The following is a 71,070-nucleotide window of genomic DNA, read 5'->3' as shown; positions in this document are numbered from 1 at the left end:
TATAGGATAATACATAAAATATTTTCACATGTGAAAACCTCAAGGTCAAGGTTCAATAAGTTACTAGAACATGTGAACACGCATCATATCTAGTTGATTTTCTTTAGTACCTTCAATTGACTCATCATATCTAAGTTGATTTTCATTCCATTTTTTCTTACAATCTTCATTTTGTTGCAAGTATACCCAATCCTTCAAATGCATAAAATATTCATTTTTGCTATATACTTTGTTATTTAAAAACCCACGGTTGCAATTAATTTGGTCACTTTCAGTCGTAGCAATGGAAAATTAGAGGTGAAGTCGTAGTCAAAATTCGTCACCCATGTGACACCGAATCTAAAAAGTTTGAAACTTTGGATTAAACGGGTCCCTCAATATCGCTTCCCTATGTTGATTTATTTCAATTTTGATTCTTCCCAATTATTGTCCTACCCACCAACAATTATATCAAATTCTCACTATTCATTTCCCAATCATTACATGAAGTTCATGAACTTGATTCATTGCAACAAAACATGAGAATCATCACAATCATACTCACTAAATCCCACCAATAGTAAAGCTAAGGTAGGGTCTGAGAAGGGTAGATGTAGACAGCCTTACCTCTACCCCGTAGGAATAGAGAGGCTGCTTCCAGTGAGACCCCCGGCTCGATTGTAGTTTTGTATCAAGCCTTGGACCTAAGACACATAACACTCAAACAATCGGGACAAAGACTGATTGGTGCATGTACAGTGGCGGATCTAGGATTCACGCCAAGCGGTAACGTTTTATAAATAAGCGGTAACGAAATCGGAAAAACGTCAAATTTTTCCAAAATTTACACTAATTTTACACTACCGCCGGAACGCCAAACGGTAGCGGGCGCTCCCCCTTGTATACACATACATCCGCCCCTGTGCATGTACCCTGTGTCTTTCAAGTTTCAACTATCAATGTCACCACATGATGCATGATTAACCACCCGCCAGCTTTTAACGTTATTTTCACGAAATTAATAAAATAACGTTACAGTTAGTACGATTTCACTTTTGCCACCCGAGCGCCCACACATATATACATTATATGTGTAACAAAACAAGAGAATAATAACATTAATTTAGCTTTGTCATTCACATACAGATAATAAGTAAAAAGATTATGAACATGATAAAGATCACCTGCCACGTATGTTAGCAGGAGAATGAACACCCTTTTCACTGTTACTCTCATCATCAATATGTTCATCAAGTGGGTTGTTGTTATTATTCACACTCATTTCAGAGCTTGCATTGCTGCTTGTTGCAATAGGGGAATCCGAAACATTAATCATTCGGTTTCGTGTGGGGCCCGATCTCACGCTGTACATAGACGATGCGGGTATTTTCGTCATCAATGGCTTTAAATTACCTGGTAGTGTCCGCCTTATGTCCTGTTTATGGTAACATAAAGTGGTTAGTTTTAGATACCATTTTAAGAAAAAAAAAAAAAAAAAAAAAAAAAAAAAAAAAAAACATTACCATATGTCTCATGGCCATATCTAGTGATTTCTTTGAAAGTGATCTTCCGAAACCCGAGCTGTCAGGTGACGATGATTTCCCGGATAGATTGCTGTTTGGTGAGTGTTTGTCATCTTGCTTTGGCGGGGCCAATTTGCGCATGTTTATGACGCGTTCCACCATTTTGGTCCCATACAACCCGGGGCTCACATTATCATTAGCTTTAGCATACGAACGGATCAATGCTGGGATTGGTACAGAGCTTCCACTCTTGCGGGTCACACCATTAGGATTAGGAAGCCGACCCCTTGAAGGTGAACACGATTGCCTTCTTACCCTTCCGCTGGGCACGGGCTCTATAGACGAAGAGCGGCTGCTTGGTGCACCAGCCCGACCCCTGATGGACGAAATGGGCCTGTCGTTAAGTGAGGTTCTTAAATTAGGCGGTGCGTCGAGGGTGTAACCGGGCATTTCTTGTGGTTTCCATGGTCTCGGTCTTGCACTCGGAGAACTAGCTGAATTTGCGACAGTGGAAGGAGATTTGATTGAGGAGGTAGATGTCTTTGTGACGGTTGACAATGTGGGTGACCTTCGTGGTGGCGTTGGTGTCCGTGGTGCGGGTTTCGTTGTAGATAATGACGGTCTACTCGTTGGGGTTGAAGATCTTGCAGTGGACCTAGTAGGTGTAGAAGATCTAGCAGGGACGGTTGGTTTAGATGAAGACAAGACGGAGCGTGAAGCGGGTGTGGGTGTGGAAGATCTTGGTCTAACGGTTGTAGTTGAAGCGGGTACGTTTTTGGTAACCGGGTTTGATACGGCTCTAGATTGGGTACCTAAAGCTGGCCTGCTTGTCAAAGTAGACGACCTTGAACCTGAACCTGAACCTGAGCCTGAACCTGCAGCCCCTGTGGACGATGGTCTATGGGGTCCTGCACCTGGTGCGGGAGATGCTGCTCGTGGTCTTGATGCCAAATTACTCCTACCGGTAGACTCTTGTTGGGTATTTGATAACTATACCAAAAGTAACAAAAAAAAAAACATAATAAAAATATACACATCAACTGTAAACCGACTAGTAAGGAACCATTTATCGCGCATACTCTAGATTTTGCTGCACTCGGATGAGCCTTATGAGTTCCATTTTGGTTCGTGACGGTTTTCTGTGATCCCATTTCCAGTGAAGGAAAAAGAGGAGTACCAGGGGGAGTCAAAAGCCTGAAAATACAACCAAAATGATCGAATTTTCGATTAACAAACCACAATATATGAACCTAAGCATGAATATGGAACCATAATCTGCACATGAAGAAAATACAAGACAAGATTTACCAATCATAATCATTCTTATCATTTTCAGAGTTGAGAAATTCATCAGCACCGGTTTTTCGAACACTTGTTGCAGATTGCATACCGAATATAGGAGAATTTCCTGTTCTTGATCCTGCAACATGAATATGATTTAAGAAATATAAAACAATTAACCAAATTCATATCATCAGTTCATCACATGGGGGGGGGGGGGGGGTGGAGTTACTCAAATGTCAAAAAATAAAACTAAAACTTCATAATTACATAATTAAAACATACCAAGTGATGAATCAAATTCACCTTCTGGGCTCTGAAGAAGAAGATCATGAAGTTCTTTTTCTCGTTTTCTCATCTCTAAAAACAACCCAGGCTCCTCTTCTTTCTCTCTTGCTGCTAAATTCCGGTAACTCTGTTGCCGTTGCTTCACCGGCACCGGCATTTCTTTCTCCGGCCCCCGGAAACTCCGATTCATCGTATAATTCAATAATTTTATAATTCTTTCTTCACCATCACCCACAAATTTACACCCCCAGATCTGACAATCTAACTGCAATGCCTCTAAATTTGTTTCAAATATTTATAAAAAAAAAAGAAAGAAAGAAAAACCCAAATGAATTTCAAGCATTTGGAGAAGAACACAAGCCACAATAGTCAACAACTTGAAAGAAATCTATCAAGCATTTGATTTAATGAAAGCTTTCACCTTTGAAATTAGGTGAGAATAGAGACAAACGACTGTAGGAGAGAGAGAGAGAGAGAGAGAGAGAGAGTCAATTTCATTCTATTGCAGCAGACGGTAATGGGGGAGAGAGAGTGGCTTTCAGAGGAAAAAGTGTGCTACAGTGACTTGTACTCATTGCATAAAAAGTTGTAACTTTATCTAGATTTGTCTTTTTGGACTCTGGAAGAAAAGATGAGCATTATTAAAGGAATGTGTTGTTAATTTATGAAAGCGTTTTTATTTCGTTTATATGTTTCGTAATGAGGATATGATCGATTTGTTCCGTATAACGTTTTACTTGGGCTGTTTTCAGTCCCTGAAGTTTGTACATGGTACAAATTAAGTACCTGAGGTTTCTAAAGGTGTCAAATGTTTTCTTTAATTCACTTCCTGCTAAGTTCTTGAGGATTATTAACAATGATCTAATGTATAAAGCTATAAATAATATATTTTGTGTAATGGATTTGATATTGTGCTTCTAATTAAACTAAACCACAATTTTTCTTTAGCAATTGATCGTATGTTAAACAAAAGTTTAAAGAATAAATCCATCTGTATCAGGTATGAATTAGTATCTGATTGCACTACGTGTTACAATCATGTGAGGCCAATATTCATGCCAACAACACAACCCGAACTCACAATGGACAATGAAACATTGAGATAAGGCGTATCCGAGGAATGCGAGTGGCGCCCACTGTGCCGCCTTGCTATTACTTCTCTGATTGTCGTCATAAAGACTGAGTGGCGGCCACCATAGGCTTTGCAAGCCTTTTCCGAATTTATCCTCGAGGACAAGGATGTTTCAACTGGGCAAGATTATTAAGCGCTTAACCCGCAAAGCCAATGCGCCACCTTCCTTCATGTCCATCATGTAATAGCACTTGTGTTACTTTTAGGTGATTTAATGGGTCATTAGTTTAGTAGAGTAAGTAGTACTTGAATAATGGGTTGAATAAATGGAACTTATATACAAAATCTCTTTTATTTTCTTGCGAGTTACGAAGGAAATGTAGAATTAGTCTCCTAATCTCTCCCAAATATCGTCTAAATTCTCTCTCATCTTATGTCCTAAATTTGGACCTTATCAGTATTTTATCTCAATACATCATTTTATAAAGTTCTAAATCTTTGGTACTAACTACTTATTACTTTATATCATATTTAATTATAGTAAAATTTGAAACATAAAATTCTTAAATTCTTATTTACAAGTGATTCAAGATGTATCTCATTGGAGCTCTAAGTGGATAAATAGAATGATAAGTGATTGGGTCTAGTGGTGGATCTAACTACTTTATCTCACTCTGTTTCTTTTGGTAGATTCTTACTAATTCTTACTATTTTTTTTTCAAATCACACAAAGTTCTCACAATTTTTTTTTCTATTTTTTCCAAACCGAATGAGTTCCTGAAAACTCATAAAAGTGGTTTAGATCCATCTCTGTCGGGCCCATCTAGAAAGTCTCTGATCAAATGTAATACTCATTGATATCTACTTTAGGCTCCCCACAAATGCGTTTGTTTTGTGCAAGCTTTCATAGGGTCTCATGAGTTTTTCGATAACATCTCAGTTAAAAAGAATTGGATAACATTAATGTTCGTTATACAATAGACGTGGATTTGTGATTGGTCATAACATAAGGGACCCAATGAAGCATATACATAATGCTAAGGGCCTATAATGGAGTTCTTCTCACTTCAAAGCTACGTTATGACAACGAAAAGTTTAGGTTCAACTTTTTATTTTCATTTTTTCCTGTCTTCATGACACTTGGTATCACCAGGATCATAAGATTATTTATCATCACCGAGGTTTCTAATATATACAAAAAGTAGTATTTTACTTTTTAGATTTATGCATTTCTTTAATATGAATACGCATAATATTTTTAGGTATTTTTAAAAAAAAAATTATAGGTGTGGTAGTTGGGTACGGTTTGGGAAAAAATATGGTGCTTTCAAGGTATGTCATACAAGCCAATCATTGGATGAATTATTATAAATTTATATCCCTAACAAAAAAAATGTTTAGTTACAAAAAAGACGTACCAACTTCGACATAATATATAATTTCGCCATAGAAGTTGAAAATTATACAATACAAAATTAAATATAAAAATCGACATATGAATATAAAAAAATGTGAATTTGAGTTATCCCTAACATTACATCTTGTTGTTACGTGAGTTTTGGTCCTTGTAGGGACTGCATTATATGATTTCCACTTATGATTTTTTCCCAAAACTGCCTCTTGTTTTTTTTTTAGCATATGGAATCCTATATATTTATTAAGTCTTAAACTTAGTATTATAGCTTTAAGAAACTTGATTTATTGAATTCAAACTAATACATCAATCAAAATCATTATATTGCGTATATTGACTTTATTTGATTGAACGGATGGTGATACACAATATTTATAGACACAACGTCCTATGTAAACTAGACCTATACCTATAGGACTTTATAGGATTTAATGTCTAAACCTTATTACACCACGTAGTACATCTTGAGAAATCGTCACACAATAAAAAAAACATGAAACAATATGAACCTTTGACCGTATGCTTGTAATTTTGGGTGTGATAAGATGCTTGGCGAAGAAACGATAAGTTAGTAATTGTTAGAGATGAATTGCACTTGGAGTTTCTTAGGTGTCACCTTATATCATTCAAAGTGGAAAACAATATTCAAATAGTTGTTGTGTGTATCGTAGACAATATTTAGTAAGATATATTTCACCGTTAAGAAAGACAATGTAGACACCTATACATCGTCTATCATATTGGCATGCCACATATCACATGTATATCCATGAATGCACTAACGAATAAAGGGGAGCCTTATTGATGAAGGGGTCAGTTGACAAGTTAGTTAGATACTAGATAGTGTTTTTGTTTTCCCATACACGAACTAGTGAATGCTGTTTCACTGTAAGACCATGTGTAGTGGTGAACAAACATAATGCCCCCACCATGGGGCATTATCCGACACGTGGCATCCTAGTCATCGTTGGGCATTATAGCAAAAGTGGCGTAGTGGGGCATTATCTAATAATGCCCCTTCCAATTAGAAAAAAAAAACAAACAAAATGGGCATGTCCCTGTGCATATTTCGGTCATTGTGCATATTATTTTTTTTATTGCAAAAGTAGGGTTATATCAAAAGTTGTCAGAGGCATAAAGCAATTTGATTGGTGGGTCAAAAGGTGGTACAAACCAATTTGAGCGTTTTAAATAAAACGCCACCAACAAAACTTTTCAAAAATAACGCCGGCTAACGCCGGGTGTAGTGGGGGTAGGGGCGTTTTGGGGCGTTTTTTTTCAATTTTTTTTAAAAATCGCGTCCCACTACGGGTGGTCTAAATGCAATTATGCAAGGTTGCGTATATTCCAAAGAGCGCCAACATGAGGGGTTGGGTTGGCATCTAAGAGGCGTGCCTAATGCACCAGTCAAGAAAGGTACTACTATTGAGAAAGTCATCTCGATGCATACAAAGAAGTGAAGCACACCAAGTTTTTTTTTTTTTTTTTAAATTAAACATGTGTAACGTACGAGTTTAATTACCTTTTTTTGTTGCAATAGTAGACTAGGCGTTTTTTAGTTGAAGTAAAACAACTAGTGTAAACAATTTGTTATAATAATTCATGAAAATATATAAGATGGAATTTGTTTGCTATGAGCATATTATAAGAATATACCGTGCACATGGTATAACTTTGTATAATAAAGTCAAGTTTTCTTATAGATTTTCAAACTAATTTATTGTAATGATTTATGTAGAATTTTGATATATATAAATGTGTGTGTTTGCAATATGGAATTTGTTTGTTATGAGCACGTTATAATACTTTATACATCGTATAAATCTATGTCATAAAGTTAGCTTTTCACATTTAATAAACTACAAATTATATGGAATAATTGTTTATTATAAAGTTATAGTAAGTAGTGTGTATGAGTAATCTGTAATTTATAATAATTATACACATTTTCTTGTTAAATCTTCGTGATACTTTAGTGTATTTCACTAGTTGGTAGTGAATACTCTATATATTAATCAATAGCATACTTTACTATATTCACTTGATAATACATTAATTGTGAAACCACTAAATATACAGAGAATACATGTATTCATTTTTTTTAACGGACATGTATTCACTAGTAAAGACATTGTAGATTCTAATAGTGTGTTAACTAGTGTTTGTTTTATAATCACCGGTGAATACACAATTTATGAAACTATTAGAAACTAGTGTTTGCATGTATTTACTATTGGATATTACAAACATAGAACAAAAATTAGGGGAAACAGAGTTAGGTTAAAAAGAAAAGTTAAAATCTTTTTTGATGAGTCGACAAAGAGTGTATCGTGTAGTAAAAAACCACAATCAATTATCACTCCGAGTTGATCGATCAATTGTATAAGCTGTTTTTAGAAACTAGTTTATTGTGCTTAGTTGCAAAGTTGTGCTTTGCACTCGATTGCAACTCAAAGCCTACAAAAGAGTATCAAAAAAGGACCACTGAGGATATCAATCACTTATCACATATGTATGAAAGACCCAAAAATCGTTGCTAAGGAAATAATTTTGGGGATTATTGATCACATATGTATGAACATGTTTAGATTCAATTATAAAAAAGTTCATAAAAAAGAAAGAAAAAGAGTGATGTAGAAAGTTTTATTAACCTATAGAATATTAAAATAAATTTAAATAATATCCCATGGTTGTTAGGTGATTGTTACCTTTAGATAAAAGTCACATTATGGAGTTGAATTCAACACCCTATCTACAACACATTTTACAAGAAACTTCCATCTAAAAACCTCTTTGCATACATCACAATTTTGTTTTTCTCTCAACACAAATGTCATGTGTATTTTTCATAATTCTTTTATACCTAACTTTGAATGCCATACAACAATATATTCATTTTCCAAAATCTTCATATAAAACCATATAACATCACTTTCAAGATCATTACCATTGTCAATGTTCAATCATAAAATACAAATCCTCAAGATCATTACCATTGTCAATGTTCAATCATAAAATACTTAAAAATCGTATACTTAAATAATAATAAAGTTATCCTTTTAATAGGATGAGATCGCTATGGTACCAATACCAAATCAGTATCAAAATTACCGATATTGAATTTCAAGAATAACGGGTACCGAATACCATACGAAATCTATCAGTATAATTCCTATTCGGTATGATAACAAACCGGTATTCAATACTGATACTAATACAAAATTTCTAAAAAAATAGAAACCAAACACCATTACGATACCTATGCTCAGTATCAAATGTTCTTCGCTATATGATACCAAACCAGTATTCGATACTAATACTAATACCGAATTTCTAAAAAAGTAGAAACCAAACACTATTACGACACCTATACTCAGTACCGAATACTCTTCGCTACTTTTAAAGATTGATAAAAATAAATTCTATTTTAACATATATTTTTTGTGTTCATATCTCACAAAAGAAGAAAGTACTTCAAGTAAATTAACAAAAGGCTTGTACGAGCTACGGTTGGGTGACCTATTCCTCCATTCTCCGATCCAATCCCCCGCCGGAAAACAGTCAATTCCGGTAATCATCTCACTAAATGAACAACTGAACGAACGATTGATCGATCGTGTACGTATGGCGGATAAGAAGAAGATCAAGAGCGAAGCTAGCAGCAGCACCAGTACGATCGAAAATGTCAAAAGCGAAAGCGTCGTCGTTGACGTTGGTCGCCGGAGAAGCTCTTGCGGTTATTGCAAATCCGGTTCCGACACCAGCATCACTCACGGTTACTTTCTGATTCACTCATCAATTAGGTTTACTGTGCTGTTTAATTTGTTGATTTCACTAATCTGATTAGACGTATAATATGTTACAAAAGATAATATGTGAATTGTGATCCTTTTGGTCAATAGAAAGTGAGCAGGTTTGTACTTTTTAGGGCCAAATTGTAAAAATTTGGGAACTGTTTTTTTCAGGTCAGATTGTACCTCATATGAATATTTTAGCATGTTTGAATAAGGTGGAGAAAATTGTTATGATACATGTATAACTTGATTAACAGTATATGTGTTAATATGCGGTTAAATCGGTGACATATCAGTTATAACCGACATATCGGTTATCGGTCCCCATGTAAAATATCGGTGTCAAATATTGCTCGGAATATCGGTACCAATATTATCCGATAATTGATTGATATTTGACTATATCACCGATTTTCCCGATGTCAGTACCTTAGTACCTTTCTTCTTAGTTCTATCATTCGTCTTTCTTCTTATTGCTGCTATTAATTGGTTAATTGTTAGTGTTTAATGTTTGTGTTTTAAGTCTTAATCAGTTCCTACTTGCTACAATTGTTAGCGTTTTGCAAGGTGTAAATGGTTAATTTGTTAATGAATAATGGTAGGAGAGTATACTGAATTGTTAGTGTTAAATTGCTCTCTATATATAAATTCTACATGATATTAAATTACCGATATCCCACCGTGATAACCTATATCTCACATGTTGGTCTTTGACTGATATCCGGTTTTTTATCGCATTAATTGCTTAGTGTGTAACAGTCTCAAATCAATTTGTTTGAGATTTAGCTATACAATCATCAAAAGTAAGGTGAAAGTGATCTGATACTAGACTGAGAACATATGGTAGGTTGGAAAAACCGTCACTTGAATATTTACTTTCTTAGCAAATGAGACTTAAAATGAGAAAATAGTGGTATAGCATACTTGTCAACATAGTTGTCCATTGGTGAATAGCGGTTCATAGTGACAAGCTACCTATGTGCTACGAAGCGATAGCGACAAAATAGCGCCCGCTATTTGATGAATAGCCATAAAGTAGAGCAACAGAAAAATACATGTTATCGAGCAGTGGAGATAAGGAAATACAGAAAAATACATGTTATAAGACCAAGGTATTGAGCAGTGGAGATGAGAAAAAAATTGAAACAAATATATAAAAAATAAAAATGTTGCGACATATAACCTATACACTATGTAGCGCGCTATACGAGATAATCAGTTAATCCCTCTTTTTTTAGTTTAAGACGTTTTGCTTACAACCTTGTTTAACAATTATGCATCTAGCGTATGTTCTAGTGGGGCCCTTTGCATATTCAGTAACATGTTGAGAAGTGGGAGATTATCAACAATAGACATCATTATGGTAGCAAAGTATAATTTACAATGTTTGATCATCTGTAGGATATCGCCAATATGGGTTCTATAAAAAAATTGTGCTATTTTGTCCTCCGAATGTATATGCAGCTAGGACATAGAATAAACAGACTTCTATCTGCATGTTTCAAATTTAAATTTCGTTTTCTTGATCTTGCAGGTTTGTGGGCACACAGTTTGACTGTTTATGACTACCAAGGTTAGTGTATGTACTATGTTGTGGTTATATTCAGAAGATTTTCATGTCCTATAGCTAGATGACATAAATGGAGCGTATAACAAAGAAAATAAGAGACAAACATATAGAATACAAAATTATGCAGCTTAATCCTTTATTATGAGATAATGAAATGAGATAATTTGATACAAGAAAGTAGGGCTGTAAACGAACCAAACGAACACGAACAAGACCTTGTTCATGTTCGTTTGTTAAGAAATATATGTGTTCACGAACCGTTCACGAACACTTATCGAACGGGATTTTATGTTCGTGTTTGTTTGTTAAGGAAATGAACTTGTTCGTGTTCGTTTGTGTTTGTTTGTTAATTCTAGGCAACGAACGTTGACGAACACAAATGAGCACAAACTAATGTTCATTAACACAAATGGAAACAAACGAACACAAACAATCGTTCATGAACAGAATATATAATACACGGACACTTATTAGATATTTAATTTGTCGGAATTTTAAAGTATTTAAATAAAAATATAAAAATTAAAAACACTAATGAAGTATCAAACACAAACGAACACGTTACCGAATGTTCACGAACATAAACGAACGAACACGACCTCTGTTCATGTTTGTTCATTTAACTAAACGAACGGAATTTCTTGTTCGTGTTCGTTTGTTTAATAAACGAACGAACACAAACGAACTTCCCGCCGAACGGTTCACGAACTGTTCGCCGAACGTTTAGTTCGTTTACAGCCCTACAAGAAAGGGTACACATTTAAATACATGCTCAAAAATACAACTTTCTAGAATCTATTATGATTCTCTTTTTTTGTTGACAGCTCTTCTTGACAGAGGTTGGAGGAGATCCGGCTGTTTTCTCTACAAACCTGAAATGGAGAAAACATGTTGTCCGTCTTACACAATCCGTTTGAAAGCAACTGATTTTGTCCCTTCTAAAGAACAAGTTCGTGTATCTAAACGAATGCAGAGGTGATCTAATAATTTAATATTTATCTTTGTCTTTCTGAAATGATAGTCAATTTAATTAATTGCTATATTAACCGTATCCTGTTACCGAATAATCAACTTGATCACAGGTTTCTAGATGGTTCACTCAATATCAAGAATTCAGATGAACATAAGGGGCCATCATCTGCCAGTTCAGTACAAAAGGACATTATAGCAGATAACGTACACTCGAACAACGTCGACCAAAAGATCGTCTATCTGTCTGACCAGATTAATTCAGGTGTACTCACATGCGTAGAACAGGGGAAATTTCCTAGTGAAATTCAATTCCCTAAAGCTTCTGTCAAAAGTGTTGCACCAAACAAGCGAAAACTACAAGCGGGAGAAGCTCAAGATCTTGTGTATACCAGCAACATTTCTTTTCAAATCGTTGCTGCTTTAAGACGGGTCCAAAAGAATGTCGGCACAGAAAACGATCCGAAAGTTGTTGCGGAAATGCTATCAAACGGTTTAACTAATTCAGCATTGGCTATCGGTTTGTCTGTAAAAGCTTGCAATGGACATATTAATTTCTATTCTACCGAAACACAAATTCAGGCAGATGCAACGGTCGGAAGACCTGCGATTTCTCACGGGAGTTCTTCGAATAACCCTGAAAAATTTCAAGTCAAAAGACAGAATCTTGAGATTCGTCTAAAAAGGTCAACTTTTGACCGGGAAGAATATGAACTATATCGAAAATACCAGATTAAAGTGCATAATGATACACCAGATCATGTGACTGAAAGTTCTTACAAGAGATTCTTGATCGACAGTCCGTTAATATTTGTTCAACCAAATGGAGACAGTACTGTTCCGTCATGTGGGTTTGGTTCGTTTCATCAACAATATTTGGTTAATGGCAAACTGATTGCAGTTGGTGTGATAGATATTCTTCCTAAATGTTTGTCCAGTAAATATCTATTTTGGGACCCTGATCTTGCGTTTTTGTCACTCGGTAAGTACTCGGCACTACAAGAAATAAATTGGGTCAAAGAAAGTCAAAGACAGTGTCCAAGCTTGCAGTATTATTATCTTGGATACTATATTCACTCCTGCAACAAGATGAGGTATAAAGCAGCTTATCGTCCATCTGAGCTTCTCTGTCCTCTTCGTTATGAGTAAGTTGTTTTTTTAGAGTTAATTGCCCTGATGGTCCCTGTGGTTTCACGTTTTTTCACGTTTGGTCCCCACCTTTTGAAAATAGCAGGTATGCTCCCTATGGTTTGTCATTTTGTTACTCGGATAGTCCCCTGAGTAAATGTCAGTTAGTTTGGAAATAGCAGGTATGCTCCCTATGGTTTGTCATTTTGTTACTCGGATAGTCCCCAGAGTAAATGTCAGGGGACTATCCGAGTAACAAAAGGACAAACCATAGGGAGCATACCTGCTATTTTCAAAAGGTGGGGACTAAATGTGAAAAAACGTGAAACCACAGGGACCATCCGGGCAATTAACTCTTTTTTTTTATATTAAATGATATAATAATAGTAAACATTTAACATTACACATGTTCTTGCAGATGGGTTTCATTTGATATTGCTAAGAGGCTACTTGATAGAAAACCATATGTTGTATTATCCGATTTTGCCACCTTGCAAAACGAGGTGGATTTGTTGCCTGACGCAATTGAAGATCAGATTGAACAAGAGTATGAATCGAATGACATTCGTGTTGATGGGGATGAAGAAATGTCTGAAGGTGCTTTCGAAGACTCTGACGATGATGACGACGAATCCTTAGTACTACCAGAATCCCTTAGTTTGACGCCTACTGAAATGCGAAAAGATGTCAGTAATATTGTCATTGGTTTGAGGGGAATGCACCTGAAATATAAGGTACACTTCAACCGAAGTCATTATCATTTTTGTTTTTCTTGCTTAAAGCAACGTTATTCAAATTTGAGTAAACTGCCATTTTGGTCCCTGTGGTTTGTTTAATTTTGCCACTTTAATCCAAAACTCAAAACTTTTTGCATCTGGGTACCTGTGGTTTCAGTTTTATTGCCATTTTAGTCCAAAAATGAAATTAGGTCATATTTGTCTTATAAAATCCTGCTATTTTGTCCTTTTCCGCAGAGGCAAAATGATCATTTCTTTTTTATAAATAAATACCATATTTTATAAGACAAATATGACCTGATTTGCCTTTGAGGAAAATGACAAAATTGCAGGATTTTATAAGACAAATATGACCTGATTTCATTTTTGGACCAAAATGGCAATAAAACTGAAACCACAGGGACCCAGATGCAAAAGGTTTGAGTTTTGGACTAAATTGGCAAAAGTGACCAAACCTCAGGGACCAAAATGGCAGTTTACTCTTCAAATTTTAACCTGTTTGACTCGTTATCAATCAAGTACAACATGTTGCCATATAAATGGGTTGGTAAACTTGTATGCGGTTTTATAATATTTTTTTTTTGAAGGATATACGACAAGCGTTTGGAGCCAAGGAAAGGAACTACTTGGAGAGTCAGTTGGATAAGTACATGACGGCTGTTGGTACCGATCTCTCTGAGCGAATGATTTACTCAGTTGGCTGAATCAAATGCTTTTCTGAACAAGAAACAAGGTGTTGGTTATTATTGTTGAAGATCATGTCTGCTGTTTCATCTTTACTAACGCTATATCTTTATGGATTATTTTTCTAGCTACAACTTATGATGCACATAGTGCAATACGAACGTGATTTTGTGTTTGCCTGTTTGATGAATATATATTATCATCAAATGCTTCATTTTATTAATCAAACTCATACCCTTAGAGCATGCGTAGTCGTTGGGGTGTGAATAATGCCCCACCCTAGGGCGTTTTGCGCCATGTGGCAGAATGGGGCATGATTGGGCGTTTTCTAAAATGGGTGTAGTGAGGATGTGGACATTGTGGGGCATTATGCTTGTAATAAAATTAAATAAAAAAACATCAAAAAAATTTGATTGGTTTTACAAAAATGGAAATGAATCTGATTGGTTAAAACCTTGCCCCTACAGCGTGATTTAAAACACGCCAAACCAGAAAAATTGGCCAAACACGCGAGGGGGGCGGTGTATGGGCGTGATCGGGCGTTTTTTTGGCTATTTTTAAAAAAAAACACGCCCGCTACGGGCGTTCTTATGATTCAAATCTTGATTTTCTAAAAAACCTTGATTGAAAAAACGATCATTAACCCTTATGATTCAAATCTTGATTTTCAAATACTCTTCAATTCCATCTTCATCTTCTCTTCACAATTTCATGCGAACAAGTAAATATTTCATGGTTCATCTTTTATGGTAAGGTAAATTCAACAAAAAAACTTATAAAGCTCTTTCATACGAACGAGTTTATCCTTGGTTTTGCATATTATTGTTTATGTTATTTTAAAATTGGTTTTCAACCTTTCATTACAATGCCATTTAATATTTGATAACTAAACTGAGGGGGGTGGGGACTTGGGTTGGGGTATTGAGCGACAAGTGGCAAGCTGGTGGGGTCACATGGATGGTGCGGCGTGGCGGGGCTGCTGGCTGGGTGTGGGTTGGCGTGGCCAACCATGTGTCATTTCTTATTTTTTTTAACTATTTAAAATTTCTTTTAACTAAAACAGGATACTAAATATAATTTAAAAAAAAAACTACAAATAAAATTAAGAAGAAAAAAAACTACATAAAAAGGTACATAAAATAAAAAATATATATATATATACTTCAAGATTCGCCCATATCATACTTCTTTAAGATTTCTTGTTTCATCTTCAACGTCAATTCCAATTCTGGGCCACTAAGGTGATCCATGTTCATGGCGAGAAATTTCATATCCTCGCGTCTTTCTTTGTTATATGTTTTTTTATCGTACGCGGCTTGCATATTTTTCTTAATCTCCATCCTTTGTTGTTGGATGAAATTGAATATGTCGATTTTCGTTCCAATTTCATCCAACTTGTCGGTGTACAACCCTTTACCCGATGCCGAATCCGATCTCCCTCTTTGAACCCGTTTTTTTGACGTGTTTCTACTTGGCGGGCGAGGAGAATCATCAAAATCATCCAAATTTAGATCAAGCTCTCAGACTGAGCATGGGACGAGGGTGTTCGTGCTCTGTTGGATGAAGTTGATTCGCTAGCAGTAGGAACTCTCGCCCATTTAGAAGCGTACCTACATATATCCCAACAATGCATGTACTTGAACTCATGCGACTTGTTGTCTCTGTATGCTGTAATGGCGTTCTGGATAAAGTCCGCCTTCGTTTCACCGCTCCTTAGCGAGGTCCTCGCCTTATGGAAAAATTCGTTGAACGCGGTGACTTGTGTATTTATGTCACCCCACTTGGACGAGAGGCTATCATTTTCACGATACACCTCCTCGCTTTTCATTTGCGTATGAAAGGATCTCTTAATGGAATCCCAAAAATGCTGGCAGTGTCGTGAATTCCCTATTCCAAAAAAAAAAATAGGCATTCTAAAAAATTATATTAAAACTAAAAAGTAACATTGTTATATAAAAATACATTCAATTGGATTTTGCGATTCGTTGATATAACATTTTGCCAAAACGGTTTCTTCTAGCAGCGTCCACTTTAATTGTGTTCGTTGAGCGGCCACAAGAGCTTTCTCCTCATCCGTTCTTTTTTTTTCACGGGTTTTGATAACGAACCGCTCACGTCTTGCGGTTGTGTTTCGGGAACCGAATCAGGTTGGGAAAGGTTATTGACGGTAATAGATGATTCGTCGTATGGAAAATTCGTGTAAACACGGTTTCCTATAAACGACGCGACGACCGTTAGGTCGGGAACCGGTGAGTAGATGAAAGGGCCGCTAGGTCGGTTGTTGGTTGATGGTTTTGTGGCGGGCTAGGGTTCGGGGTTTCTTGGTACCCAAAAGGGTTGTTAGGGATAAAATTTTACAGCATGTGGATCACGGATCCTCAAGTGTAGCCTGGATCATGGATGCACAGTTTAGTATGGATCGAGGATCCTCAGGAAATGATACAGGAAGGCCAAGGATCCAGGATCCTCATTATTATCCTAAACTAACAATTGTTTCCATTGTTTTTAAACTTGTTTTGCAGCTGTATTCGAATGAGACTTGGTCATACCAAGATTCCAGGGGAATATGCTTGACATTTTTGCACGTGCAATGGCTCCATGACCGTTGTGGTGATCGTGGGGGAGCTTGCACCAAAGTCGGATAGTTTGTTACTTAGATATTTTCTAATTTTAAAGGGGATAACAAGCTTTATATAGCAAGTTAGTTACATATACATACAACTCTCGCACTCTCTGCAAACTCTTGGCGATTACACACACTAAGGTGGTGTTTGTTTTTCAGATGTAAAAGGTCTGCAGTCTGCGGACCACATCTGCAGGCATCTGCATGAGAAGAGGTGGACCAAAGGTCTGCAGTCTGCAAGGAGAAGAGGGTTTGTTTTTTTTTTTTACTTCTACAAAAACCACACACAAACACACAACACTCCTCAGTCCTCTCTCTCTGCTTCATCTACCACCACCACCACCACAACCATCCGCCACCACCTCCTCCACCGTCCACCTGCCACCACCACAACCAACAACCACCGTCAAGCACCACCGCAAACCCTAGTTCCTGCCGCGAAGCCAAGCACCACCGCAAACCCTAGCCCCCACTCCACCGTCAAGCACCACCCCCGTCAAGCACCTCCTCTGCCACCACCATCAAGCACCACCGTGAAGCTAAGCACCTCCTCTGCCACCACCGTCAAGCACCACCGCGAAGCCAAGCACCACCGTCATCGTTCGATTTGGGGGTTTTGTTTGAAGATAAAGAACATCAAACCCACCACCGCCGATCTCTCTTTTCTTTCCCTCTCTCTCTCTCTCTCTCTACGGTCTCTCTCTCTTCTTTCCCTCTTATGCAGGTCTGTGGAGAGTGGTGGTGGAGATGTGGTGGTGGAGATGTGGTGGTGGCGGGGATGTGGGGATGTGGGGGTGGAGGTTGTGTCGGAGGAGGTGGTGTCGGAGGTGGTGGTGTCGGGGGTTATGGAGTCGGCTGGAAGGAGAAGAGGAGAAGAGGGTGTCTGCAGATGTTTGAAGCTTATGTTCATAGCTTTTTATTTAAGATGAAAGAAGCCATTTGTAGATCTGTTTAAAAAAAACAAACAGTCTTTAAGGTCTTATGTCTGCCCGCCTGCAGACATAAGCTCTTTGCAGAGGTTTTAAGCAAAAACAAACAGCACCTAACACTCTAGCAATCATTGTATCAAGCGTGTTATCATCCGAAGTTGTAAACTTTGTTTGTTTAATATAATTGGTGATCGGTAGTTTCCATCACCCACAGTTTTTTATGTCGGAGATCATTCATTGATTAAGGGCTTTTTCCTCGTATAAATTCTTGTGTTCATCATTCATTTTTTATTCATACATTTGTTCAATTAACCAAGCATCTAACCTCACAAAATCAGATTTAGTTACATTATCCTTTTTGTGATTTTTGACCAAAACATATATCACGGACATCAACTTAATCTCACACTTCTTGTGTATTTGATTCTTAAAGTTTCGGGTACTAGTTTGAAACTTGTTACCTTACGTTATTTATATGCAAGTAGTGATGAGATTCTTCCGCATGGTGCGGTGGAAATTCATTACACGTATAGAAAATAAAATAATGTTTACAATGGTACCGACGTAATCAAATAGAAGTTACTAACATAAAGTTGTGAGTTATTTGCACATATCGTTTCTGTGTGGGTAGTGAAAAAATATTGAAACCAACTCATATTGAAACCAAAAGAATATATAAATAACTAATGGTACGGATGTTGTTGAGCGTAGTGGCGAAGCTTGAGATTTCCGACCGGGGGGTCGAAAATGTATATACCCAAAAATTTCTATAAAACCGGGGGGTCGAAAACGTATATATCCAAAAATTTCTATACGAAAACTACATACTGAGCGAAAAGTTCGGGGGGGGTCGGCCGCCCCCTCCCGCCCCCACAAAGCTACACCCTTGGTTGGGCGGTACCGGTTAGGTTCCTAAACAACTCTGTACATTACAAAAAACAGTTATCTATAATTGTTTAATTACACAAAAGCTATCTCATGTAAATAAAAAAAAAAGTAAACTCATGATTTGCCCAAAAAGATAGAGACACGTGTTTTTCAATGATAAAAAAACTACAAAAACAAATAGCGGTACTGGTATTGATAATCAATTGCGATATTGTTAGGTTTCGTTTCATCACAGTACGAGTACTCGCTATAGCATACAATACAAGAAAATACGCGATTTCAAACACAATTCCGTTTTCAACAAAATTTATATGGAAATGTGTAGAACAAAATTAATCACAATTAGGTACCCATTTTTTTAAACTAACAATGAATGAAAGTTATAAATGATATTGCATCATATACTATCTTTAATTATTTTATAAAAGTCAATGACCTCCTAGCATGTGACATCAGATGTTTACCCCTACTAAAATGGTACATATTCAACTAACAGAATTTCATCAAGTGGACAAATAAGAATTGTATACTAATAAAACATAAAGTGAATGAACAGTAAAACATAAAGTGAATGAACAGTAGATTTGCTTTTAAGCTTTCTTTATATGTGGATACTAGTGGTTTTTTACATGTGTTATGGTTTTTTACATGTATTATGTGGTTCTTTTATATAGCTTAGACCGTGGCGTATGGTGGGGCGTGGGTTGGGGGCATGGTGCGACACGTGGAGTATGTGGCACCCAAGACCGAAAGCCAATTTCAAAGGGGTATGGTGGGGCGTGGCTGGGGTGGCGTGGAAAAAAAACCAATTTCAAAGGGCTAGTGCTCTTGGCCAACGAGGTTCCGCCATGTCATGTCCGTAGCCCCGCCCAACGCTCGGGCTGAAACCCCCGCCTAAGGGGCCACGCCGAAACCCAAGCTCACCCGGGGTGGTGACGTGGGCGTTTGTACCCAACCCCCGCCCCATACCCCATAGTCTTATGTAACTTGCGTTTGTTTTTTTATCGATGTAATTCACGTGTCAGTATTTTTTGATCATATCAAGATTTTTTTTCTCTATGGGTTGCTGTAATTAGTGTAGGTGACGTAACAAAATAAACCGATAGCGATCAAATTCCCGCTGTGTTGGTATATTTTTAGTCATATCATGATTTTTTTTCTCTATTGGTTGCTATAACGAATGCGAGTACTGTAATTAAACGAACTGATACCCACCCACCGCGCAACGCGCGGATTTAATAACACTAGTTTTATAAATAGATTTTAAGGGTGTGTTTTTGTCGTTAAAAAACTAGTTTAAAAATATATATTAAATTATTACCCCAGTTCATGAATGATGGTAATAAATGACTACCCAAACCATTTTTAGTTATAAAAAAACAAATAAAAATGTGTTACGTTAAATTCTGGCCTATAAATTAACTCACAAACCCCTAAGTTTAGATACAAGAAAGTAAAATGGCATATCATACACCATCTCTTGAATTGGTATGGCTTCTCCTTCTTCTTATGATCGGAATCATGCCAATACCACAACCTTCGGCAGAACCATTCCCCAAATATACAGTGCATGTTGAAAGCTATAATCTTGATGGCCTGATGGTTGGTTGTGCAAGGGATGACCAACAACCTAGTTTTAAGACGATTAATAGTCGTCAAGAATACCTTCTTGAGTTTGATGACGATGCTCAATACTCTTGTGCGTTTAATTGGAAAAATCAACATATTAAATTTCCAGTTTTTAATCAAACTACTAGCAAGCTTTGCTCAGGAGGCATTATCAAAGATTGTTGGTGGCGAGCCTTGGAACATGAGTTTGAATTTCTTGAAAATGATTGGGTTGCAATGTATAATTGGTAAAATATTTTGATGTAACAAGAATGAAATAATATAAAAACTTTAAAATTTTGATGGCTTGTTTAATTTGAGTCTGTGTTTTCTTATAAAAATTTTGATGGCTTGTTTAATTTGGGTGTGTGTTTTATAATAAAAGTGAGTTGTTAAATATTTAAAAATGGGCAAACGAATCCTGAATTTACTTGGCAAACATATAGATATTTGGAATCAGGGGCGCAGCATAGTGAGGGCGGGAGGGGGTGACCGACCCCTGAACTTTTCACTCAGTTGTGGAGATTATGTAGTTTTCGTATAGAAATTTTTTGGTATGTATGTTTTTGACCCCTCTGTTTTATAGAATTTTTTGTGTATATACGTTTTCGACTCCCCGATCGGAATCTCAAGCTTCGCACTATTTGAAATAATTTAGTTCATACATATAATCTTCATATTGGCTTGCTTGAGGTAATTTAATTTCATACATATAAATCTCTTTAATGGCTTGCTTTCTTTGTTTTGGCGCATGAGTACTAAAAAGTTATTTTCTCCTAAAATATTATCCTTCTTTGTTTTCATACATATACAACCTTCTTTTCTCCTAAATTTATCTTTCTTGGCTTCTTGTTGAATTTTAGTGTTTAATTCTTACCCATATTATATTGGGATATTGGATTTTATCACCTCCAATTATTGGCTATTGGCCGCTGCCACCTCCAAATATCACTTTGACGATCGTCACCCCCAACTTAACATTTAGTGTGTTTTGTCACCAAATCGTTAACTGATCGTCAACTTTTGATTATGTTACTATACTTTTGGAGGTGTCATATGGATCTTAGGACACCCCCAAAAGTATAGTAATAAGATCAAAAGTTAGTGATCACTTAATGACGTGGTGACAGAATACACTAAGTGTTAAGTTGGGGGTGGCAGGCGTCATAGTGATAGTTGGGGGTGACAGCGGCCAATAGCCAATAGTTAGAGGTGATAAAATCCAATAACCCATTAAAAAAGAAAAAGAAAAAAAAAACATAAAAAACACTTCTACATTAGAGTCTCTATAGTAAAGAAAGATCTATAAAAAGCAAGGTATAACATATGAACATAGAGGCACATGTTAACGGACTATATTTTTGTTGTGACTTGTATGTTGGAAAGAGGAACAAAAGGTGGTGTTTGTTTTTTTCGTGGGAAAAGGTCTGCAGTGTGCGGACCACATCTGCAGGCATTTGCATGAGAAGAGGTGAACCAAAAGTCTGCAGTCTGTAAGGAGAGGAGGATTTGTTTTTTTACTTCTACAAAAACATCTTCTACACACACAACACACACACACAACACACCACAGAACTTCTCTCTCTCTCTCTGCCTTCATCTCCCCACCACCACCACCACAACCATCCATCGTCCACCGTCGCACCCACCATCACCCCGTCGCAACCACCACCACCACCACCTAACACTCAGCACCACCATCTCAGTTCCACCTTCTCCATCATCTACCACCTAACAACCAGCACCACCCCCGGAACTAAGCTCAGGTATGCGATGAAGATGATGGTGATGATGATGATAACATATGATGGTTTCGATTTGGGGGTCGATTTGGGGGTTTTGTTAGCGATCGATGATGATAATGATGATAACAGATGATGACGATTTGATTTGGAGGTTTTGTTAGCGATCGATTTGGATTTCGATTTGGGGGTTTTGGGAGCCGCACCAGCGGCGGTGGCAGGGAAGAAGGTGGAGGTGGTGGCGGAGACGTGGTGGCGGAGGTGGTAGCGGAGATGGTGGCGGAGACGTGGTGGTGGAGGTGGTGGCGGAGATGGTGACGGAGACGTGGTGGTGGAGGTGATGCAGGTCTGTGTGCAGGAGAAGAGGTGAGAAGAGGTCCGCAGACTTAAGGCCATGTCTGCGTGGGGAAAAGGTAAGGCAGACGTTTTTGATCTGCAGATCTTCCGGAAAACAAACAAGCTGCAGACTTCAAACATCTGCGCGCATCTGCGCAGCGCAGACATAAGTGGCCAGAAGTGCTTCTGGCCAAAAAAACAAACACCACCTAAGTGTTTTTGAGTATGATAAAGATAAAGATAAAGATAAAGATAGAGAGTTAGATGTGAGAGCTTTTTGAAAAATAAAGGAAATATAAAAAAAATGTTTTTTTAGTTGAATTTTATAGATATAGAAAGAGATGAAGCTCAAATGTAATTAAAATAACAAGTTCTGCCATGCTACTTGAAATCAACAATGTAATTTGGCTTTATTTCAGAACGTCCCGTCTATAATAAAACGTTTTTCTTCGTATGTAGCGTATATATAGAAATAGTGTATATAGAAATGAATCCAAGCGTATTTTTTATATTTGTAATAAAATCATTGAACATGATTTGCCACGTATGAACATTAATAGAAGGCTATACCACCCCCTTTCCTAATCCACTATGGTTTGTATGGATTAAACCATGACAACCATGGTCCTTCTTTCCATTTTTCAAGTAATCATTTCTTTTTTCTTTAGACAAATATAAATTAAAATAAGTGGCAAGGGCGTAGTATAGTGGGGCGGGAGGGGGCGGCCATCCCACCGAACTTTTCGCTCAGTAGTGGAGAGTATATGTAGTTTTTGTATAGAATTTTTTGGGTATATACGTTTTCAACCCCCCGTTTTATAAAAAAATTTGGGTGTACGTTTTCGACCCCCCGGTCGGAAATCTCAAGCTTCGCCACTGATGAGGGGATAGTGGTTTGGGTCATGACCACACCCTTAGGATAATGGTTTTGGATTGTGGATTAGAGGTGTGTGACATGGCATTGGCGTGGAGGGTCATGACCACACCCTATAGCATTATGTACGTGTTAGAATAAATGAGGCAACTTATCTTCTAGCCTATATATTCACTCAATAGATCTGATATTTACCTAAAAAATGTCTTGAAATTGTTGGTTTCTCCTTCTTATGATCGAAATCACACCGCCAGCTTTAGAAGCCGCATTCCCAAAAAATATGGTGCATGTTGAAAATTACCATCTTGATGGCCAGTGGCGAAGCTTGACCCGAATGACGGGGAGTCAAAAACGTATATACCTAAGAATTTCTATAGAACCGGGGGGTCGAAAACGTATATACCCAAAAATTTCTATACGAAAACTATATATATCACACTACTGAGCGAAAAGTTCGGAGGGTCAGGCGCCCCTCCTCGCCTCTTCTATACTTCGCCTCTGTTGATGGCCTAGTGGTTGTATTCGGAAGGGATAACGAACAACTTGATTTTAAACCGCTTTAACAATGGTGAAGAATACCTTCTTGTGCTTTTAGTTGGAAAAATAAACATAAAATTTCTAGTTTTCAATCGAATTCTTGGCAAGCTTTGCACCGAAGGCATTATCAAAGACTGTTGGTGGCGAGCCATGGAAAGTGAATTCATATTTCTTGAAGAAGTTTGGCTTACAATGTAAAACTATTTGCCTATTAATGTAGTAAAAACAAAACTAAATAAATGTAGTAAAAAACAAAACTAAAAAATAAAAAGTTTGATATTTTGATTGCTTGCCTAACAAGTATAGGTTTTCTTTGTCTTATAAAATCTAATTAATTGGTGAACATGTGCCTTTTAAAAATAGATATACAAAGCCTTTTCATATTTCATTGACGTTGAGATAATCATATTGTTAAAAGTATGAGACGAGCTGAGATTACATAAAACTTTTTAACTAAATAAGCTCAGGCTTTGGATAGAGAGACCATTATGCAACCCAACTAGGAATTAAAGGTGCACAAAAAGAACCCATTCCAGAACTGGAACCGGTTTGTAACCCAGAGCCGACCCGGTATAGGAACAAATGGTTTGGAACTGGTTTGAGAAACGCTCATTTGATTCCTGTTTGGAACCGAACCAAAAACGATCCTTTTCCACTTCGAAACCTGTTTGGGCAAAAACCGATTTCGACTCATTGACAAAAACCAAACCGGTTTGAAACCGAACCTATATGTGCTTAAAAACCGGTTTATGCACCTCTAGTACTCCTTTACTAGCAGGAATTAAGAGCTTAAGAAGCCCATGGTTTAACCCAATTAATAAGCCCATAATTCTAAATCAGGCCCACATTTTTAAATCAGTCTCTGATTCATCCTAAAGTCAAAAGTCAAAAGTCAAAATTGGAAGTTTAGAAGGTCAGCAGTTCTATTCTCTCAATTCACTGAGGTGACTACCAAGAATCAGAGACGAATCGAACGGTAAGTTTAACTAAATCTTGTGTTGGTTATATGCTTTTTAATTCAGCTGATTCAGTATGCTAAAGTTATACTTATCTATTTTGCTGATTATATGCATTTTATGACTAATTAAAATTACTTTCTATGATTCTATTGATTTTTTTTTGTAAATTGTTGCAAAAAAATTTATGAGAATTGATCTTTAGTTATTTTTTTTCTGGGTATTTTAGCAAGGTGGTTATTTCTTCCATTATTCATGTACGTTACTTTTAGTTTTTAATCTACTCCTTTTTTAATACATCTTTTTCGCTGCAAAATGTGGCAAATTAAAAATTAAAGCATGCCTGGTTTGAGTATGAACTAAAATAAATATGAAGTTATGAAAGGGGTGTTAAAAAAATCTGGATCCGAAACCGAATCTGAAATATCCGAAAATCCATATCCAAAATATCCGAAACTTCGGATACCTGAAAATCGGATAGTCCGAATTTGCAGATTCGGATTTCTAAAAAGTTCGGGTAATCGGATCACACGATATCCGAAAATTAAAACATAGTGTGTGTGTATTTTATGATTACTATGTTTAATTTAAATATAGTAAAAATATTAGAAAGTTGGAAAATAATCTCGCATTTGAACGTAGATTTATGAATGTTTTTTGTTTTCAATGTTGGAAATTTGGAAAATTGAATACATGTTTCGTCTTAATCTATGCACGAAATGGAATTTTTGTTTTTTTTATAAATTCGGATATCCATTTAAATATCTGAATCCGTAAAATTTCGGATACGGATTCGGATATTAATATTCACTATCTGAAATTTCGGATATCCAAAAAATGGATAATCCGATCTTGAACACCCCTAATTACGGAGTATTATTTCTGGGTTGAAAGTTGGTTCATTGAACTGTAACTACAAAGTTTTATGATAATTTCCGCTTGTAATCATCAGAGGAGGAATTTGCTGATTTCCAACTTCCAGATTCTTCATTCTTTGAAGATTTAAGTGTACATGAAAATGAAAATGATGATGGCAAGCAAATATTAGCCGTGACAGTGTCAATTTTTTATTTTGTCTATTGAAACGGAGATTTGAAAACGATCTTGTACATATGGCGGATAAGATGAATGTCAAGAGCGAAGCTAGCAGTAGCAGTAGTACCATTGACAATGGTAAAGACGAAAGCGTCATTGATGACTATGGTCACCTGAAAAGCTCTTGCGGTTATTGCAAATCTCGATCCAACACCAGTATTGCTCACGGTTAGTTTGTGGATTTCACTTACCAGTTAGGTATATAAATCTTAGCATGATTGAATAGGCTGGATAAAAACATCATGTTGCAACTTCAAGTATAACTTAAAACAAGAGTAGCCATTTACAAGTCTTTAATTTTTTTTTTTTTTTTTTTTTTTTTTTTTTTTTTTTTGAGGTTTCCATTTTCATAACCACCGAATCAAAGGTAAAAGTGACCTGATACTACTGAGAAGTGAGAGCATATGGGTTGTAAAGAACCATTAGTTGAATATTTAGTATATTAGCAAATAAAACTGAAAATAACATAACAGTGATACGATAAAAATAAAATCGCAACAGAACTTGCCAACTGACCACTACTACAACAGAACATATAATGTTCGATCATTTGAAGGATGTCGGCAATATGGGTTCTCTAAATAATTGTGCTTTTTTTGTCCTCCGAACGTATATGCAGCTAGAACATAAAATATACAGAGCTCTATCTGCATGTTTCAATTCAAATTTCGGTTTATTGATCTTGCAGGTTTATGGGCACACAGTTTGACTGTTCATGACTACCAAGGTTCGTATGTGTACTTTGTTGTGGTTAACTTGGTTTTAAAATGTGCGCATAATGCTTGATGCGCCCGTTGCGCTAATGAGAGCGCATAATGGTTATTATCAGAAGATTTTCATTATGATTTTTTTTTTGTTGTTGTTGACAGCTCTTCTTGACAGAGGTTGGAGGAGATCAGGTTGTATTCTCTACAAACCTGAAATGGAGAAAACGTGTTGTCCGTCTTATACAATTCGTTTGAAGGCAAGTGATTTCGTCCCTTCTAAAGAACAAGTTCGTGTAGCTAAACGAATGCAGAGGTAATTTAATTTAATTTTCTGAGATAGATACTCTGTATATTAATTTCTATAGGAATATTGGATTTTGATAATCTCAACTATTCGTCGTTGGCTGCCAACAGTCCCAACTTCAAAAATAATGACTGGCAGTCCCAACTATTAACATATTGGCCACCAATGGACCCCGACTAACAGAACCCTAACGTCGTTAGTCGCCGGAAAACCGTTTTTGTCCAGAAAAAAGGTTTCTAAAGGTCCGATCTAAGGTTACAAAGAGGTTTGAGACAAAAATGTTGAGTTTTCCGGCCAAAAAGTTGAGTTTTCCGGCGAAAAAGGAGTTTTCCGGCGAATTTAGTAATTGGTACTTTTACTCGAAAATGTTTCCCGAAGGTCCATAATAAGGTTACAAAGAAGTTCGGGACAAAAATGTTGAGTTTTTCGGCCAAAAATGAGTTTTCCGGTGACCGGAGACTAACGGCGTTAGGGTTCTGTTAGTCATGGCCCATTGGAGGCCAATATGTTAAAAGTTAAGACTGCCCGTGGTTATTTTTAACGTTGGAACCGTTGTCGGCCAACGACGAATAGTTGGGATTGTTAAAATCCAATATTCCATTTCTATAATAGTGGCATTCTATTATCTAATCAACTTGATTGTAGGTTTCTAGATGGTTCACTTAGTATCGAGAATTCAGATGAACAAAAGGACATCATGGTAGATAACCCTAACAGGTTACAATCAAACCGCATCGACCAAATGATCGACTATCTGTCTGACCAGATTAATTCAAGTGTACTAACATGCATAGAACAAGGGGAACTTCCTAGTGAAATTCAATTCCCTAAAGCTTCCGTCAAAAGTGTTGCACCAAACAAGAGGAAGTTACAAGCCGAAGAAGCTCAAGATCTTGTGTATACCTGCAACATTTCTTTTCAAATTGCCGCTGCTTTAAGGCGGCAGGCCCAAAAGAATGTTGGCACAGGAACAGATTCATCATTAGTTGCAGAAATGCTATCGAAACATTTAAATAAGTTAGCATCAGCTCTCAGTTTGTCTGTAAAAGCTTGCAATGGACATGTTAATTTCTATTGTGCTGAAACACAAGATGTAACAGTGGGAAAACATGTGGTTTCTCACGGGAGTTCTTCGAATAACCCTGAAAATTTTCAAGTCAAAAGACAGAATCTTGAGATTCGTCTAAAAAGGTCAACTTTTGACCGGGAAGAATATGAATTATACCGAAAATACCAGATTAAAGTGCATAATGATACACCAGATCATGTGACTGAAAGTTCTTACACGGAATTCTTGATCGACAGTCCATTAATATTTGTTCAACCAAATGGAGACGGTACTGTTCCGTCATGTGGGTTTGGTTCTTTTCATCAACAATATCTGGTTAATGGCAAACTGGTTGCAGTAGGTGTGATAGATATTCTCCCTAAATGTTTGTCTAGTAAATATCTATTTTGGGACCCTGATCTTGCGTTTTTGTCACTCGGTAAGTACTCAGCACTACAAGAAATAAATTGGGTCAAAGAAAGTCAAAGACAGTGTCCGATCTTGCAGTATTATTATCTTGGATACTATATTCACTCCTGCAACAAGATGAGGTATAAAGCAGCTTATCGTCCCTCTGAGCTTCTCTGTCCTCTTCGTTACGAGTAAGTTATTCTTTCAAAAGGCAGTCCAATTCGGGTTGAAATTTGTTAATAGTGGGTCAAACCATTAAACACTTGACTTTTAACAACACATGTACTTGCAGGTGGGTTCCGTTTGATACTGCTAAGAGGCTACTTGATAGAAAATCCTATGTTGTATTATCGGATTTTGCCATATTGCAAAATGAGTTGTCTTTGTTGCCTAATGCAAGTGAAGATCAAATTGAAGAAGAAGAAACCGCTAGTTTGATTCCTGCAAAAATGAGAAAAGATGCCAGCAATATTGTCATTGGTTTGAGGGGAAAGCATCTGAAGTATAAGGTATTGTTCTTCTTTCCTTTCTACATCTGAAGTTGGAAAAACGGACCGGTCGGGTGTGAGTTTGGGTCAAAACATGTACGTTGTTGTTGCGGGTCCAAACTAGACATGTCGGGCTGACTGGTGAATATGATCACCAACGTCTTTTACTTAGAATCTTGTAAACATTTAATGACAAATTTAGTGATTTTTGGCCCGTTTGAATCTTTTCGATTTTAGCTTATATATTCAAAACTGAACTAGTGAAATGCAGCAGCCCATTTCTTTGATATTGACACCTCTGAGCTGATTGTATCATTAGTTAAACCTTATCTGGCTGGCATGAAAGAGGGTTTATAATGAATATGTATATATTTTTTTTTGTTATTTAAGGATATACGACAAGCTTTTGGACCCAATGAACAACTGGAATGTCGATTGGATAAATACTTGACGGCTGTTGGTACTGATCTCTCTGAGCGAATGATTTACTCAATTGACTGATGCGTTCTTGAATCAAGTTAATTGTGAGAACAAGAAACGCTTCAAAAAGGTGGTTATTGTTGTTGAAGAAGATATGAGGTGTGCTAATAAAGGCGTTGTTTGGGTCTATGCGGGTCTGTTCGGAGACTAGAAATGGGCAAAATTTTAATATGATGTGTGCCAAAAAAATGTTATTATAAATGTATCACTATTATGCATGCATATTTATTTTTTTAAAGTAAAAAGGTATAAAATAAAAATTCTGAAGTTAATTTTTCTTGGCATCATTGGTTAAACGTTGTATTCGAGATAATCCAAGTCATAGTCAACATCTTGTGTGTAATCATGGCACAAAAGGGCATATTAGCGTTTTTCGACGACTTATAGGAGCTTGCCTTTGTTGCGACATATGCCCTAAGTTTATAGACCAAGCGGAGGAAAATGCTATAGGAACTAATGTGCACTCTAATACCGGGGAATGAGTATAATGCTCCAGTAACTTCTTTCGCAAGTATACATCTTGAAGAACATGATTTATGAGTTTTAATCACGGTAGGGAAACACACTCAAGATAGTTTCACAACGATTCGCAGGACATCTTAGGATCAATACCTTCTCCAGTAGAACATACCTTAGTTATTACTTTGTTTGAAACCTTTCTGTGCTAACAAAGTAATTGTTGCGTTTACATGCGGTGTTATTACTTGTGCTACGTTTAGTTTAAAATTTCGAGGACGAAGTCAATTTTAAGGATATATGGTGTGGAATAAAGACCTAGGGGCTTTACCGCTCCACGTAAGCGTCATGTATGCGCCCCATAAACAAGGTGCTTTATCATTACCTTGCACAGCATAGGATAACACCTCTTATAAAGCCCTTTTTACTATATTATAAAAAAGAAAAAAAAACAAATCTGATTGGTTTATGCATGTGGGCCCCATCAACTTTTTCTTCTCACGCCTTCTAAGGCTTTGGTGGAAGCCAAAGATAGCGTCCCCTTGGCTGAGACGGGGCGGTGTTGGGGGCGCCATTATGCCTAGGTGGTATGGGACGCTACCCCACACCGATTAGGCTAAGAAGGGTAGAGTTAAACCCACGTGGTCTCAAATAATCAAATTCATTAAGCTTTGGTTGACATCAAAAACAAATTTACTTTCTTGCTTATCCCACGATTTAAAGTAAGGGGTATATTGTCATTTTACATTTGCTTGTCCCACAATTTAAAGTAAGGGGTATATTGTCATTTTACATATTTTCATCAAAATTTGCATAGCGAAACTAATTTAATGTTTGGGTAGTCTTGGTCATGTAAAGTTTAATACTTGGACACCCATGGATTGATTTTGAATGGTGGATTATGTGTGATATCGTTATTCGTTAACCTACACACAAATATGCAAACTTGGTATCATGAATTGGGTATGGGTTATGTTTGGATCATGTGTGGTTTAATTGTGTTAGATTGATTGCTTCTCATTTCTTTGTTTTATTTATTTTTGTGTTTAGTTTGTTTGTTTTTACTATCATTTCCTTTTACCTTTTTCTGTTTGACTAAATAGCCATGAAGATTGATAATTGAGAGTTACCGTCTCTGTTGGCTAAGATTACATTTTGTAAATAACCTTTTTAATCATATCTATATGGCTAAATAGATAAAACTATGTAATCGTATTTGAAAAAGTAAAATACCACCACTGGCTCGGGCATACACGTCTTCGGTTGGGATGTGTCAAATTGGTATTCGAGAAATTTGGTATCATACCTCTTTACATGACCAATAATTTTAAACTAACTCTATTACCAAGGTTTAAACTTGGCACCTCCCCTCCAAGTGACATCCGCTTCTACCAAGTGTTAGCCCCACATTAACATAAATACCAACTAGGTTATAGACCCATGTATTACATGGGTTGAATAAATAAAATATCTTAATAAGTTAAAAGGTGATAAAATATCATATAAAATTGCTTAGAACCACTCGTAATCAAGAAAACCCTTTTTAATAAAGTTTTTGGGGGCTATATACGACTTATGTTGATTTTGATAAATTGTTTATCCGTGTGCAATAAGTGTGAACAGTGAAAGTAGAACTCCGAACAATTAAGGGGTTAAAAAACTTCTCTAACAACCATGGCCAGAACCAAGCTCCGTTTTGCCAGATTATTAGTATAAAAACGATATAATTATTCGAGAACATGATAATACTTCAAACATAACATTTTCTTCAAATTTCTTTAAGGGCATTCGCTAGGCACTTTTGCAGGTGTATGATCAACTCAAAACCAAAATGTCAACGCAAAAGTCAAAGCATTTCAACCAACCAAAAGCTAGTGATAACATAATTCTTGATTTCTAACAAGTTTGTAATAAGTTACCTTTCATCAACTTGAGCTTTCACGGTTTCTCAAAGCTGAATCCACAAGTTTGACTTTTTTGGTGTTCTCACTGTTGACTAAAGAAAGCTTAGCAATTGACGATTTGAGGTGGGCCATCTCATCTTCAGCATTACTCATTCTCCGCCCTGCAATCAGCCTTCTTTGATTCGGTCTTTTGCTTTGTGGAGAAGATGAATATCTTTTTATTCGACCATTTATAGCTTCTATGGTTGTGTGTAACGCATCTATTTCCACTCCTCTAAACTTGTCTGCATAAAACAAACAAAACCACGTTCAAAACGAGTCAAATAAAGAAAACTTTCCTAAAAGGGGAAACGGGTCAAACGGGTTGACTTGGTCAAACGGGTTGAATTACTATTTGAACACAACTTACCAAGCTCCATCTTGAACTCTCGCTCTGCTTTCGACAACGGTTTCTTGTGGATTCCCGGTAGGTTTCTTAGGTTTAACAACCGTTCTTCTAACAAACCATGAGTCTGAATTACGCGATCTATTCGGTTTTCCAAATTTTCTTGTTTCTCTTCTACTTTCGCTAGCTTTTGTTGTGCCTCACGTAACCGAGCATGTTGTTCATCAATTATTTTCTTTAGTTGCGGTCCATGGTGTTTGAGCTCAAAGTAAACCTAAGGAACCACATGAAATGAAACGTAACTTCAATAGACCAATTTATGAGTTAAAGGTCGATCGTGTCGGGTTGATAGGTTGGCGGGCTGAAATGTTCAACATGAACCCGACCCATATTATTATTCGGGTCAAAGATTTCAACCCTAACCCGCAGAAATATAAATGCGGGTCAACGCGAACCCGATCCGTTTAACCCTTTTTTTAAATGAGTCATGCAAATTGACGATTTATAAGCGAGTTGTTGGGTTTTAAACGAGTTATTGATAAAATGTTTAATGTTGAGTATGGGTGTGACAAGTAAATAATATAATGTATCAAAGTTAACATTATTATGACTAAGTTAGAAACAAAAAAAAATAAAGAAAAAAAAAAGTAAAAGTTTTTTTTATAGATAGTTAAACGGGTTAACGGGTCAACCCGAACCCGACCCATTTTTAAACGGGTCGTGTTAGTTAAGCCAAACCTGTTTTTTCATGTCGGGTTCGGGTCGGGTTGGCGGGTCGTGTTAAGAATTGCCGTCACCTTACCTTATGTGCATACTCAACATAGTTCTCATGAAAAAGCTTGAAGTACTGATGTAGCGTAGACCTCCCTTCAATAGAGTCAGCAGCAACAGGGTTCGGTGAAGTAGGTGGCACAATAACCACTTTCGGGCCCGCGAGTAATTCTTTACTTATAATAGTAGCATCTCCGGTAACCGTATTTTCTTCCAAACTTTCGAATTTCTTTTCTTTATCAGCACGAGCAGGAAGCAAAAGATTCCAACTTTCCATTCCGAGCACAATACATTCAAAACCAGACGTGAGCCCCACAATCCAACAAGATCCAAACGAATCTGCCAATGCCACAAAACCATATAACGAAGACACCGAGGATTCCACCTGGCACGTGTTAAGAACCGACTGTACAGTTGGCGGTCTCATGTCATCATCTATCCCGTTTTTCTGATTAGTGAAGGGAAGAAAATGCAACACTATTGAATCCACACCTCCATCATGAACACAATATATTCGCTCGGGAATAAGTGGATCGTTAAACAATGATATTACAGAACCAGTATCCGTTTTTCCAGGTAGGGCTAAATCAACAGTACCCAACTTTAACAATGGCGGTGAGTGACCCAACCAAATATTTTTATCAGACGATTGTTCAAATGACACAACGGATTCCTCATTGGAATGTGTTTCGCAAATCATGGCGAAACCAACGACTCGTTTTTGCAAATCGACAGAAATACGGGGATGGTTACCCACCATCCAAACGGGCTGTATTTCATCAGCTAATGCATCTATCTGTAACTGTCCACCACTCCAAACTGTAACGAGAACGGAATCTTTGCTTACAGCCTTGTAGAGAAAACTGACAGCTCGGCCGTCACACTCGGTAACTTTGAACTCAGAATCTTCTTCGTTTCCATGGTAAACTTTATGAAGAGGCCCCTATATTTTTAAAAAATTTGTGTGACGTTTCGCTTAAATAATCTAGTATATTAACTTGGCAAACTAAGAGACTACAAAGATTACACCGATAGTTAGGGGTGTTCAAAAAACTCGTGGCTCGTAGCTCGCTCGACAAAAACTCGAAGAAAGCTCGGCTCGAAATTGGATCGGTTGTAAATGAGCCAGCTCGGCTCGGCTCGGTTTGTAAACGAGCCGAGCTCGAGCTTGGCCTGGCTCGGCTCGTGAGCTCGTGAGCTGGCTCGATAAGGTTTACATCCTTCATTTTTTTGTCCCACATCGCTTACAAAACAAAAACTAAGGGAGTATCTCTCCTATAAAAGAAGGTAAAGTCAATGTACAAATTGAATTAACTATTTATACTTGCATATTTAGCTATATGGTTAAATTAAATGGCAATTATGGCCCTTAGTCTATGAACAAATTCATTTTTAAGGGCTTTTTAAGTAGTAAATTTTGCGGTTTTTTGTTAGTTCGAGCTAGATCGAGTCGAGCCGAGTTAGCTCGAATTCTAATCGAGTCGAGCTCGAGCCTCAAATCTCAGCTCAAGTTGAAATTCGAGCTCGAGCCGAGCCAGCTCGAATCGAGTTCGAGCCGAGCTCGAGCTAGGTCTAGCTCGGCTCGACTCGGCTCGACTCGGCTCATTTACAGCCCTACCAATAGTCCTTATGGTTTATTGAACGTAACACCTTTGAGTTCTAACTTTTTTTTGTAACGGGTTCAGGTTCTACGGTTTAAAATTTGTAACACCTTTGAGTGTTAAAGCTAACGGCCGTTAATTTTTCTGTTAAATCAGTGTAAAATGACTAAAATACCCTTATATAAATTTTTACAAATACCTCTATAATATATATTTTTTACAAATATAATGAGTTTTATATTTTTTTAGAGTTGATTACAAATATAGTCCTTGTGGTTTATTGAAATTAACATCTTCGAGTACTACTAGAAAATTATAAAAGGGTATTTTAGTCATTTTACACTGATTTAACAGAAAAATTAATGACAGATAGCCTTCATACTAAAAGGTGTTACAAAATCGAAACCATAGAACCTGAACCCGTTACTAAAAAAGTTAGTACTCAAAGGTGTTACGTTCAATAAACCACAAGGACTATCTGTGTAATTAACTCAAGAGTTAAAAAGGGATACCTGTAACGAAACTGATGCATCAAATGGAGCATAAGGATGGGATTTTAGAGCAGGTTGGGTCCCACCTTCCGCTGCTTGTCTAGCCAACTCGGGAAACGTGGCTTCTAACCAAGAAACTGCCAGAGTGGCATTACCAACGGCTTTTGCGCTACCAGATTTTAGTCCGAATGTCTGAGCATCACTATATATCTCCAATACAGACTCCCATTTGTACACACTGTAACGACATAAATAAATAAATGAAATCAGACCATCTTGTTTAAAAGCGAACCTATATAATTACAACGTTACACCTACCTCCCAAAAGGAACAACCGGACAAAGGATGTAAATCGCACCATCACTAAACAAAACAAAAACCTGCAGAATCAATCATAATGAGTTGTTAAGCAATCCGTATAACAAAAACATGTCGTAACTAAACAAATATTTAAAAGTCAGCATACGCTAAATCGATCCCACAAATGATCGCCACCAAAAGAAAAGTCAACAGGGCATATTGATGAAGCATTCCTTGATCTACCACGTACAACTGGCTGTAAGTAATACTCTTGCTCTGGTTGCTCAATAGCAGAGGACAGATCATAAAGCCTACAGTAACGGTCATAAATTACAGTTAAATGAAAATACCAGTGAGACCTGAAAACCGAACCAAACTGCTGATTTAGAGTGTAGACCTGAAAACCGAATCCGAAGACAGAATTCCAAGATGAGTATCACTATAAGGGTGCCATGATACTTTTAAAGTCCGTATGGCATTGTTCGTGTTGAGGTAGAGATCTGAGCCGACGAATACTGTCCTGCAGATCAGTAGAACAAAAATGATTTCAAAACCGGTGCAATGTTGTCACACAAATAAAAAGGTAACATCCTAAAGCTTGAATAACAGAAACAATTTAGATTAAATACTTTATATTTTACTACCTGCATATAACAGCACTATCTTTTGACGAAGAACGCCCATACAGGTACATAACACATAACCCATTCGATCCTTCTAAAAGTAAAGCCGACCCATGTCTGTTGATAGTAATTCTACCTACCACGAAATTGAGCTCCACATCAGTTCGCAACACCTATAATGTACAAAACAGCAAGAATGAAAACAAGCGCAAACATGATAACCTATATGTTTGTAACTACAACAAAACAAACGAACAACAATCGATAGCCAAACCTCAAAATATAATACTAGAAACCAAACATTCTCAGATACAGGGCTGGAAAAACAGGTCTTATCGTGTTTGAGGATATAAAACTAGAAGGCTAGGCTTCATCATTTCTTCTTCGTGGTACGTAAAACTTACAATTGTGTTATAGACATGTGTTATAGAGTAGTGGAACAAGTCGTATTCATGTTTGATACTTGTGTTAATTGCGCCGTCGACATTCTCTTAACATTATAACAAGACGCAATTAACACAGGTATCAAACAAAAATCCGAACTCGTTCAACTACTCATAAGTTTTACGTACCACGAAGAAGAAATGATGCAGCCTAGCCTCCTAATTTTAATTATTAGCACACTCTCAGGTAGTTAAATTGACAACTCCTGCAAAACCCTAATTCCTATTTCTTTAGCATTATTTCACATAGCCAGTGCATTTTGAATGAAAAACATGTTAAGCAGATACTGATGAATCCTATTATATGACCTTTGAAGGGGAAGCAGCGAGGACTGAAGTCGGATCCGGTTCACCGAACCGGAGAGAAATACGATGAAGCGATTGCGTATTTAAGTCCCAGTAGTAGAGGCGAGAAGCACCGTCCCAAGCCATCAGATTCCGGTTCCTCGGAGCATCATTCGCCGCCGTTGGAGTGGAGAAAATCGGGTGGTTCTGAAGAGGAAGCCATTCGACCTCATCGTTGGCCGGAGTAGCGGATGACGGCGACCGTGACAGTGACTGTGAGTGTGAGTTTGAGTGTGACGGTGGTGTTAGGGCTTCTTTGGTGTTTGGTTCCGGTATATCGAAATTAAACCTCATTCTTCGCCGGAATCTCTCTCTCACACAGACGCTCGGTTAGGTTACGTCGGTGAAGTTCAAATCCCTCCTTTTTTTGTAGCTTAAACTGTGAACTGCGGGATTATTGGATAATCCTCGAACCGTTTTGGCTCTTGGTATCAATCGGGTTTGGTTGATGGGTTAGTAGGGTTAGCGAGTTGAAATGTGAAACGCGAACCCGAACCCAATTAGTATTATTATTTGTGTCAAAGATTTTAATCCTAACCAGCACCATATAAATTGAGGTCAACTCAAACACAACTCGTTTAACCCGTTTTATAAAACGAGTCATAGATGTTGATGAGTTATAAGCGGGTTGTTAGATTGTAAGCGGCTTATCAGTAACGTGTTTAATGATAAGTATAAGTGGGATGAGTAGATAATATGATGTGACAAAAGTAGCATTATTGCGACTAACCATATAAAATGGAAAACGGAAAAAAACGAAAAAGAGTTACACAGATGGTTCTTGTTGTTTACTAAAATTTTGGATTTGGTCCCTTATCTTTCCAAAAGTACACAAAGTGTCTCTATGATTTGTACTTTATAACGCATTTATTCCCCGGTTTTTTTTAAAAGTACATGGATGGTCCCTATGGTTTGTTCTTGTTGTAACGCATTTAGTCTCTAACTTGGACATGCTAAAACTTTTAGATTTGTTGGTTGTGGACTAAATGCGTTAGAAGCTGCAAACCATAGGAGCCATACGTGTACTTTTGGAAAACTGAGGACCAAAGCCAACGTTTTGGTAAACCATACAGACCATCCATGTTCTTTTAGAAAACTAGGGATCAAAACCAAAATTTTGGTAACCATATACATCGGTTAGGCAAAAAGCTCTTTGGTGTTTAAGCTCATTTGATGGTAGTGTGGTACTACATTCAGTTATGTTTCTCATTTCGCTTAATTATGTCAGTTAAGTTAGTTGTTAACTGAATCTTATCTTATATAACATAAAAACAAATCACAGTGCATTTGATAAATAACTAGTATGCAATAGCATTTGATAAATTATTACTATGCAATATGCAATAACAAGTATATGAAAATACACATGATAAATATAAACTGGTCGATCATGACCAACTCCACTTGATTTTTTTTTTTTTTTTAATTTTATTGATTTTTAACTATAAGGTTCTTATAGTCATTTCATCTTACATAAGCATTTTTTTTCAACTTTGATTAGGGAAAATAATTGAACGTGTTATTATTTAGTTAGCAAGTGAATATCATATCTGCAATTTAAAAATAAAATCACCACAAATCAATATACGACCTTACCACAACGATCATCGATTAAATTTACTCAAAAAGTTGGCTTTAAATTAAAAATTAATTAAAGATGAAATTTCGTGGTTGAATTAGTTTTCAATAACTATGGTATCACACCGATATTGATCAGAAACAATGTTTTTATATGTGATTTTTACAGATTGAAAATGCGAAAGCTTATAGAGTTTTGTTCGTCAGTGTGTATTAGGGATGAGAAATTTCGGACCGAATACCGGTACCGGCTAAACATATCTAGTACGGTATTCGGTTTTGAATTTAGCTCAATTAGGTATTGGTACTATTCGGTACGGTATTGGTTCGTGACTTTTGACGGTACCGTACCATAGCGTCACCGACCTATCATATACAGTACGGTATTCGGTTTTAAATTTAGTCAAATTTTGGTATCGGTATTGTGCAGATCATATTGTGTGGTACGGTACTAGTTCGATACGATATTAATACCGATTGCATCGCACTGTGTCAAGCGGGTTCAGCAGGTGGTAAGTAGTAACACTGCGCATGTTAAAGGGCAGAATTTTGTGTTTAGCAGGGTAGAGTTTGCTATTCAGAAGGGGGTAGCGGCGTAGCTTGTTGCTCATCTACCTGTCATTAGTCTGTAATCGTCTCTGTCTCTGATTTAATGAAAATTTTTCTTTGAAAAAAAAATTACTTGGGCCAAGCAAAGTCAAAACATGTTTAAACTTTATGGACTTTTTGTCCAGCACAATGAATAGTAGCAAGCCCACTTGCTATTTGTAGAATTGTAGTTTCATACTATATTGAGTTACTGGTTATTTGTTTGTTTCATACAATTTTGTTTTTACTTGGGGCCAATAGAAGTCAAAACATGTTTATAGTATGGGCCGATGAAAAACTTAAAACGCAGCCCAACTGCTATTTGTTGTTTTATTACTATTTTGATTATTTGTAGGGAATAGGCCGAGCTACTCGAGATCCGCTTGAGAAAAAGCTCAAATGAGCCGAGCTTAAACGGGCTCGAGCTTAATAAACAAGCTCGTTTAATAACCGAGCCCGAGCTTCCCTAATCGAGCTCGAGCCGTGTCGCGAGCCTAAACGAGCTTGTTGTTTATATATATTTTTTATTAATATATTAAATATATATATTTAAATACTAATAATAAATATTTATATATTTATGAAAAAAATGAGTAAACTGTCATTTTGGTCCCTGAGGTTTGGTCACTTTTACCACTTTAGTCCAAAAGTCAAATCTTTTGAATCTGGGTCCATGTGGTTTCAATTTTATTGTCATTTTGGTACAAAAGTAAAATCAGCTCAGATTTCTCAAATAAAATCTTGTTATTTTGTCCTTTTCCTCAGGGGCAAAATGGTCATTATAAATTTTATTATAACAATTTTTAATTAAAATAATACAATTAAATATTGTGATTTGACCTTATAAAAGCAGTTCCCTCAAATTAATTTGGATATGATAAATGAGCCGAGCTCGAGCTTGAAAAATTACCTACGGAACAAGCACGAGCTTTCATAAGTGAAAGAACTCGAACTCGGGCTCAGCTCGGCTCATTTACACCCCCTAGTTATTTGTTTAATGGACCCACCTCGTAACACCAACCCATGAAGCCAATTTGAGTCCAATTATGTTGTATGACTACCCTAAAACATGAAGATGCATGTCCCCCACTGCTAATAATCTAATTAGGGAACACTCAAGATCACCTAAAAAAAAGTGGCACAAGTTGGTTATGCCACTCTGGTTCCTAATCATGTTCCAAACACATTACCCACTTCAATCTTTATATATGCTGATGTGGGTTTTTGTTTTATTATTAGAACCTAATTATACTACTTGGGTAAGCATGTCTCATAGTCTAACTGGATAATCTTTATCTCATCCATCCAACCATTGATCAACTGTCATACAATTTTTTATATAATAAAAAAGTTTTATAAACAACTTTATGTTGAATTCCAGATAGTCAGATAGACCTGCTTCATAAAGTTTTTATCTTTACATAATAGGACCATTATTCCCTTTATGAAAGCCAGTGTATGTGCAAATTTTTGGCTCAACTTTGTAGATTATCTTTTTTATATAAACAGCAAAGCAAATTCGATGCTTTTTGAGGATTATATTAATTGGTATTGTTTTTTGTCATCGAGTCATTGTGATGCAAGATATTATCCTTGTTGCTTTTTATTTGAGAATATCCATCCCATTTGATGTTTTCTTGTCATATGCGGATATGCTAAAAAAATAAAAATAAAAAATAGATATTTTCATTTGTATAAAGTGTGCCAAAGGTTTTGGACTATTGTCAGATCAATCTGATTGTTAAAACTGATGCACAAACAAGATTGTGATTCACGAAAAGTTAAATATGTCTAGCAAAAGAGGTAGTTTAATCCGTGGTTTTAATCTTCTATTTTTAACGGCTAATTTCACTGGCTCAGGTTTGAATTTGAGTCTGGCACCAAAGTGACTTTGCGTGTTACCACTAGGATATAACCCAAGTGGCTTTTTTAATCTTATATGACTTTCGATTAAAAATTATATCATAAAATCTAGAGTTTATTCCTTTTTTAATGTAATGTTAGCTACTTTATTATCTATTATAGTCATGAAATCTAGATTTTATATTTGATTTATCTTTAAGTTTGTTTGTTAGTCATTATTATATCTCAAATTTAAAAATAATGCTAGCTATTAACATTTTGATCACTATCTCATTTTCTTGTAATTTGATTATACCTTTATAAATTATATCTAAAGAGATAGAATCATGGTTGATCAATATATGAAGACCTCAAATTCTTTTATCATTAGTGTTGCTAACTTGCTATAATGGTGTATCTAACAATTGCTTTTGGCGTGCTTTTTTCCACGCCTTGCTTCTTTTTGTTTGTTCAATACCCTTTATCTTCCTTTTGTTTGTCTAATAAGATTTTTTGATGGTTTTTTTATTAATTTTATTACATCTCTTTTAACATAATGCCCCCAATGCCCCCATCCCCACTAAACCCATTTTAGAAAACGCTCCATAATGCTTCATTACTGACTGGACTGCCACATAACGCAAAACGTCCAAAGGTAAAGGCATTACCACTAAACATGGTGTTAGCATGCTAGATATCCAAAATTCATTTTGGTATTTGTTTTTTTATTATTATTATTTTGAACAGCAACTGTCATTTTGGTATCTGGTTGGATTACTGATTTAATGTTTATGTTTCTACTTGAGAAATATAAAAGATTTTGACTATACTCGTGTCAATTTTAAATGATCATATGTCTGAATATTTGTCCGTATCTATTCAAAACTTTGGAAAGTTTGAAAATATCTAAATTAAAAATTAATACCACATCAAATATGGATCTGGCAAAGGAATGAAAAAACAAACAAAACCAAACCATATTAGGGGGTGTTTGGGGTTGAGTTTTGAAAATAGATTATGCGTTTTGAATAATCAGAATCAGATAATTAGCTGTAACAAAACGTGCTGCAGAAAGATAGTGTTTGGATTTGATTATGTTGTTTGATATCACAATAATCAGATAATCAACATTGTTTGGATTTGATTATGTTGTTTGATATCACAATAATCAGATAATCAACTATTTGAGTGTTTGGCAAGTATATATATTTCAAAAAAATAAATAAGTGAAAACGTAAATAATCAGTTTTTGGATTATCACGTTTTCCTGCAGCAAGGGGTGACCTACTTATGGATTATCACGTTTTGAACTCTACAAAACGTAAAAAATCACTTTTTATTAATTTTTTACCAAACACTCAAAATAGATTTTTTGCGATTTCAAAACACAATAATCAAATAATCAGGTTGAAAACGCAATCTCAAACACCCCCTTATTCTATTATCAAAACATACCAGAAAGAAAACTATAAATTAATGATTAAAAAACATGAGTGCTTTAATATTTACGTTTTTGTCAATTATACATATCAAAACAAAGTGGGCATGAACAGTAAAAGTCTTTTTTTAAAGATTTATTTTTTTTAATATTACACATATTTTATTTAGTGTTCATTATATTTTTTTATTAATAATATTTATATATTGAAGTAGAGGGATCATGAAAAATAAATAACTTTTTCAAAGTATTTGTTTTAGGTATTTGATATATTTTTTTAAATAATTTGTGTACGTTAATTTTTTAAAAATTTTCTAAACGCACATCTATGTATTTTTTCCAACATTCTGATATAAATCTTATTGAAGATTGATATCGTGTTGCCACCATACCGAAAAGAAAACCGACTAAACAACATAAGTGTTGGTATTCATATTTATGGTTTTCGGTAAATCTTATTGAAAGTAGACACTGTGTAGCTATTGTACCGAACGTAAAACTGAACGAACAACATCGATATTTGATACCGGTATTTATATTTTTGCCTTTAGTTTCAATAAACTTATAGACTTATAGTATCACTATTAACTGTGACCCAACAACATCGGTATTGACATCGTGTTTGTTTTATGTTTTATGGTTTTTGGTTTTTGGTTTTTGGTTTTTGGTCGATGTAGATCAGATGTTGATTGCTATACCGAATGCATGTATTGTGTCAGTGCAAAATAAACCGAATCGATGTCGATCAAGATCCCGCCGCGAAGCGCGGGGGAAATCAACTAGTTAGTAATTATTATTATTGGCACATATAGCTTCTAAATATTGTCTTCACTAACCAACTTTACTTGATATTGTACCAATAATTAAGTAGTTGGGTTAAATATATGTAAAACCAGAAATCATAGACTCAATAGTGTTAGAAAACTAGTGTCTTGTTCTAAAAAGTTAACAATTTAAAAACATATTTTTTGTTGGATGCAATGTCATGTCCCTTATTGTATATTATGTTGAAAATTGATGCTTGCATGTATGTTGTTATGTTTCTGTGGGATAAGTATCGATCTTATCAATTATATTATATAGGGCCGTTTAATACCAAACCAGACACAAATCTTTATACAGTTCTTTACTCAAAATTATTGTAACGCGCATGCCGCATATATAATATCCATCATATATATGTTGTAAGGGTGTGTAATAAACCGAATTAACTGACACATTATCGAATTAACCGAAAAAACCGAACCATAAAAAACCGATGGAATGATGGATTAGTTAATTGTTTTTTAAAAACCGAAAGTAGTGGGTCGGTTATGGTTACCAATATTTCCATACCTTCCATAACGGAATGAACCAACATATAGTAAAATCTTTTTCGGATTTTGCACTTTTCACCATTTTTCAATATTTGATGTTTTGGTTAAATCTTTTGTTAGAATTAATGGGTTATATCATACCGTTTTGGTTGAATGTTTGTTTAAATTTATTGTTTATATCATATCATTTTGTTTGAATATTCGGTAATAATCGGTATTAATATTATAGATCATATGTATTTTTTAATACTATGTAAGACATTAATATATATAGAAATGTAATAACAATTTATTTGATGATCAAAAAATTTTGAGTTATTTTTAGCTAGACGTAAATTCAAGGTTAATTGACTCGTAACCGACCCGCTATAATCATGAAAACTAATTAACTGACATCACAGTTATAATAAGTTACTATATATGATGAGTGACAAATATATAAATGCAGGCAAGTTGTAGCCACTAGCAAAGAACAACATTGTTTATAGGTCTGCTCCTCAGCTCTTGTATCCATCCAACTTTTATTCCAGCTTGTGCCGAATCTTTTTGGGAGATGTTTATACAATATTCCTGCCTCTCCGGGCCGGCCGGTGCTTTATGCTCTGTCCTCCCTTGTAATTTTCAGCTGTGACTTGTAAGTTGTAACCATGTTCATTCATAAAAAAAATATATATATATATATGTATACTAGCCTATATCCCGTGTGACACACGGGTTTAAAAAATACAATTAATAACTTATTATTTAATATGATCTTTTATATCTTAACAATCAAAATAACATCTAAGAGCATTGACATTCGTGCCTTTATATTCATTTAGATAATTTAATATAAAATTTATTTTTCTCTAAATTATCTTTAGTTTTAAATAACGTATCACGTCCATCTCTATATCTATATCTTGATCTAACTCACAAACACTAATTTTATTATTTATTTCTCTTTCCTACAGACTCACAATCTAAAATATAGTTTATTATATACCCGTGAGCTTCACGGGTTATGGGTTGTGTTAAAAAAATTATATATACAAAAGAAATTTTTATATATGATTTCTTTTAAGTGGATAACCATTCATGTTTGGCAAACATTACCGGAGCTCCTAACCGGAGCTCCTAACCTCCATTACGGAGAAGATAAAAGATACGTTCATACGATCGTACATCAACGTCTTCAAAATCACTTCCAAATTCATGGATTTCAGTAGACAAGTAACGGCCGATTGTGACACATTAAGATTCATTAATCTAGCATTATATCGATCTATCGTTTCTGGTAATTGACAACGTTTGTATAATGTGTAGTTCAAAAATATAACTTTTTGTCATTAAAGTAGTTAAGGATATAAGAGGAACACGAAAAATGGTATAAATAAAGTCCAAACAAATATCGGGACAAATTTTAAACCCGAATTCTAAGTTCTCACTGCCTATATATCATGGAAACTTGATTATAGAAACAAATATTCCACATCATTGTATCCGAACCCCTCTAAACGTATCTACACCTTATCTTGTGTATAATCAAAACGAACCTGACGGTGCGTGTGCATGACCATGTGTTCATGAACCTAAACCAAGTTCTTTTGTACTCCCACATTATTTTTTTCTTGCTTGGTTGTTCATGATCATTCTTCTTGTTCATCTTTGGTTGCGCTTTTGTTTTCTGTGGTACACGTGGCGGCTTTTTCCTGCCAAGTAGAATCGGCCCGTCGTTAGAAATCCGTATAAGCAAATATTTATTAGTTCATATGGTACAAAACTAAAACAAAAGCTGCAATAAAATGAACTTCACCACATGCAACATTTTGCAAAATTTAGTTGGTTTCAGACAAGAAAACGCCATGAATGGAGGTTACTTTTGAGTCTATATTTCTACAATGTGTGCAATAACTATCTTTTTTTTAAAACCACAACATTCCTATGGCAGTTACACAAGAATGCATGTTGAGTTTAATTAAAAATAACATAAGATGCTGGTTCCACTCGTTTGTCAAATAACTAAATAACCTTTAATTACACACATACCATGCTTGTCCAAATAAAGGTATAACACTATAACTCTATCGTAAACACTTCGAAAAGGGACGCTGAAAACCCCGTAAATAAGGTATTGCAATTTTATGAGCATGGTGGCAATTTCAAACCCATTTACTTGTTAATGAGTTGATTTGGGCAATGTGTCGAAAAAGAAATGGGTCGAACAGATAATATAAAAAATTAGCTAAAAAACAAATAGGTCGAACAGGTCATTAGTCGCACAAAGTCTATTTTTCATGACATAAACCACATAAACCGTGTTATCTAAAAAACTTACATTATTATTGCAGTGATGCTACTTTTTAATCATATTCGGCGCACTACTTATTTATTAAACTTTTTGAATAATGCAACTTTTGCAACTACATTGCACATTGATTATATATAAAAAAAACTTTTGAACAAAAACTGTTATGTTTCAACCAGAACCTACGTGTTCCAACCTGTACAAAAAAATACCCGTTATCCAACCCACTCATTTTTGCCACTTCTCAATAATCGGAAATTTAAGACAATGTTAAAAAGTTTCAAAAGCTACCTTTTCAAGATTTTCATCAAGATGCTGTCGATCTCTTCTGCTATTATACAAAACCGAATCTTCGCCATTTTCCCTTTAGAAATCGAAGTTCTATCAACTTGACTGGAATCTGAAGATGAAGGACTTCCATTAGCAGAACTCATAGAATCGGCTTTAAGTTCATGGTCAACTTCATTTGTCAATGAAGCCTCTTTAGCTTTTTCTGCCTCTTTTTGTTGTTTCCTCCTTGCTTCTTGTTCTTTTAATTGTTTAAATCTGCAAGTCATCATCAAAATAATATAAGAAAAACACGAGACATTTGAACCATAATAATGTTCCAGCTGATATTTTGACCCTGACCCAGTTAATAATGAACCAGTCAATTCAAAATATGTTTTATCTCTGAAAAGTCAAAATGGTAAATAAAAATTAACATAAAAGAAAAACACGAGACATTTGAACCATAATAATGTTACAGCTGATATTTTTGACCCAGTTAATACTGGGACGAACGTGTTATGTGTTGATACATAAAACCTCCTAAATCATTTTATTCAAGAAATTATTTTAGTATTGAGATAAAAAAAGCCAGACCCCAATTAGGGTTTCGATTGGTAAAAAAAGAAGATATGCGCTAGCAACGACACCGATTATTTAAGTACCCTACCTCTGATTTCCAACAGTGTACCTTAGATATAGTATCTCCAAAGGGGTCACCCATTACCATTACTCTTAAAGCCTCTACAACCTACACAACTCAGTAGCAAAGGTTCCAATTTCCAAAAGACGCTAAAAAACACAGATAATGAAACTACATTGCTGAAACCGGAGAGGGCGACTCTTTGAGAAGTTCACAACCCAACCCAACCCACCAGCACCCACAACCAATATACACACTTAATCTTGAAGATCGTACCTCTGCTTCACAAAAACAGACCAAGTTAGCAGCAACTAAAATAATAATAATATTGGAACATAATATGTTATAGGAGTTACTTGGGTACCTGGTTCGAAAGCGGGTCCGACCAGATGCCCTGGCCTTAGGAGAAGCTTATGAAGGTCCCTTGTTCTTGATCATGACCTTGATCTGGCCCCTGCCATTCGATACCTCTTTCTGCCTCCCCTTCCCTTCCCTTCATCTCTTTCTGTATACTCTTTATTCTCTAACCCCTGTTCTTATATGAACACCACCCACAATACACTCCAAGGATCCAACATAACCACCTGCAACAAATACAAACATAGATCATAAGCACTATTAACAATAAAAAGATTAAATGATTAAAAAAAAAGATACACAAAACCAGAACAACAATGATAAAAATCATAACTTTACAACAGATCACATCAAGAACAGAACAACTTGCGGCAAAAACAAAGAATTTATGCATAAAGATCTAGTATATACTTGTATTTATTTTGATTCTTACTGGTGGAGAAAATGTGAAACAAAACCAAATCAAGATTACCGAATTCTGCTGAAAAAGCATCAGACATTGTTCTCTTGCCGGAGCCGGAGCTAAAAGTCATTGAACCATCTTCGTATATGTGTTAAGATGTGATACGCGTCACGCATTTCACTTTTCTCATTCATTCAATCAATCACTCTAAGCCAACACATAGGAAGTGTTCCTACTTTCACTTCAGATAGGTGGATCTTAATAAAAGCGTTCCCACTTTTACCAACTCTAATTTGGTAGAACTTACGGCTTACAACATTCTTAATAGCGTAACTTCACTATTATACTGCATATAGAACAGTAGCATTGGCCACAGGGGCATGTTTACTGGTAAGAACCTCATAGATACTTTGGTTCTATATAAAGCCACTAAGATGAATTCTCAATTGTCATTTCATAGAAAAATATGTTATCCAGTTGTTACATTAACTCCTAAGAAAGAGACGATAGTACATCACCCACACCATGTGTAAAAACTCCAACCAGTAATGGTTGCTTAAGTCTTCTATATCAAGTATTCAACTTGAATCACTATATCATTTTACTGCTAAAGAAATCTGTTGTACTATAAATCATAATCCATAGGTTCTCTATGTGTATTTGAGTACTTGTTTCATTCATGGTGGCAAGTGAAATATATAAGAATTTGCACGTATAAAAAACAGAGAAGGAGCAAGGTCCAAACCTGTTTCTTGGAAATCATAGGTCCATCACAAACACCAACAACAATTCGATCCCTAGCCAACTCTGCAGCTGCCTGTAACCAACAATCAAATCCACCACAACTCAAAAAATAACCAAAATCTCATCCTACGCTTATTATGTGTAGCACGAAATAACAAATACAGATCGTTGACAACAACCTTGAGGAAAAGTCGATGACCATCATGTAAGCGATCAAACGTGCCACCTAGAACAACAGATCCATATGAATTCGGCGGAGAAATAGTTGACAAATCAGACGAAAGCTCTGGAATCGGGTCCTCCACAATTGTCATTTTATCCCAGCTCTTTGATATCTGATTCCTGCTCTATCAAAAAACGAAACTTTTCAACGTATTGTCATTCACAACCGTCCAGTCACATTCATCAAATAAGCTAGAAAACTAATATCCCGCGATAAAATCGCCTAAAAAATTCAATCACTCAGCTGAAATAACTAAAACGCAGCAGTTTAGAAGTATCAATAATAATTTTACATTTATCACAAATCTCTTACACAGATACAACTTCATTAACACAAAATAACAACATAAATACATTATTGGACGCAAAATAAATGTCATTTAACTGCATGTTGAGTACGAATTTGAACAAAGTGAGTGCAGCTGGTATCTATCATATGGACCACTACCTCTTCACCCTCATCGTACGATAATTAAGTGAAATTAAAGTACAGCAAAAAAAACCACATGCTAAAACAGAGAAATTAAAGTATAGCAAAAATCCAAGAAAAAAAAAACCTTACCAATAACGTCTATCGAATCAACATCAATTTCAAAGGAACTTTAAACCCAAATTCTATGTCAGGTTAACAAAAATCAAAGAAAAAAAACTAACAAACAAAACCTTACCAATAACGTCTAGTAGATCTAGGATAGCAGATTTCAAGTAAACCCTTAAATTAGAGTTCGAGCGGTTGTCTTTGCAGCTCTGTTACTGTCGTCGGATGGTGGTGATTCGCCTGAATCCCCTTCAACTCTTGTCTCTCTCTCTCTCTCTCTCAATGGGTTTTCGAATTTGTTTTGTAGATCTGGCTTGGGAAACAATGAATTTGAATTTTGAAGAAGAAAGGGAAAGATGGGTATGAGCTGGGTTTTTGACGTTTTGTGTGTACAGGGTGAAAGAGATGTTACAGAGAGAGTTGGGGACTGTGCTTTAGTTAAACATAAAAAAGTAAAAAATCTCACAAAATTACACATAAGATTATACTAACGTGGAGGGGCTAGAATTTTGACAAGTGTGTTGGTTTAATGAGGTGATGCCAAGTGGCAGAACCTTGTTGTTTTATTAGGTATAGAGATATATAAAAACACTCCATAGAATATACTTATAAAATAATTAAAATTACTTTCTTCTCGATGTTCATAAACCCAATGAATCTTGGTATACCATGTTATTAATTTTCTTTTGTCAATTTATTTATGCAGCATTAAACATAACATGTCCATATAGTTTATAAAAGGGGGGTTACGACACAGCTTGCTGCCCGTTTACCTGCCGTTTACCTGCCGTTTGTTTGTAATTTGTTGTTTTGGCATTTTATAAAATATTTTCATTATATTTTATGATTTTAAAAAAATATATGCTTGACAAAAATCTGTGTAAATATTTCTTTTAATTCTCTAGTTAATACGGAAAAAAATCTATACATGTGCTTTTTTCGTGAAAGACAACATCTCAAACCCGGTACTTATATTCCTCATTAGACATTCTTGAATTCGCCTAAAGTTTGTAGAAACTTAGAAACTCGTATGCTTGACAAAAATGTGTGTAAATACTTCTTTCATTCTCTAGTAAATACGCAAAAAAAAAAAAAAATCTATACATGTTTCTTTTTTTTTTCGTGGAAGACAGATCTCAAACCCGATACTTATCCCCACTTCTATAAGATCGAAACACAATACAACTCATAGTTTACATATATGTACGCAAACTTCATCGTTTATAAACGATCTATATCTTGGTCATCTCTTCACATACGGCCATCAAATTACGGTTCTCCTTCGGAAAACCTGCAGAAATTACATTACCAAACAAAGATTACATTCAAATTCAAATTCAAGTTCTTAACTAGGTACCCATTACCTACCATGTATATTAAACTTTATTAAAAAAAAGTACAATTAAAAAAAAACATAGATTGCATAAAAAACTTAAAAAAAAAAAACTAAACCTAACTGAAATCTTGGACAAAAGTGATGTTATCCACGTTGGCATGAGCAAGTTGCCAAATGTTAAGGAGTGTAGCACATGGTGCTTACTGAATAGTCTCAATAAGAAGACAGATTGGCGGAAAAAAAGTAGTCTTTTTTAGATACCAAGCAATCTGTCTGGGAAAATGGGTTGGCATGGGCTTTGCTAAATAATATTATATACAAACCATAAACAGCATGCTTCGAGAAGTTGTACAGTACAAGCAAGTAAAAACATTTTTGTCAAGATTCTTTTACCTGAAACTTGATATGTGCATATGGGGCCTGCCATTGAAAAGATTATGAGGATGAGATGTGAATAGTTTAGTTTTGCAGTTTCACTTTGATTCTTTCATCTTGAAGAATCTTTGAGTACCTTGGAAACCCATTCTTGAATGTGGACACCTGCCATTGAAAAGATTATGAGGATGAGGTGTGAAGTTGCTTATACTAGACAAAGATGGGAATGTAACGAGTAAAACAACAAATGTAGTCTACAAGGAAGTTTTTTCCGGCATTTGAATAGTTTTTTTTGTTTTTTTCTTCCAATGTATGCGTTTGTACAAAATATTATATTTCAAAGTAAATAATATGGTTTTGAATGAAGCCGGGCATCGCGCGGGCATTAACCTAGTCTTGTTAAATAAAGCAAACCCTTTATGACCCTTTATGCTAATATGGAAAAAGATTAAATCTTGAATTATCTTGCTAGATTTATACCAAAAGGGAATGTTGGAATTTCAACTTGTACTTCATGCAATAAAAAGTTGAATAAAGTCACCACTTTAAAGAAGGAATTTTGTTAAAAATAAAGTCCCTCTAGGTTCTTTTAAAGTTATGCTTAGTGAATATGAATCCTAAAACACGCTTTCGCTGTAGATAGTGCACTATAGTTGCATCCGTCTCAATCGGTAGATGTTATTCTAAAATGGTTTATTTCTTAATTCTTATTTTCCGGTCTAAATTATTTGTCGAGTTAATTACTGTTTTCGTCCTTGTGGTTTGTCAAAAATCAATATTTCAGTCCATTAGTTTAAAATTTGCGGATTTCAGTCCCCGTGGTTTCACTTTCGTAACCATTTCAGTCCCTGTGTTTCACTTTCGTAACCATTACTATTTATTTTGCAAGTACGGGGACTGAAATGGTTACGAGTTGAACTGAAATGGTTACGAAAGTGAAACCACAGGGACTGAAATCACAATTTTTAAACTAATGGACTGAAATAGTGATTTTTGACAAACCATAGGGACGAAAACAGTAATTAACTCTTATTTGTCCATTATTCAACTAAAGCCGTTTCAAACGAATATGACATAACGAAGCTTCTCGTGTAAACAAAAAAAAATCGACGTGTACACACAAGTTGCTATGTTTTAAGACGACCGACTTTGGTTTCTCATGTCGAATTCGAGAAAATTCTACAAGTTGTAGATATTTCTTGAAGCAAAAGAAAAACAAACCGCGTGTAAATCAATTACTTTGAAGAGTCAAAATCAATTTACTACCCTACAAAATGGACATTCTCCCTTCTTGCAGTTGGCATGTTATGGTCCGGCCATAAGGGGGTCCCCGCATTAATGACTTGTACATTTAACAATAACAGTCTATTTTTAACAGAACAATAAAAGTCTAGATAGATTGCCAAAAAGTCCTATGTAACGCCTTTCAATAAATTTGACTACTTTGTAATTAATAAAAACATTCAACAAATTAACTGCTTTTCCTTAAATATATTTTAATCAATCTATAACCAACAAATATATTGAATAAATCAATAGACCACTAGAAATTCCCCTCCACCCCTTGGGATAGTCAACAATTGCGAAACAAGAAACGTTTCACGTCTTTTGCAAGGGCCCCACTTTTTCGGTTATGTACAACTCCTATAGCATAGCGTACAACTTCCTTAACCCTTATGCATGGTGTACAACTTCTAATGCATAATGCACTATCTAACTATTATTAATAATTCTAAGAATTAAATGTCATTTTAGTCCCTATAGTTTGGGTCATTTTGCAAATTTAGTCTAAAGGTTTCATTTTTCGTCTGAGTGTCCAAAAATGTTTCACCGTTGTCATTTTAGTCTACTGGGTTAACTTCATCCGTTATTTTTGTAAACGAGAAAGGCAATTCAGTTATTTTATAGGCCGAATTGTCCTTCTAGTTAACAGAACTAGATATAAAATGACTGAATTGCCCTTCTCGTTAACAGAAAAATGGATGAAGTTAACACGGACTAAAATGGCAACGATGAAACTTTTTTGGACATACAGTTGAAAAATAAAACATTTACACTAAACTGTCAAAATAGCTCAAATCACAAATACAAGGACTAAAATTGCATTTAACTCTAATATTAATTAATTAAAACTTTAAAAACACAAGTGGACTCAAGGTAGGTTTTTTATACGAAAAAAATATATATTTAAAAAAAATAAAAGATCTTGATCATGAAAACTTACAGCTTCAATGTCGATTTTGTAAACAAGAAGCTTCCGTCGTTCTCGACAGCTAGTCCGGTACGCCACCAAGATATGTCCGACAGCCAACACCAGCGAACACACAAACAACGCCACCTCCGCCGCCGTAAACCCATCGCTACCACCGCCGAACACATACGACGCCTTAACCGACACAAACAACAACGAAACCACCGAACAAACCGTCGTAATTCCCAAATACGGCCCCCTTGATAACCCCGGACCATCACACAGCCCGTACACACCTACAATAAATTAAAAATCACAAAACACCAATCAGCTCGATCATAAGAAAATTAAAAAAAAAATGTTGAATTAGTTAATTAATTAACTAATTACTTACAGAGGATTATGGCTGATCGGATTATGGAAATTATGGGGATATCGATTAAGGAGTAGCGAAAATCGTAGTTACTTAAATGGGAATTTAGGGTTTGGAGGAAGGATAACGGCGAGTCTGACGGCGTTAGGGAGGCGGATAAGAGAGCTGAGGGAAGCAGAGCATCGGCGACGGCGAAGAGTATCGGAGCAGAGAAGAACAGAAAGGATATAATCATGGTGACCAAAAAGAATAAGGTTTTGAATCCTCTTAAAGCTCTGTTGCTTCTTTCATCTTTCAAAAACCCCATGATTGAATTGAATTGAATTGATATTGATTGAGAACAGGGGAGAAGAGGAAGCAATTAGTTTGAGTTGGGGAAGAAATGGGGGCGAATGAATTAGGGTCAAATAGGGGAAGCAGTTTCTCTCACATCGGATGTGGGTTTCTCTCTCTAGAATTGTTTAATAATGTGTAAACCGTATGGAAAATGTGTGGGGTCGGGTTGGGGTTTAGAGGCATGGGATTAACGGCAATTACCTGATTATTAACTTCTTAAGCGATGTGTGTGTATGCATTCTCTCGGTTTCTAGAAGATCCGATTTGTCAATTATGTGATTTTCTTATTTTTATTATTGATTTGTAACATGATGTTTATAACTAGATGGATTCGCGGCGGGTATTCAGTCGACAATGGTTCATTTTATTACAGTACAAACACTCGGTGTAGCAACTGAAAGAAGCAACCCAAATAATAATATCGTCAAATGCCAAAAATGTTATCGTTTATAAAATATCAAATCCAACAAATTATAAAATAAAAAAATTCTAAAATGTATTTATAATAATAAAAGAATAAACAGTATGGCATAATCGACGTCGAGAAGAGGAAATCGATTGTTTCCATGTCTCTGGAAGGGCGATGACGACATGCAGCGGTTATCTAGGGTTTCTTGGTGGTGCAACCGCATACACCACCACAACTTCGTTCTAGATTCAGCAATGGAGGTGGTGTTCTTCATTTATATTTTCAATCTTCCTTTCTTTGGTGCCCGCTGAACAGCGTGGTAACCAAAGAGATGTCAGGTTAAAAAAAGGGCAATATTGTAATTTTGTGGCAAGGGTAATCTTGTAATTGCGTAGCTTTGGACAAAGTATGTGAATTACTGTTCACCGCAATTGCTAAATGTTATAGAGATAATATGAGTTCCGTCTTCTAAAGGTATTGGGTGTTGTCATGACCCTCGTGATCTCTATGACCCTCCATCTCAGCATCATGTCACTCACTTTTAATCTATCATTCAAACTCACTACCCTAAAGGGCGTGGTCATCAATGGTCCTACATGGAATTGATGACCCAACGATGCCCCCACACCCTTTAACCTAAATTATAATCTCTTATTTTGGTTTTTGCCATAAATCTTTTTACGACATTCTAAGTTTAATAAAATTTCCTTTTAAATTATATCATGAATTAATTTGTGTTTCCTCGACGTAGATAAGCATCCACATCTTCTTCCCTCTATTCAATGTTCTCTTCCATTCCCTCTCCCGAGTCCCGATTCATCACCACCCACCTGAACCGACTACCATGATTTTCTTCACCGCTGACCGTCATCACTACCTTATGGTTTACTAACCGAGGGTTTCAGGCGGTGGTACAGGTCTCGAAGCAAGGAGGCGATAACAGCGGTGTGCCGGTCGGAACCGACAACCACCGGTGGTGGTCACCGCCGTCGTCGGAACGTGTTTAGATCAAAACATACAATGTTGTCGTTTGTCTTTCTCGAAAATACAGTCGAGTTCCGCTGCGGCCCGGTGACTATCGTGCATGTCGCCTATTTTGTCAAATCCAAACTTATGGTGATCCATGGTGGTGATTTTGCCGGCGATTATGCAAGGACCAAAGCAATCGAGCCCTGATCTGTCACGAAGTTATAGATCGGGGATGATTGAGTTCGATTATTGCCGCTGCAGACAACATTTCTTCTGGCGATTCACCATGTTAAGATACCCAGTCTAGAGGGATCGTATGTGGAAGTGATAATTTCCAAAAATAGGTGTTGGCTTTGTAATCGGCGGTGACGGTAAAACTGTCGGTGCGTGAGGGAGGTGGATGGTTCTGGAGCTTGAACGTGGAAAAAGCAAAAAAAAAAAAAAAAAAAAAAAGCCAATAGCCAGCTGCCACGACGCAGCAGACACTGTTAATCCAACTTTGCAAATGTTATATATAATAATATTAGCATTTAGGTTTTACTAGTCTAAGTTTTTAAGATTATATATAATGGTTAGATGAAATATAAAATCTTCTGAAAATAAGAAGTTGTAAGAGGGGTATTAACTGGATTCTGATTGACATCATTCAAGCGACATTGGAACTGTCTTATTGAACTATACGATGTGAGATTTTAGGTTTTTGATTTTAAATGTTTAGCTTTTAGATTTTAATATTTTTGTTTACATCATTATCAGTGGTGGACCCAGGAATTTTTTCATGGGGGTACGGAATATTTTTAAAGATTTTAGGTCTCTAGATATATAAAAAAATTTCAATTCATATCGGGTCGTATCGGGTCGTATCGGGTCGGGTCATGTAACACAAAAGAATATCAAACTAAAATTTATATAATTATCAAAAACATATCAAATGTCGTTACAAACATATTTAAAATGTCGCTCTACGGGTTTTCATTTTTTGAAATCTATCAAAACATCTAGAGCTAGTTTTTCTAAGCAACTATTTCTCTATATAACATATACAACTAATTTCAACACTAAACACTTAAACAATCATCACCAAACTTCGTAATTTTTAACTTTAAAATCAAGCCCTAGTTTTAATTGTTGATTCCTTCTAACGAATCATTTAAACACACTAAACTTTAACTAAAACAACAAAATCAACCAACTAAAGTTTCAAAAAACAATAAAACAACTAAAATTTCAAACTTTTTTAACAATTGTATTTCTCCTAAAAATCCAAATAAAACAAGAAAATAAAAAAAAATAATCGAACCATACCCGAAAATAGTGATGAGATGTTGTTTTCGTGAGTTTGGTGGCCAAAATTGCGGTGGGTTGGGTTATTATATTTAGTTCAAATTAGATTATTAGGTTGTGATGGGCTTGAGTTATGGTGTGTTTATTGGGTTAAAGGTTAAGAGAAAGTTAATTGGGTTAAGTGAAAGTTAATCACTTAAGTGGAAAGTTAATTAGGTTGTACTTTAAAAAAAATCAGTGTTTACGTAAATTTTTTACAAATTCATAAGATTTTTTTCCTAAAGGGGCGGTCGAAAATTTCCAAGGGGTGCGAACGAAAATTTTCAAGGGGTGCGGTCGGGATTTTACCGGAAATTTAGCACTAAATTTTATTTTTTCAAGGGGTGCGCCCGCCCACCTAAAAATATATGTGGGTACGCCCCTGATCATTATGTCTTTTTATTTGTAATTGTGTTTTTTTATTTGCATCATTGTGTCTATGTGTGTCTAATTGTGTCTTTTTTCTTCGACATTTTGTTATATTTTCTGAATTGTGTTATATTTTGATCGACATTGTGTTATATATTGCAATATGTTGTGTTTTTATACACTTTTTATTTTTAAGAGCCATTGTATAATAACTTTACCCTATACATATCTAATTTTTATTATTGATGTTACATGATGTATATAATAATATAAATATTTAGGTTTTACCAATCTTAGTTTCTAAGATTATATATATCTAATATTCTAATTTCTTAGTCAAATAATTATACTAATCTTCTGTGTGTTTACTATTTCATATTAAGTTTTAGAATACCCAGGTGCTAATTGTGCCTTCATAAGTTCTTAACATATTGTGGCATGACACATGCACAGCTTAACTTTAAACTTCTACAACTTTAAAATTTAAGGTCGCATGTCTACGATAGTTACCTTTTTTTTCTCAATGATAAAAAAAAAAAAAAACCAGTAAAACTTAATAATGTTCACCTCATTATCGTAATTCGTAACTACTTTATGGAATAATTATTTTACAAATCTCACACCTGAACACTTGTAAAGTCATATCTAAAATCATCTAATCTTAATCTAATATATTCTAAAGCCTTTTTCTTTATCTCTTAGATATGAATATTATAAATTTAATATTAACCATAATTCTACTTACTAATTCGTCGTTTTTCCTCTCTTTTTAATTAAAGTTTCAAAATATCTGCAAACAAAAATACAAACAATATATAGAATTCTATCCAAGCAGCAGCCACGACGACGACGCTTATTATTATAAAATATAAATACGATACACCCATCATTTTCTTTGAATATATAAAATAATAAAGATTTATTTTCCGTGGCTAGAGACATTTGTAGGTGAATGCTTGCATGATGCACCCACATGGCAAAGAAGGACCCGCCGCCTACGGCCGGGTGGTTAGCCATGTAAGGAGACCAGTCAAAGTCAAAAAACATACCTCAAAATCTTCCAATAATATGATGTTAATATTTTGTACATTTAGTGTTTGCATAATATAACACGTCTTCAAGGTTGATTAACAATCATTCTTCTTGATTTTTCTAGATTCTAATTTTCAAAACGCACATGTATGATTAATTTGGTTAAATTGTTGGTTAGTTACACATTATATATATTGAGTGGTGTACGTTTTAAGAATTAATTTTTAAATATGAGGGAACAATAGTCGTAAATATTTGAAAACGAATTCATTTTTTTTAATAAAATATCATTTTTATTGCAAATTTTCGTTAAATAAAACCGTTGCTATGTATTTGTGGACATAATTTATACGTATTTGTTAATAAAATTATTTGTAAATCATTTGATCGTCTATTTATACCTTGAGCTTGAACTCTTAACCACAATGAGTTCATCAATAAAAAATGGTTAATATTTTTTATTTGATTCACTCACAGTTTGAAACTGAATGTCAATTTCGTTGGTCGAATTGAAAATTCACTTAATATCGTCAAACCAAAAGCCTTAGTATATGTTAATCCTAATTAAAAAATAGATTTTACTAGAATAAGCGAGTGTTAAGATTACCCGGTGTGGGGCGTGGAGAGGGGAGGGCAAGCCCCTCCACGCCCTAAACGCCACCCCGTGGTGAGGCTTGGGTGGACTTGCGGCTTGTCCCTTGGGGGCGGCATAATTCTCATAGGCGTGGAGGGCATGTGGGTCATTGACTTGGGGTTTGACCGAGTGATTTTGTGAAGTTTAAAAAAAACATGCCCCCTTGCCCTTACCATCAATGGTTTTGGTGTTTTGAAGGGCAAAGCACCTCTTGCTAAGGCGGCGTACACGTGGCACAATTTGTCTCTTTTGCTTTAACCATCACACCGAGTAGCCTAATATTCGAACTTAAATAACCATGCGTGATTAAGTTTTTTTAACATGTGTGATTATGATTTTTCAACATGTGTGATTAGGGTTTTGAGTTTTATAACATGCGTAATTTTATCATGTACGCTCGTACGTCAAAGAATGTTATATAATTGTATTTTACACTTTCTTTATGAATATATATAAAAGAAAAACAAAGGTAATTTTAATTAGGATATTCGGAGACTTGGGTTGTTGTTTTATGCCGTGAGTGATATTCTATAAAAATAAAATAAAATACAAAATTTGAGTGACTGTATTTACCTCCGGTCTTATTGATCCCCATTAAAAAATACATGATCTTGATTCAAATTTATACATATGTACATGCATCTGCATGTAAAACAAAGTTTGAAAGCAGAAAAGTCAGGTAATTGAGACTTGAGATGGAAGGTCAAACATGCGATATAGTGTCGTATGCTTCCATCCCATGCAAAACAAACAACAAATGAGCACTCGATACTAGAGCCAACGATCAAGATAACAAGTCAAATGTTCAAAAGTTTACAAGTCAGAGAGAAAAATCAAAGTCACATGCTCCCAGACGTTGACGAATTGAAACCATTGTTTCTAGATGATAACCATATTTTACGGCTTTTTTCTTTCATAAACATGTGAACATGAAAGACACTAAAACATTGTATTCAGACTAAAACTAAGATAATAATATAGATATTTCAAAATGTTAGTTAATCACTATTAACAACTATAACTAACCTAATAAAATTTAACCAAGTGAATTATGTATCGTGTCGAATGCTAATCACCTGGTCATGAGGTCAAAACACATATGACCTGTAGGAACATACTGAACCCAAACAGTTTGTGCTAAACCGTGTCGGGAATAAAAGGTAGATCATTCTGAAGATGGTTAATACACTAATGAAATATTGTATTAACAGTCAAATATAATGACCAGAAAATGTAATGACAAGGAAGGGATAAATGTAGCTCATGACACACAAACCTAATAAAACTACTTCTTATTTATTTGTCGGAATTGTATCACAAAAAATACTTAGTTTCCTCAGAAATTTGTAACACTTCTTATTTATTTGTTGAAAATGAGTCACAAAAAATACTCAGTTTCCTCGGAAATTTATAACAACATTTCTAATTTATTTGTAGGAAGTGGGTCACAAATAATGTTGTATTAAATTTGTTAATTTATTTATTTATTTATTTTTTGGTCGGATATGTGTAGCCAAAAAAATAAATCCTAAAAGATAATAATTAAGTATATTGTAGGAGATTCGTAGCAATTTGCGACGTCATAGTTTCGTAGAAAATGTATAGGAAGTTGCGTAGAAAATGCGTTGAAAACGGGTTTCCTACGCGTTGTTTTCCTACATCAGGTGTTTGTCATTAATGCGTAGAAAAACTAGTTTTATGACGCATTTCCTAGGAAAACTAGTGGAGTTTAGGTTTGAAAGAACACATTATCCGGTGGTAGAGCAAGATCACATAAATGTCAAATAGTCAAGCTATGTGAACAGGTACTGGAGCGTACCGAATAATACGGATGATAGTTAGGTTTCTTTTATAAACCATAAGCCTTACCACATATGCGGTTCTAGTTGAGTCAAAAACAGGGAATAATACAACAAGTCATTTAATCTCGATAACATAGAAAGAGAGATGCATCACATACACAATCTATGAAACAAAGTGATTAGGGCATAAGGGTCGTCCCTTAGATTTTAGAGGCCGCGTGCAAGAAGTACACAAAGTTCATTGGTATAACGATAGTTGTTACAACAATAAACAAAATAAGATTATTGTAACAACTTTTTATCATATATAATGAAACACAGAGCTCTACTATCAATTTTGGAAGCAATATTTTTTATCAACTCTTCATAACGAGGGGTTAAGTCGTTAATCGCTTAGTTAGTAATCCACGATTGGTCAATCGTTGATCTCAATTCTTCTTCAATTTCAAATTGTTGCTAATAATTAGTTGTTAATTAGGTTATTATTTTAACTGTTTAAAAGGGATAAACGATTTTTAGGTATCTAGGTTAAATGATTAGTTAATTAATGAGCTAATGTAGGTGGTTAATGACTTATTAAGCCCATCTAGAACATGAAACTACTACCAAGGTTATATATTTTTTATATGTGTTAATTGACCTACGGGTAACTAAACTAGAAAAGGAATTGGGTCCCTCTAGAACATGAGCATTATGTGGTCGCTCATCCTACACACCCTTTAGGCCTCTAAGACGCCCTTGCATAACTTGGAAAAAAAAATCCTATGTATTTACTTTTGACAAGTAAGGAGCTTACGGTAATAAGTGAGAGACTTCATATATAGTAATGCACAACATGTAATGGTATCGTGTAACTAGATAAGGATAACAAAAATGAAAGTATGATAGATCTTGATTTTATGTCAAACATTACAATAAATGTGTTTAACTTTTTTATGAGCTACATTAAACAAAGTTGACAAACATTATATAATGATCGCCCAAGCCGAGAATACCACAAATCATGTGAAAAGGACATATAGAAAGCGAATAAAGGAGGTGTGGACTAGGCGGTATATTGTTGATGTCTATATAGAAAAACCACCACAAGAGGGCATAGTAGACATAGGATCATCATTAATATGCTATATGTAACATACAACATATTTATAGTTAAACTATGAAAAACACAAGCATTACAAAGTGAAAGTTGTTGGTGAGATAAAGGAAGCAAAACATCATGAACATGGGAAAAAGACATATTATTACCAACAATATTACCTCATTACGAGCCAATATATAGCATAACATCATAAACATATCCAATATGAAGTCATATGAGTTGAGATGCTTGAATCAAGTATCCATTATAAGACAAAAGGAACAAATATCTAAAAAGGCGGATGTAGGTTGATATCCATGTCATAACACACTCCTTTATTTCTAGCATTATGGTTGCAAAATTTTTCGTTTTTTGGTGATATTAGTTGCATGTGAATTCCAACCACAATTGGTTACTCCTATGACTTATAGGGATTTCACCCACATGGTCGATACCAAGCTCGACCACATGAGACTTTGTTGATAGGGTGTATACCACGATATCACTTGATGGCACCATGACAGTTTTGAACAATTTCGACAAACTATAACATTCTTATTCATTGTTCTTTCTTCGTAATGTAGCAGGTTCAATGACAGATTTATGCTTAGCATTGCCATGGTTGCATTCGTATTAATGTGATGGTTGAGCTTGATTGTTGTGCTACGCTCGCCTCAAAAACACACTAGTTTGACATTAACTGATTAAAGGTTGGTAGTGTGTTGTTTTTGCTATTTATGTCACGACCCCCACCCACCCTGGACGGAATCGGGTGCCGCGAGCAGCCAAGCGGTACCGGTGGTTATTTTTGAAAACATTGCAGCGGAAATTTCATCAGGACCGTGAGTTAGGAAAAATATCAGAGTTTAGAAACACCGGATTTTATTTAAATAGATGGAATAAATTCCATTTTTACAAAGGTAGCTTCTAATAAAAACAATATTTCTTAATTTGATTTAATTAATACAATAAGCCACTTCTTGAAGTCTTTCAGTGCCGGATCCAATTCTTACTCCAATCTACTGTAATTACCTGAAACGCGTTTTAAAAAGGTTTTGTCAGCGGGAAATACTGAGTGAGTTCATTCAGGTTTTATAAAAATATATTTGTTATAATTCACAGTATTAAGAGCCATTACAATGTTTCTACATGTCAAACAACTACCCACAGTATTTGTCACTCGACTCGTTTCGGTGACCGTGGTCATATCACTGTTGGGTCCGTTCACCCACTAGTGACGTCAATCACTATTAGGTCCGTTCACCTAAAAGTGACGTATCATGATGTAGGTACGCCCACCTAAACTGATAAACACTAGTAATGTGCACAATACCCCACATACCGGCTGTAATTGAAGACTACAAATACTTAATCCCTGTAATTATAACTTTGGAAAATAATTTGGAGTATTGTAAAACAGTTGATAAAAAGAGAATGACTCACTTTATAAGCATGCAAGATTGAGTTAACAAGCTTCTTGATTCTACTTCTTCCGATAATTAAGCATGCACTTTATTATTCCGGATCTTCTGATGATTTAATAGTTTGTTTGATTGTAAGTGTGTAGTTGGGAGTATTCTTGGTAGTTAAACACATAGTTTAACAGAATGGAATACGTATTTGTGTAAAACCCAAATCAAACCTTAACGGTAGTCACGAGATTCGAACCTTAGCGAATTTCACAAAGTATAGTCTTATTCAGACAGTACTTTGGTATCTATTTAATGAACTCACAAAGTATAGTACTTTGGATTCCATTTAACGAAATTCACAAAGCACAGCAATTCGGCATTCGTTAGATGGTTCCTGAATCGATCGGACAGGACATTGCTTTGGTGATTATTGGTTAGAACACCAACGTATAGAAAGAAGAAGAAAAGAAATGAGCAACGAAGAATGAAATCCTAGGTTCCTATTTATAGCAAGCAAGCAAGCACCTCAACAAATCTTCTGATCGATGAGGGATACAATTGACATGCCTACCTACCTGCTTGACATGCTAGCTAGCTTGCTTATATATATTAATTCAGCTGCTTCACTCGTTTTTCTCTTATAACTTTTAAAATATGATGTTTTATAAAACGACGAATATGTCTTTAGAACGAGCATATTTTTATCTATGTTTTAACCTAAGTTTCATTAAAAACGGAGTAAGGTCAAAAAAATAATATATTTAATTATTAATATTAAACGTTCTCATACGACCCCATATATATCTATTTTTAATAAATCTTACTTAGCTTAATTAATCTTGTTAGCTTAATTACTATTGATTAACTGATTAATTAATCATACTAAACTTAATTAACAAATTAATTAATCTACTCAGCTAACTTGACTGCTAAGTTTATTTAACTTATTAAGTTTGCTTAGCTATTAAGTACTCTAGCAGCTCCTTGCTTACGAGTTCTAATTTCTAGATACAATGGAACTCGTATTAGTGTATTAACTCAATTCAACTTTAACGATAACCACGAGATAAAACCCTCACAATGAATGACAAAGTACAATCACTTAAACATCCGTCGGATTCACAACGAATGACAGAGTATTCCCCGAGTTCGGGTGGTACTTAAACATCCTGTCGGAATCACGACTAATGACAAAGGATAGTACTTAAACATCCCGTTGGATAGTTTCAGTCGATCGGAGATTGAATCGTAGCAGCGATTAGAGTTCTTACCCTAATAACGAGCAGAGTTTCGGGGTTTTAGGGCGTTGATAGAAAGAAACGGAGTTACAAAGATTAGGACGACGTTTTAGACTGTCGAACCGAGCAACTAGTTCAGGCCCCAAGCCCCTGCATTTATACCCAAAATTTGAGCCGCCCGCGAGTCGCGGAGGGATCCTCTCCCCCTGTCGCGTATCACGGGGCGTGCCCCTATGGCCTAGGGTAGCCTCGTCACTAGCATAGCCTGGGTGAGTCGACGTACGAACGAATTTCTATTTTGACAACGTATTTCGAAGATAAATATCAATTAGGGTTTAACCCCCTTTGAGTATTAGGGGCCCTGATCCTGATTTTGAATGTTCTGAAAATTTTAGGGTTTATGCAGAATTACTTGGGTGTCTCAATTAGGGTTTCCTTTTTATACAATTAACATAATAAGTATTAATTTTAGTAAGAGTCGTTACATCCTCCCCACCTTAATAAAATCTCGTTCTCGAGATTTGGACTATGATATTTTCTTGGGGTTATGTTTCTTCTTTTAATCAAGAGAAACAGTGTATCGTGAAATGGAATCAAAAGATATTTTGAGGGGTATGAAAAATAAAAATGGTTTACAGAAACAATTGGATTCAATATCCGAAATGAACTTACTTTGATCAATTGAGGGAGATTCTGAATTGATAAATATCTATTTATGAATGGAAGTATGGAAAATGTTTTGTTAATGATTATCCGAAAATCAATATCATTTACTTAAATGGTACTGGACAATAGAGTTTAGTGTATCGTAATCTGAGTACATAATTGTACCAAGAATATGACAAATCAAACGAATGACGTATGAATAGGGTTTATTATTAGCACAGGCTACAAATGTATATGGATACTGCAAGGTATTGTTATGATTGAAAGAATTTTACCGTTTTCGAAATTAACTGAGAGTTTCAAGGAAGCGAGTCTAGATATTTCAAAAGATGAGATATTCCGATGAAATGATATAATTTCCATGGTGATTGTATTCAAGCTAAAAGATATATGATCAATAGATTTTTAAAATGAATGTGAAGAACTTTTTGGAATTAATAAAATTCTTTGTCAGAAGAAAACTTACTTGATTGGTACCTAAGGAAGACTTAATATTGATAGGTTCAAAATGAAATAAAAACATGAAAATAATTTGTCAAATATTGAATTATGATATGAGAAAATCAATGTACTGAGATGGGTGATTTGTAAGAATACACGAAAAGACAATAAAGTTAGTGTATTTTTGTCTTAATACATAATTGTATTCAGATGATTCTAATCAAATGTTTGATTAAAGATAGGTGATATTTTGATTTATTAAATACCTTTTCCTTTTATGTTATCATAGAGTAGAATAATAAATAAATATAGATAGGTTTAAAATATCAAAACCCGTGGTAATTTTGACAAAATAATGATATATGTTTTATAAATAGGTTTACACAATATCCTAGAACTCACGATTATCATTTTTAAATTCAAGTATGTTTAACTATAAGATTTTATAATAGGATATTTTAAATCATAAAAGTAAAATAATAAATGTTTATTTTAATATCAAGCATACTTAAATATTGGCTTGCGTAAATAACATTTGATATTTTAATGTATATATATTATAAAAGAATATTTCTATAAGTATTTAATAGTTGTGAAATATTAATTAAGATGAACATTTATTTATAATATGTCTTGTTCATAAATACTTAGACAATTATTTAGATAATTTTATTCGTCCCTTTAATTGTTTTATAAAAATATGTCTTCTCTTTACAGTACAAAGTATATATATATTTCTATATATAATATAAAAATATTTTTACATATAATTTGAAATTTACTAAATAAGTATGATGACTTAATTTATATACATTAAATAGTTATTATCATGGTTGGATATTGGTTAGTGCTGCCTTGTTTAAGCATTGGTGATCAGTCCATGCCTAACTAAGGCTAGGCTATCCAATATCTGCCCCTGACAATAACCCTAATACCTAAAAATAATATTAATATATTATTACTAATAATATATTATTATTGATAATATTAATTACCAATAATAATAATAAAAACTAAACATAAACTTAAATAAGAGTATAACTCAAAATTTTATACGTAAAAATATAAATTCTTCACCTTAATGGTTTTAACAAGAATTTTAAATATAGTAATACTATATTACTTATGTAAGTTTCCATATATAATTAATTAAGTTTATTTTTAAATTTATATAATGTTTTTCGATAAATGATGATAAAACAATAAATATTACGAAAGGCTCGATTGATATTGTAAGAAGTCTTAAGAGATATACTGAAATATAAAATAAATTTGTGTATAATTATCTTAGCACATGATTGTGTTTAAGATTGCTTGTATAGAATAAATCAACAGAGCGGATTCGATATGAACAAATAAATAAATAATTAAATCCGAGATTAGCGCAAGCTTCAGATTTTGTGAAAATGTCACCACAAGGCGATCGTGATCAAAGAAATGATTTAATGAAGTCGAATACCAAACAAGCATGTTATGGTTCAAGAGAATCAAAGTGCTTGTTGGAATTGTGATGGCCTAAAATATCATATGGGACTTTGAATTGAATACGTATTGCGAGCAAGTTTACTTGGTTTGAATAAAACGAGTTTTAATAAGGAAGTTCGGACATGATTATAACAGAAACCATGTATACCCTTCAAAAGAAAATCGAGTTTTTCAAGAAATTCATTGATTCGATATTAAAGAGTCATTGCTTTGTAAAAACACGGTTTACAATGCAAAGATCAAATATAGCAAAATGAGATTTGAACCTTTGATAAAACAACAAATTGGAATGATGCCCTCCTATGGTCTTCATAATTCAAATGAACCACATGCGCAACAAACAGTAGCGTGTGGATTTATCAAGAAATGAAATGGATCAATATTTGCTATTATGAAAGAAATCTTTATGGTATGATGACCATTAAAAGAAGTAGAAACACGAAAGTCAACTTAAGTCAGAATTGCAACGAAGGAAATATAAGAACTTTATCTGGAATTTCGTGTGATAACCTTTGTTAAGTGACATTACCAAGGAATGTCGAATGAAATGAAATGAAATAGGGGATTTGCAAAGGTAGATGACTTCTTTTGTAGTGCCAATAATTATGACTATAATTAGACTGTGCACCGATGGTTGTGAAATATTGTTCCAACGTACCTCAGCGAGATTTATGTTGTTTGTAGAATCATGTGGCAAAGTGCCGCTTTTTGATCAGTAGTTTTCCCACTGTTGGGATGCATTGTTGTTGACCCCAATCATATTTTCAAAAGGTCTTGCCTTGAAAGTTGTGTGTAATATACTTTGACGTCTGTGGACGTATAATTTAAGTTTCATGTGTTTTTTTGTGCAATAGCACAACTTTATATGCTTCTTACTTGCGTTAATAGTTTATGGTAACGCATTGGAAATTCTTATACTTTTGATGGTGTCCCAACTTAATGGATTTTCAGTATTATTTTGCCGTACGAGTTACGAGGTAGATGATCAAACGAAAGAATGTTTGACATCAAAATTATAGATATATGCAAGAGATTCCTGATAAAGAAATCTAAATTTTATTATTGACACATATGCTTGTGCTTTATTCTTATTTGACTTTTGGAATTCCTTATAGATATACATATCTATATATCTATATATTTATATATTTCACATGCTGTAATATACATAGCTTTCTTAAGGTTAAATGTATATAATAGATTCATATTTCTAAAATAAGTCAGATATCAGCTCATGATACTATTTAGGGAAATCTTGTCACTTGTTTGACATACTATGTACCCCGTCTTATCCGGTTCGCGCCGGAGAGGTAATCTCAGTATATCCGGACAAGCTGGAGAGTCTGCTACTCTATACCCAGTTTTGCCGGAGAAAATTTTCTATTTCCCATAACTAGTATTTTTTTTTCAAGATTTTAAAAGTGCCTCTTTTATTAGGGCTTTTATCCAGAATCAAGGAAATTTGTATTTCCATAACATATCTTTATTCTAAACCAAGTAATATCAATAAACAAAAATAGCAATTAAATGCTATTGCCTGCTAATCGTCATTCTTTATGGAATACCAATATCCATTACATTATACTTATTTATACTTATATAAGTAATTTTATCTTGAAGCTTATATTAAGGAAAAATTCTTAAGTTCGAGTCTAAATATCATTCGGAGTGCTATCGGATAATATTAAGTTTCTAACTTTCCGTTTAAACTTAGGTATTATTATAACACCTAATCGCTTTAAACAAGTGGCTTAGCTTATACTAAGGCATCTTTTTTTATGTTTAAGTCTAAATATTACTAAATGTGCTACCAGTTAATAGCAATTTCCTAACTCTTTTATTTAACGGAATCGGGTGCCGCGAGCAGCCAAGCGGTACCGGTGGTTATTTTTGAAAACATTGCAGCGGAAATTTCATCAGGACCGTGAGTTAGGAAAAATATCAGAGTTTAGAAATACCGGATTTTATTTAAATAGATGGAATAAATTCCATTTTTACAAAGGTAGCTTTTAATAAAAACAATATTTCTTAATTTGATTTAATTAATACACCACTTCTTGAAGTCTTTCAGTGCCGGATCCAATTCTTACTCCAATCTACTGTAATTACCTGAAACGCGTTTTAAAAAGGTTTTGTCAGCGGGAAATACTGAGTGAGTTCATTCAGGTTTTATAAAAATATATTTGTTATAATTCACAGTATTAAGAGCGATTACAATGTTTCTACATGTCAAACAACTACCCACAGTATTTGTCACTCGAATCGTTTCGGTGACCGTGGTCATATCACTGTTGGGTCCGTTCACCCACTAGTGACGTCAATCACTATTAGGTCCGTTCACCTAAAAGTGACGTATCATGATGTAGGTACGCCCACCTAAACTGATAAACACTAGTAATGTGCACAATACCCCACATACCGGCTGTAACTGAAGACTACAAAGACTTAATCCCTGTAATTATAACTTTGGAAAATAATTTGGAGTATTGTAAAACAGTTGATAAAAAGAGAATGACTCACTTTATAAGCATGCAAGATTGAGTTAACAAGCTTCTTGATTCTACTTCTTCCGATAATTAAGCATGCACTTTATTATTCTGGATCTTCTGATGATTTAATAGTTTGTTTGATTGTAAGTGTGTAGTTGGGAGTATTCTTGGTAGTTAAACACATAGTTTAACAGAATGGAATACGTATTTGTGTAAAACCCAAATCAAACCTTAACGGTAGTCACGAAATTCGAACCTTAACGAATTTCACAAAGTATAGTCTTATTCAGACAGTACTTTGGTATCCATTTAATGAACTCACAAAGTATAGTACTTTGGATTCCGTTTAACGAAATTCACAAAGCACAACACTTCGGCATTCGTTAGATGGTTCCTGAATCGATCGGACAGGACATCGCTTTGGTGATTATTGGTTAGAACACCAACGTATAGAGAGAAGAAGAAAAGAAATGAGCAACGAAGAATGAAATCCTAGGTTCCTATTTATAGCAAGCAAGCAAGCACCTCAACAAATCTTCTGATCGATGTGGGATACAATTGACATGCCTACCTACCTGCTTGACATGCTAGCTAGCTTGCTTTTATATATTAATTCAGCTGCTTCACTCGTTTTTCTCTTATAACTTTTAAAATATGACGTTTTATAAAACGACGAATATGTCTTTAGAACGAGCATATTTTTATCTATGTTTTAACCTAAGTTTCATTAAAAACGTAGTAAGGTCAAAAAAAAAATATACTTAATTATTAATATTAAACGTTCTCATACGACCCCATATATATCTATTTTTAATAAATCTTACTTAGCTTAATTAATCTTGTTAGCTTAATTAATATTGATTAACTGATTAATTAATCATACTAAACTTAATTAACAAGTTAATTAATCTACTCAGCTAACTTAACTGCTAAGTTTATTTAACTTATTAAGTTTACTTAGCTATTAGGTACTCTAGCAGCTCCTTGCTTACGAGTTCTAATTTCTAGATATAATGGAACTCGTATTAGTGTATTAACTCAATTCAACTTTAACGATAACCACGAGATAAAACCCTCACAATGAATGACAAAGTACAATCACTTAAACATCCGTCGGATTCACAACGAATGACAGATTATTCCCCGAGTTCGGGTGGTACTTAAACATCCTGTCGGAATCACGACTAATGACCAAGGATAGTACTTAAACATCCCGTTGGATAGTTTCAGTCGATCGGAGATTGAATCGTAGCAGCGATTAGAGTTCTTACCCTAATAACGAGCAGAGTTTCGGGGTTTTAGGGCGTTGATAGAAAGAAACGGAGATACAAATAGTAGGACGACGTTTTAGACTGTCGAACTGAGCAACTAGTTCAGGCCCCAAGCCCCTGCATTTATACCCAAAATTTGAGCTGCCCGCGAGTCGCGGAGGGATCCTCTCCCCCTGTCGCGTATCGCGGGGCAATCCCCTATGGCCTAGGGTAGCCTCGTCACTAGCATAGCCTGGGTGAGTCGACGTACGAACGAATTTCTATTTTGACAACGTATTTCGAAGATAAATATCAATTAGGGTTTAACCCCCTTTGAGTATTAGGGGCCCTGATCCTGATTTTGAATGTTCTGAAAATTTTAGGGTTTATACAGAATTACTTGGGTGTCTTAATTAGGGTTTCCTTTTTATACAATTAACATAATAAGTATTAATTTTAGTAAGAGTCGTTACAATTTAGAACAAACCTATCGAATGATGGATCCAAACCTTGCAAGATCTTAGTTTTGACAATGAGTCAATTAGCAATGGCAAGAGCTACAAGGCCCCATGGTGGTATGATTTCTTTAGAATATATTGAAAAAGTTGTCATGGAGTTATATTCCACCGTAAGCCAAAAGTATAGTGACATGCGACTTGTTATGATGTAAATTTCTTTCATCATCTTTATTAGAAAAAACAAACACAAATAAAATATCTTATTCGTTTAACTAAAAGAACATAAACAAAATATTTTTTATACATTTGTGAAGAACAATCACTTGTAAAAGATGATATTATCTCTCCCTGTTATATATAATGATTAATTAAGTAAATGATATGTATAAAGGGG

General features: G+C 35.1%; 6 protein-coding genes and 1 long non-coding RNA gene across 11 annotated transcripts; 2 read left to right on the top strand and 5 right to left on the bottom strand.

Annotated features, from left to right (window-relative positions):
- Positions 1-1,071: 1,071 nt before the first annotated feature.
- On the bottom strand, positions 1,072-3,705 carry LOC110904913 (flocculation protein FLO11). 2 transcript variants are annotated; one of them, XM_035983524.1, is made up of 5 exons: positions 3,090-3,705; positions 2,811-2,922; positions 2,582-2,696; positions 1,503-2,492; positions 1,072-1,414 (listed from the first exon to the last, which is right to left on the bottom strand). In XM_035983524.1, exons 1-5 carry the CDS (start codon positions 3,259-3,261, stop codon positions 1,160-1,162), a joined length of 1,644 nt encoding a protein of 547 aa, XP_035839417.1. In that variant the 5' UTR covers positions 3,262-3,705; the 3' UTR covers positions 1,072-1,159. The 2 variants fall into 2 exon arrangements, with proteins under 2 accessions (XP_035839417.1, XP_022006470.1); XM_022150778.2 differs by having other exon boundaries at positions 3,069-3,704.
- Positions 3,706-9,002: 5,297 nt separating this feature from the next.
- On the top strand, positions 9,003-14,671 carry LOC110904911 (arginyl-tRNA--protein transferase 1). Its single transcript, XM_022150776.2, has 6 exons — positions 9,003-9,332; positions 10,886-10,924; positions 11,746-11,896; positions 12,004-13,035; positions 13,437-13,752; positions 14,343-14,671. Exons 1-6 carry the CDS (start codon positions 9,182-9,184, stop codon positions 14,457-14,459), a joined length of 1,806 nt encoding a protein of 601 aa, XP_022006468.1. The 5' UTR covers positions 9,003-9,181; the 3' UTR covers positions 14,460-14,671.
- A 10,196-nt stretch (positions 14,672-24,867) lies between these two features.
- LOC110904912 (arginyl-tRNA--protein transferase 1) lies at positions 24,868-29,749 on the top strand. Of its 3 annotated transcripts, XM_022150777.2 has the most exons (7): positions 24,868-24,952; positions 25,885-26,195; positions 26,716-26,754; positions 26,897-27,047; positions 27,684-28,688; positions 28,790-29,006; positions 29,376-29,749. In XM_022150777.2, exons 2-7 carry the CDS (start codon positions 26,045-26,047, stop codon positions 29,484-29,486), a joined length of 1,674 nt encoding a protein of 557 aa, XP_022006469.1. In that variant the 5' UTR covers positions 24,868-24,952; positions 25,885-26,044; the 3' UTR covers positions 29,487-29,749. The 3 variants fall into 3 exon arrangements, with proteins under 3 accessions (XP_022006469.1, XP_035839415.1, XP_035839416.1); XM_035983522.1 differs by lacking the exon at positions 26,716-26,754; XM_035983523.1 differs by lacking the exon at positions 24,868-24,952 and having other exon boundaries at positions 26,095-26,195; positions 26,910-27,047.
- A 1,917-nt stretch (positions 29,750-31,666) lies between these two features.
- LOC110904909 (nuclear pore complex protein NUP88) lies at positions 31,667-37,232 on the bottom strand. The gene is made up of 9 exons (XM_022150775.2): positions 36,749-37,232; positions 36,018-36,169; positions 35,771-35,893; positions 35,540-35,684; positions 35,392-35,453; positions 35,095-35,311; positions 33,013-33,924; positions 32,235-32,484; positions 31,667-32,109 (listed from the first exon to the last, which is right to left on the bottom strand). Exons 1-9 carry the CDS (start codon positions 37,076-37,078, stop codon positions 31,847-31,849), a joined length of 2,454 nt encoding a protein of 817 aa, XP_022006467.1. The 5' UTR covers positions 37,079-37,232; the 3' UTR covers positions 31,667-31,846.
- A 7,705-nt stretch (positions 37,233-44,937) lies between these two features.
- Positions 44,938-47,004, bottom strand: LOC110906263. The gene is made up of 3 exons (XR_002573786.2): positions 46,771-47,004; positions 46,125-46,379; positions 44,938-45,237 (listed from the first exon to the last, which is right to left on the bottom strand). It is a non-coding gene; the product is annotated as an uncharacterized LOC110906263 (long non-coding RNA).
- Positions 47,005-47,098: 94 nt separating this feature from the next.
- LOC110906262 (phosphopantetheine adenylyltransferase-like) lies at positions 47,099-49,482 on the bottom strand. Of its 2 annotated transcripts, none has more exons than XM_035983520.1 (4): positions 49,138-49,482; positions 48,427-48,594; positions 48,249-48,320; positions 47,099-47,327 (listed from the first exon to the last, which is right to left on the bottom strand). In XM_035983520.1, the coding sequence occupies exons 2-4, from the start codon at positions 48,559-48,561 to the stop codon at positions 47,280-47,282; spliced, it is 255 nt and encodes an 84-aa protein (XP_035839413.1). In that variant the 5' UTR covers positions 48,562-48,594; positions 49,138-49,482; the 3' UTR covers positions 47,099-47,279. The 2 variants fall into 2 exon arrangements, with proteins under 2 accessions (XP_035839413.1, XP_035839414.1); XM_035983521.1 differs by having other exon boundaries at positions 48,427-48,589.
- Positions 49,483-49,954: 472 nt separating this feature from the next.
- LOC110904908 lies at positions 49,955-53,721 on the bottom strand. The gene is made up of 4 exons (XM_022150774.2): positions 53,304-53,721; positions 52,943-53,205; positions 50,737-50,883; positions 49,955-50,298 (listed from the first exon to the last, which is right to left on the bottom strand). The coding sequence occupies exons 1-3, from the start codon at positions 53,587-53,589 to the stop codon at positions 50,803-50,805; spliced, it is 630 nt and encodes a 209-aa protein (XP_022006466.1). The 5' UTR covers positions 53,590-53,721; the 3' UTR covers positions 49,955-50,298; positions 50,737-50,802.
- Positions 53,722-71,070: the final 17,349 nt, after the last annotated feature.

The sequence above is a fragment of the Helianthus annuus genome, chromosome 14 (assembly GCF_002127325.2).
Source record: "Helianthus annuus cultivar XRQ/B chromosome 14, HanXRQr2.0-SUNRISE, whole genome shotgun sequence".
In the NCBI taxonomy this organism is placed as follows: domain Eukaryota; kingdom Viridiplantae; phylum Streptophyta; class Magnoliopsida; order Asterales; family Asteraceae; genus Helianthus; species Helianthus annuus.
Note: the sequence above shows the minus strand (reverse complement) of the source record. Positions and strands in the feature narration are given on the sequence as shown.

What these genes read in the sequence shown, in the direction of transcription:
- LOC110904911 (XM_022150776.2), top strand. Translation starts at nt 9,182, where the DNA reads ATGGCGGATAAGAAGAAGATCAAGAGCGAAGCTAGCAGCAGCACCAGT. An exon ending in GACTGTTTATGACTACCAAG is followed by an intron (nt 10,925 to 11,745) that starts GTTAGTGTATGT and finishes TTTTGTTGACAG; the next exon opens with CTCTTCTTGACAGAGGTTGG. An exon ending in GTATCTAAACGAATGCAGAG is followed by an intron (nt 11,897 to 12,003) that starts GTGATCTAATAA and finishes ACTTGATCACAG; the next exon opens with GTTTCTAGATGGTTCACTCA.
- LOC110904908 (XM_022150774.2), bottom strand. Translation starts at nt 53,589, where the DNA reads ATGGGGTTTTTGAAAGATGAAAGAAGCAACAGAGCTTTAAGAGGATTC. An exon ending in CCGATCAGCCATAATCCTCT is followed by an intron (nt 53,206 to 53,303) that starts GTAAGTAATTAG and finishes AATTTATTGTAG; the next exon opens with GTGTGTACGGGCTGTGTGAT. An exon ending in ACAAAATCGACATTGAAGCT is followed by an intron (nt 50,884 to 52,942) that starts GTAAGTTTTCAT and finishes TTTCAATGGCAG; the next exon opens with GTGTCCACATTCAAGAATGG.
- LOC110904909 (XM_022150775.2), bottom strand. Translation starts at nt 37,078, where the DNA reads ATGAGGTTTAATTTCGATATACCGGAACCAAACACCAAAGAAGCCCTA. An exon ending in GATAGTGCTGTTATATGCAG is followed by an intron (nt 35,894 to 36,017) that starts GTAGTAAAATAT and finishes ACTGATCTGCAG; the next exon opens with GACAGTATTCGTCGGCTCAG. An exon ending in ATGCATCAGTTTCGTTACAG is followed by an intron (nt 33,925 to 35,094) that starts GTATCCCTTTTT and finishes TTAAAAATATAG; the next exon opens with GGGCCTCTTCATAAAGTTTA.
- LOC110904912 (XM_022150777.2), top strand. Translation starts at nt 26,045, where the DNA reads ATGGCGGATAAGATGAATGTCAAGAGCGAAGCTAGCAGTAGCAGTAGT. An exon ending in GACTGTTCATGACTACCAAG is followed by an intron (nt 26,755 to 26,896) that starts GTTCGTATGTGT and finishes TGTTGTTGACAG; the next exon opens with CTCTTCTTGACAGAGGTTGG. An exon ending in CTCTGTCCTCTTCGTTACGA is followed by an intron (nt 28,689 to 28,789) that starts GTAAGTTATTCT and finishes ATGTACTTGCAG; the next exon opens with GTGGGTTCCGTTTGATACTG.
- LOC110904913 (XM_022150778.2), bottom strand. Translation starts at nt 3,261, where the DNA reads ATGAATCGGAGTTTCCGGGGGCCGGAGAAAGAAATGCCGGTGCCGGTG. An exon ending in GATAAGAATGATTATGATTG is followed by an intron (nt 2,697 to 2,810) that starts GTAAATCTTGTC and finishes TTGTATTTTCAG; the next exon opens with GCTTTTGACTCCCCCTGGTA. An exon ending in CGAGTGCAGCAAAATCTAGA is followed by an intron (nt 2,493 to 2,581) that starts GTATGCGCGATA and finishes CTTTTGGTATAG; the next exon opens with TTATCAAATACCCAACAAGA.
- LOC110906262 (XM_035983520.1), bottom strand. Translation starts at nt 48,561, where the DNA reads ATGACAATTGTGGAGGACCCGATTCCAGAGCTTTCGTCTGATTTGTCA. An exon ending in GTCATCGACTTTTCCTCAAG is followed by an intron (nt 48,321 to 48,426) that starts GTTGTTGTCAAC and finishes TGTTGGTTACAG; the next exon opens with GCAGCTGCAGAGTTGGCTAG. An exon ending in CTATGATTTCCAAGAAACAG is followed by an intron (nt 47,328 to 48,248) that starts GTTTGGACCTTG and finishes TATTTGTTGCAG; the next exon opens with GTGGTTATGTTGGATCCTTG.